Raw genomic sequence first — 67,070 nt, forward strand, 5'->3', positions numbered from 1 at the left:
CAGCTTGCCCCCGTCCAGCTGGCACGGCTGGCCGTAGGTTTGGACATGGCTGTTCCACCCCCATTGCTCCTTCCCCCGACCCCCCAAGTTTTTCTAGATATTCTTTTACCTTCTCTCTCTGTCGGGCTTACCTAGCTGGGATTTTTGCAAAAGCTATTGGGGCTCTGTCTGTTTCAAGCAGTGCAACTGGCATTGATCATGTGTATATAAACTTTGTTGAATGACAATCTTTATGACGTTGGCTTCCTGTCCACTGATGTGATGTCTCCATTTCTTCAGGGACTTCCTCACATCCCCAGATGTTTTCAAGTCTATAGAAACGTGTGTGTTTGGGGAGGGGGCCAAGGTTATTCCAAGGCTCATGTCACTGTTGTTGCGAGTGAGGTTTTGCTATATGCACATTTTTGGGATACTGCTGAGTCCTTCCTCTTTGTGGGGTGCTCTGTGTAACAGACCCTCGGCTCTTCGTATCGGTCTTCGGTGTACAGTCACATTGACAAAAAGCAATATTTTTACCGGTTCCCGTTGTCATTTTCAATGCCTGTCGCTCCTTTCTCATGTAACAGTTGCTAGGGCGAGAAGCCCCAACCCAGTGTAAGCACACGAGTGGGAGAGGACCCCTGGTCTCCGCTGGGCAGCGGGATTGCTGCGTCGCCCGGGAACCACGGGGCTGGCTTCGGTGTGGGGTAAACGTCCTCTCCCATGAAGCATGCAGACAGGCCTGTGGATCGGCCGCGTGGTCCCCAGGGGATGGGGGTTTCTGCTACAGGGAATTCCATTTACTGCACTGATTTGATTTTCTTTTTTTTATTATTATTTTGACAATCTTTAAGTAGTTAATTTGGGTAAAAAGGGTCAAGGGCTACAGGAAAGTGGGTAAGATTATTGTTTCCATATTGTTTCCTTCATGTATCTGAGGTTAAGGGGGTTACTGAGGGAGAAGCCCCACCCAGTTTCCCACACACCCCAAATCCCGCATGTGGGGCATGCTCTGAGATACTCGCTCAAATGGTTTCGATAGTTCACCAGTTATGAATCACTGCCAATCTCGCCTCTCCAAACACGATGAGGTCGTTGAAAAATCCACTGATTAACATTGTTCACCATAGCATCTCTATTTGCTGGTATTTTGTTGCCAACCTATAGCTGAGGTGGTTGATTAACTTGTTCCATCTTCTGTCCTTTCATGGTTAGGGTTCTGAGTCCGGCATTTCGATTGGGGAGATCCCCAAAGAAACTTCGTCTGAGGTTTTCCCAAGCCAGATTCTTGTGTGTTCTAGCAAGCACAGGGCCCGGCTCAGTCCATCATCCCGATCAGCTGGTGGTTGCAATGGCTGGGTTGGTTCTGTTTTCAGCCCCGACTTCCACTGGAACCAATGGGTGTTGCAGTCCAGCCTGGTTCAGCACATTCTCGGCCCTCACATAAAGCAGTGGGAGCTGCAGCCTGGTGAGAGCGACCCACAATAACCCCCACCAGGCCCGCCCCCTACCCTGGTTTGCCAGTATGTGTGGCAGACCAATCAGTCTGTCCCACATCCGCCTTGGCTCTCGTACGTGGCAATCGGCATTGAAGCTTAGATCCATCTAACCAGCTCAACAATCAAGCCCTCACGGGTGTTGTTGAGTAATGCACTGACTTTCCTCCCCGATGCGTACGTGTCGGATTGTGCACACAGCTTTTCCCGTGGCGGTGTACACGCGTGGAATGATCCTGATGGTATCCTTAGCGGATACTGAGTTGTTTGGCAACACTGAAGATGTTTTATGTCAGGATTCATAAGTGAAATTGGCTCGTATAGGCCCCTCTCTTACCTTCACAGAAGGAAATGACTCAACTCCAAGTGCCGAAATGTGCAACCTATGGTACATCTCCCAGGCTGGCTGCTGGCCGCCTGCCGCTCCCCTCAGCTGTGAAGTGGCTGGGAGCCAGAGGGCGGCGGGAGGCCTGCCTGCCTTTCCACCTGCCCGCCCGCCCGTCCACCTGCCTGCCTGCCTGCCTGCCCGCCGTCCACCTGCGCACACGCCTGCCTGCCTGTCCACCTGCACACACGCCTGCCCGCCCGTCCACCTGCACACATGCCTGCCCACCCGCCCGCCCGTCCACCTGCCCGCCCGTGGCCCCTGATGCGGAGGACAGGCCCACAGATAACGGCCCGCGCCTCTGAACAAAGCTCCCTCTGCCAAATAGATGAGTCTCGGGAGAATCTTCTCAATTGTGTTGCTTTTCTCTGAGAACCAACAACCGCTTTCCCTTCCTGCCTTACTCATTTCTGCCCTGATTCTTACATTATTTGTGTTATTATTATTATCCCAGTTAGTTCTTTTTCAGTTTCTAACTTCTTGAATGGATTTTGATTCATCCATTTCCACCCTGTTCTATTATAACCATATAAGCCAGGTGATAAAATTCTTCTAAGAACTATTACCCTACAAGTTCAACGATGTATTTTTTTTCTTATTCAGCTCAAACATTGACACGTCCCATCATTGCTGCGGTATATTTTTTATTTTTTTCAACCACTGAGTTATTTAAAAATGCACTTCTTTTTTAAAAAAAAAGATTTTTATTTTTTATTATTGGAAAGTCAGATACACAGAGAGGAGGAGAGACAGAGAGGAAGATCTTCCGTCCGATGATTCACTCCCCAAGTGAGCGCAATGGCCGATGCTATGCCGATCCGAAGCCAGGAGCCTCTTCCGGGTCTCCCATGCGGGTGCAGGGTCCCAAAGCTTTGGGCCGTCCTCGACTGCTTTCCCAGGCCACAGGCAGGGAGCTGGAAGGGAAGCGGGGCTGTTGGGATTAGAACCGGCGCCCATATGGGCTCCCAGGAGTGCTAGGCGAGGACCTTAACCACTTGTGCCACCGCGCCGGGCCCGAAAAATGCACTTCTTGATCCTTCTCCATCTTGCCCCTTCCCTGCCCTGGCAGCCCCCCTTCTGCCAGCATGGCAGGAGGCGTGTCCCTCCTTGTTCTCTGCCCCTCCAATCCCCTCCCCTCCAGCCCACTCCTACCCTGTTGGAATAAATGACCACCTAGGTTTGTTTGTTTGCTTGTTTTTTAATGCACTTCTTAACCACCAAATATGCTTAAATATGTTCCTTTTCTAAAGATTTATTTTTATTGAAAGATATACAGAGAGAAGGAGATACAGAGACAAAGATCTTTCAACTAATGACTCACTCCCCAAGTGGCTGTAACAGCTGGAACTGAGCCATTCTGAAGCCAGGAGCCCAGAGCTTCTTCCAGGTCCCGCGCATGGGTGCAAGACCCAAGGCTTTGGGCCGTCCTCAACTGCTTTCCCAGACCACAAGCAGGGAGCTGGATGGGAAGTGGGGTGCCAGGACTAGACCTGGTACCCATATGGGATTCCAGCGCATGCAAGGCAAGGACCATAGCCACTAGGCTACCGTGCCAGGCCCTATATTCCTTTTTAAAAGATTTATTTTATTTTTCTTGGAAAGTCAAAGGAGAGGAGGACAAGTCAGAGGAGAGACAAAGATCTTCCATCTGCTGATTCACTCCCCAACTGCTTTCCCAGGCCACAGGCAGGGAGCTAGACGGAAAGTAGAGCAGCCGGGACACAAACCAGTGCCCATATGGGATCCCAACGCATGCAAGGCGAGGACTTTAGCCACCAGGCTACTGTGCCAGAGCCCTTATGTTCTTTTTGTTACTGATGGGTAACTTAAGATATAGTGGCCAGAGAATATGATTCGGATAATACAGATTATTTGACAATTTTTGCTCAGACCTCGTGTTCTGCAGGTGGTTCCCGTTACATGTTCTGTTGCTTGGCAGCCTGAGCCTATCCGTGTCATTCAAAGTCTGTGCTCTTGTCGCTTGGCCTGTTTCTAACCGCGGTGTCTGAACTTCACGCAGCGGCTCCCTCACTTTTGGCCCAGTGTGTTTTGAAGCAGTTCGCCAGGCGCATCAAGCTGAGAACTGCAGCAGTCTCCCTGCTGATTAAAAGACGTCTCATTCAGTGGTTCCCACCTTGATGTCTGAGACACAGTTTCCACGACAACTGCCTGGACCAAGCGCCACGTGGCACAGAACCTCCCGCCTCCCCACCTTCCCAAGGCCACGGACCCAGGAGCCGCCACTGTCCCCAGGCTTGGTCCTCCGTGGGATGCTGACAGAATTCAGAAAAAAGCCCTGTTTATGACCAGAGTTTATTATAAAGGACACAGATCAGGCCATGCCAGGACGGCCTGGGAGGTGCAAATGCACCGCCCGTAGGACCCTGGCAGAGCCTGCCTGTGGGGGCAGCCCCACTCGGCCATCATTTCTTTGAAAGGGAGGGCGGCAGAGCTCCATCCGGTGGCTCCCTCCCCACGTGGCAACGGCACCAGGACACACAGAGCCGCTGTGGGTCTCCTACATACACGTCTAGGGCTCAGGCATTGGGCCTGCTGCTTCCCAGGGTGCAGGTCCGCCGGAAGCTGGCTCGGAAGCAGAGGCCAGACTCGGCACTCCGAGGCGGGATGTGGGCGTGGGGCCTGCGGCACCGCAGGAGGACCGCTGTCCGCCCGAGAGCCAGAGCGCTGCCCCTTCACTGCCGGAGAGGCAGCCCACTGAGCTGACAGCTTCACACGCACAGTGACCGCTCCTCGGCTCTAAGATGACTCCCCTACACCATGGAGGACCCAGTGACCCGCCCCGTGGTTATCCCCCCATGGTGGATATGCCACAATTGTGTAGCACAGGGTTGGCCCCAAGTTCATCATTAGGATCCACCCCTGGAGGTGGGCACGCTACAGGCTGGAACAAACACCATGCCATGTTGCCAACATTCAATGTGCCCTAAATATCTGCTGCGGATGGATCTGCAGCGGTAGCCTAGTGGCTAAGGTCCTCACTTTGAACATGCTGGGATCCCAAATGGGCACTGGTTCTAATCCCAGCGGTCCCGCTTCCCATCCAGTTCCCTGCTTGTGGCCTGGGAAAGCAGTCAAGGATGGTCCAAAGCTTTGGGACTCTGCACCCACATGGGAGACCCAAAAGAAACTCCTGGCTCCTGGCTTTGGATCAGTGCAGCACTGGCTGTTGCAGCCACTTGAGGAGTGAATCAATGGATGGAAGATCATCCTGTCTTTCTTCCTCTCTGTATATCCGGCTTTCCAATAAAAATAAATAAATATTGGAGCCCGGTGCAATAGCATAGCAGTTGAAATCTTGCCTTGAACGTACCAGGATCCCATATGAGCACCGGTTCTAATCCCGGCAGTCCTGCTTCCTATCCAGCTCCCTGCCTGTGGCCTGGGAAAGCATTCAAGGATGGCCCAAAGCTTTGGGACCCTGCACCCACATGGGAGACCTGGAAGAGACTCCTGGCTTGGGATTGGCTCAGCTCCAGCCATTGTGGTTGCTTGGGGAGTGAACCATCGGATGGAAGATCTTTCTGTCTCTCTTCTCTGTACATCTTTCCAATAAAAATAAATCTTTAAAATAAATACATCTTTTTTTTTTAAGATGTATTTATTTATTGGAAAGTCAGATATACAGACAGGAGGAGAGAAAGAGAGGAAGATCTTCATCCACCCTGGGTTAAGGTTTTTTAATGAACAGAGTTAAAACAGATGTGATCATAGCCAGTCATCAGTACTGAGGGCGGGAGGTAGATGCTTCTTGCATCTTCTGTTTTATAAAATGCATTTAAACACAGTAAGATGCGTACTTGGTAAAGAAGGAAAAATCCGAGTGTCAGCTGTCAGCCAGCAAGTGCACTGCCAAGCTACAAGGCAGAGAGGCCAGGGCACTAGGTCGCTGCTTCACCTGGAGGACTCACTGATGCCCATGGACTTGGTGATTTCTGCCCCTGGGCCCTCCCTTCTCGGGCCTGCAGCCTCAGCTCAGCAGGATGGGAAAGACGGCCTCCCAAGCATGATCCGGAGCCCTGGGGACTGGAAGACTCTGGCCTAGAGGGTGACTCTGCTCTACCGCCCACACCGTAGTTCCACGCATGGCCGCACACGCCTGTGGCATGCCCGAGGACCAGTTTAAGACCAGCCGCTGCCCCAGCCATCTCTGTGGGTCTGCACTCTAGTAGCTGATCAACGGTGAAATCAACTAACGATGCCGTGTCTGGGATTATGTCATCTTCATTAAGCCCTGCACAACCGTGGTCCTGTGTCAGGCCTCCAGTCACCCCTCCCAGACAAGCATTAAGATGGGGTTACCAGGTCCGGCAAGATAGCTTGATGGCAAAATCCTCACTTTACAAGCACTGAGATCCCACCTGGGCTCGGGTCACATCCTGACTGTGGAGGACGACTTTGGAACCCTGCACCTGTGTGGGAAACCCGGAAGGAGCTCCTGGCTACTGACTTCAGAGTGGCTCAGCTCCAGCCATTGTGGCTACTTGGGGAACAAACCAGCTAATGGAAGAGCTATCTCTACTCTCTATAAATCTGATCTGCCTTTCCAATAAATGAATAAATATTTTCTTTTTTAATATTTATTTATTTTGGGGGGAGGCAGCGGTGTTGCCTAGCGGCTAAGATCCTAGCCTTGAATGTGCCAGGATCCCATATAGGTATCGGTTCTAATCCCGGCAGCTCCACTGCCCATCCAGCTCCCTGCTTGTGGTCTGGGAAAGCAGTCGAGGACGGCCCAAAGCCTTGGGACCCTGCACCCGCGTGGGAGACCTGGAGGAAGTTCCTGGTTTCCAGCTTTGGATTGGTACAGCACCAGCTGCTGCGGTCACTTGGGGAGTGAATCATCGGACGGGAGATCTTCCTCTCTGTCTCTGTTCCTCCTCTCTATCTGACTTTGTAATAAAAATAAAATAAAATGCAGATGTACAGAGGAGCACCATGCCATGGTACAGAGGAAGAAGTCGCAGCTCAGAGGTGCGACTTGCTGAAGGTCACACCAGCTGGTCAAGGCCGACACCCATGTGTGCTCGTGTGAGCCACCAGGACAAGCGCAGCAGGCAGCCCAGTGCCCTGCCTGAAACCCCAAGAGTGTGCCGGTCCCCAGGCCTCTGCCCTCCGTGCCTTGAAACCTGGACTGTGGAGTTGTGGTACTATTTGTAACACTTGGGATCTGACACCTACCACTCCCCAGAGTTGTTCCCGTAGCCCTAAAAATGCCCATGAGATGGGCGAATATGTTCCAAACCTCCCCTGAACCAGGGCCTGGGAAACAAAATGGGGCCCACCAGCCCAATCGCCCCCTGGGGACTCCCACGGCCCCTGTGGCTCCCGGTCTAGGCTAGTCCACTTCCAGCCCAGCCTCCTGCTGAGGCGCAGGCTCAAGGCCTCAGGCCCTTGTCACCCACAGCAGAGACCCAGCTAGAGCTGCAGGCTGCTTCAGCCTGGCCCAGCCCCGACTGTCTGCTGGCATCAGGGTGGCAGTGGTCCTGGGGAAGTGGGAAGATCCGAGAAGATGAAGGTCCATCTTCTGATGGACAATTTCCATCTGGTTGTGTCTTTCAAATAAAATGAAAGCTACAAAAAAAAAAATTTAAGTGTAAATACAAGAAGCAAACTGGATTCAACTGCTTGAGGAGTTGAGGCTACACCACCAGGCGTAGCAGGGTTAAACCTCACATTCCCGAGACAGCCCCCCTTCCCCACATCCCGCCTCTCCAAAGGGCTGACTGTGGGGCCACCGTGGCAGGTGGCAAAGCTGGCAGGCACAGAACACAGCACAACATGACGGGTTCTACGTGTATTTCGCTCCTCACCATCACCGCGCCCCAACGCAGCCCAGCCCCAGCCACCATCAGAAAAGGACCTGGCTGGCCACATTTCAGCCCTTCTCATCATATCGCTGGGGCTCCTGGGAGGAGGAAGAGGAGAGGGGAAAAAAAAGGAAAAAAAAAATGAAAAGGACAACAGCAATGACAAGATGGCAGCAAAAGCCACAGCGTGCCTGGCTGTGCTCCAGCGCGCTCCCCACACTGCAACGAAGCAGCTTTCCTTATTCTTTTTCAAACATTCCAGAACCTTCCTTGTACTTTCCCCGGTGGCCCACAGGGGAGTGCTCGGCTTGGCTCTTGCTCCAGCTTCCTGCTGGTTGACACCCTCGTGATGAGGCCTCCAGTGAGTGACCCGGGTGGTGCCACCCTCGAGGGGGGCCACAACCGCCCCCTGCTCCTGGCTTTGGCCCCGGCCCGGTCCTGGATGTTAGGGGCGTTCCGGGGGAGAAGCACCAGCGCCTCCTTTTTTATCCCTGAGTTTCTCTCATAAAAACTTAAGCAGAACCTTTGCACTTCCCTGCAAACCCGCTGATGCCCCCGACACTGCTGCCTGTCCAGTGGCCACCGTCCCCTGGCCTTCTCCCCCAAGGGAGCCCCACGCCTGCCACCTCCCTCCAACTCTGCATATGGGGTTCAAGGTGTCCCCACTCCCACTCGTCTTTGCTTCATCTTTCTGCTTTCTAATGGGCCTCCTGTTCATCCGGGCATCTCACTTCTCCCCGCCTGCTTAGGAAACCAGTTCCGCCAAAGTGAAGCAGAGACACACACGGTTAGGAAATGGCAGGGCAATGCGGCTGACCAATGGCCTGGCCGCTCCCCGCACCCGGCAACAAAGAACCAGCTGATTGGATCAGAGATTATACAAACACATCTGGGCCAATGGGAGCCTCCCGCCACCAGGAGGCGGAGCTTGCCTGACAAATAAAGGCAGCCAGCCCAGGGAAGGAGGCATGAGGCCTCTGAGAGCCAGAAGGCAGTTTTTTCGTTTTATTTTCACTTGATTTGAAAGCTAGAGGCAGCGAATACGGAGAGCTCTTCCATCTTTTCGTTTACGCCCTAAAGGCTGCCAGCAGGTTTGGCCCAGGCCAAATGCAGGCATCTGAGACTCAACCCAGCAGGCCCTTGTGGGCGGCAGGGACCCAAGTCCTTGAGCGAACAGATGCTGCGTCCCAGGGGAGCTGGGCTGAAGCAGCAGAGCCAGGGTTCAAACCACACACTCCTAGGGGGCGACTGTACCACTACACCGAACTCTCACCCTCAAAGACGATCTTTTGGTGCCTTGACCCAGCCAGGCCTGAACCCAACCAAATTACACCCTAGACTTGAAGATGCCTGTGTGTGTGTGTGTGTGTGTGTGTGTGTGTGTGTGTGTGTGTGTGAACAGTCCGGACTGCAACCCTGGAAACTCCTGTGTTCGGGGCAGGTGTGACAGACACTTACCCCGTGGCCACCAAAACATATGCCTACTTGAAGCCTGGCACATAGCCTACATTCAAAAATCCCACTTAGACACTTCTTTAAAAACAGCTATTAGAATGTATGGACCTTGGGGCTGGCTCCATGGCTTAGTGGGTAATTCAGCTCCCACTAACACACCTGGGGGAAAACAGCAGGTAACGGCCCAGCTACACGGGCCCGGAAGTGAGGTTCAGGCTCCTGGCCGTGGCCTGGCCACTCGGGGGATGAATCGGCAGGTGGAGGACAACTCCTTCTCTCTGTCTCGCCCCTTTTCTATGTCGCTCTGCCTTTCAAATTTTTTAAGTTCTGTAGCTTTTTTATTGGAAAAGAAATGTACAGAGAGGAGACACAGAGGGAAAGATCCTCCGCCTGCTAGTTCACTCTCCAAGTGGCCACAACGGCCAGAGCTGAGCTGATCCAGAGCAAGGAACTTCTGGAAGTACAGGGCTTTCCCAGGCCACAGGCAGAAAACCGGATGGGAAGTGGGGCAGTTGGGACACAAACTGATGCCCATATGGGATCCCGACACATGTAAAGTGAGGACTTTGGCCATTAGGTTCCCGCTCTGGTCTATAAATAATCATCTTTTTAAGATTACAATGGGGGGGATGTTTTATTTCCAATAAAAATAAATAAACATTTAGAAAACAAAACAAAACAAAAAATACAACAGGGGATGTTGCAATGCCTAGTCCTCCACCTGCAAGCGCCAGGATCCCATCCACTTCCCATCCAGCTAACTGCTGTGGCCTGGGAAATCAGCAGAGGGAGGGTGGTCCCAGTGTTGGGGCTCCTGCAGGCCACCTGAGAGACCAGGAAGAAACTCCTGGCTCCTGACTTTGGATCAGCTCAGCTCCGGCTATTGCAGCCATTTGGGAAGTGAAACCAGCAGATAAAAAATAGTTGTCTGTCCTACTCTCTGTAAATCTGTTTTTTCCAACAAAAATAAGTATTTTAAAATAACAAAAAGAAAAAATGCAACAGATGAAACCCCGAGCCCTCACAGCTTGCCAGCAGGTTACAGTAAGTACCTTTCTAAAAATCCAGGACCCCAGGGAGCCTCTGAGCTGGCAGTAATGCCTAGCTGGATCCAGAGAGCCAGGGCTTGAGGCCTGGCTCAGCTCTGACTCCAGCTTCCTGCCAGCGCACCTGGGAGGGAGTGAGTGCTGCTGACAGGGAACCCGGTTCCTGCCGCCCACCTGCACTGGCTGCCCCTCCCTCCCCTTCCATCTCTCCCTCTCAAACACAAGGGAAAACATCCGGTATCCATCACAGAAAAAACATTGCACATTCTCTTGCATACCTTAGAACCATCCTCATGGTGGCCTCCGTGTCATCTGTCTTCGGTCCAAAACCAGCCTGTTCTGTCCCCGGCCACCTACTCGACACTGGGTATGCACCTGCTGAGGAGGAGGCAGTGCCTGTTTGGTCACTCCCACCCCACATGGACAACCCCCAGGCTGACTGAACAGCTCACAACTCCAAGTGCACATGTTTTTAAAGTCTTGAAAAACAGTGGAGACACTCCCCCCCCCCGCCCCCACAATGCTGCACCCACACACACAGATCCCCTCCCCACACACACACTGAGCCAGGTCCCAGAGTCAGTCTGTCTCACAGCTGGAGGGCACAGTAGGTCTGCAGCTAGGCCTGGGACCCCGACGGTGCCTTTCCCCCCCGCCCCTGCCCACGGGGCACCCTGAGCCCTCCCTGTCCCTCCTCAGCTCTGTCCAATAACCGGAAACCTTGTCTTGAACTCTTCGTTGATAGCAGCCACAATTTTCCGCAGCTTGACCTCGTCCACAAAGCCATCACCTCTCTGGGCACCAGCAGGGAAAGGCACAGACGTGGTTTCCCACCGCACCCCACCACCCCCAGGTTCCAGCATTGTGCCCCAACTTCCCCTCCCTGGGTCAGGACCCTCGGCCGAAATCACCTTCTTGGAATGAACCAGCTTCCCGTTCACAAACACTTCAAACTCGCCCGAGGCCTGGGCAGTTCGCTCTTCCACCTTGTGGGGGGCGGGGAGGGAGAGAGCGCTGGGGATGAAGGGCTAGGAACTCCCCCTGCCCAACACCTTGCGAGGGGTCCCCCTGCCGAGCCCTGACACCCCCAGATCACGCACACACTTACAAAGTCGAGGCGATTGGGAAATAGCTCCTCCAGGTTCTTTCTAAGTAGAATGTACTGAGGGCACCAGGGAGTGTGTCACAGTGGGGGAGGGAAAACGGGAGCTCCCCCAAGTCCTGGGGACCCCCACTTCCTGAGGCCAGAACACTCACCCGAAGGCCATAGCTTCAGAGTCCACTGGAGGCCAGATGTCACAGAGAGAGAGAGGACAGTGTTATCCTGCCAGTGTCCTCATGCGTCCCTGTGACACCTGAGCAGGACCACGTCCCTAACCTGTGCTCAGAGTCCTCAAAGAGGGGAAAAAATCCACCATTCTCCCACAGCCCGGGGGCCACCGGGAGCTCTCTCTGTCACTGCCTCCACCAGTTCCTCGTTCTCCCCTACTGGGTCACCTGCTCTGGCTGCAGAAACCTAGGTGGGCTTCCAGCGGGCCAGGCACTCCCTGCCCACCCCCCTGCCTGGCAGATGGCCCCTTCTGCTTCCCCCACTTTCCTCATCATCGCCAGGGACACTGCAGCCGGGGACATGGCAGGGTGGGTGGGAGTGAGGAGAGAAGGAGGCGGATGGGAGGGACAAGGACTAGGCTAGGTGAAGAAAGACCCACACAACTCCCAGGGAAAGAGGAGACCAAGCAGGCCAGTGGGAGGTGACCAGGCCCTAGACGGACGAGGGAGAGATAAGCAGCATAGAAGGAGAAAGGCAGGTGTCAGATGAATGACTACTCAGAGCCAGGGTCCCACAAGGGAAGGGACAGGAGCAGGTGCCCTCTACACCCGAGTGCCCAGTGCGCCCCGTCCCATCTCCACGCCCCACCCAGCTTCCTGCTCAGTCACACCCTGGAAGGCTCCAGCCGATGGCTCTTGGCTGCTGCTGCTTCCTTGTTCAGTTGGTTGATTGGTTGGTTTTTGTTCTTTGGGGTTTTGGGGGGTGATTGTTGTGTTGTGTTTTGATTTTTGACAGTAAAACAGCAAACGGGACATTTCTAGCAACCTCTCCCTCTCTCTCTCTTATCTTCAAATAATAAATTAAAAACTGGGGCCGGATTTATGGAAAGCCTGCCATGCCAGCATCCTATATGAGCTCCAGTTCCAGTCCCGGGTGGGATGGACCGAGTCCTTGGTTGGGGTCCTGCACCCAAGTGAGAGCCCCGGGATGAAGCTCCTGGCTCCTGCGTGGCGCGGTCCTGCCTGTCGGGGGGTCATGGTGGTGGGGATGAACCTCAGGGTTTCTACTGACTCCTCGCCCCTTCAGCCCGGGAGCCCTGACCCCCCTGGGGAGGGCCGGGCAGGGCAGACAGGGACACGGGTGGCCCTCACCAGTAGCTCACGCGGATGCAGACTCTCTTTTCGGTTATGAAGTTCTCGCTGGTGGAGGCCCCTGCGCTGGCAGAGATGGAGACGGCCGGTGGGATGGCCAGTGGGACGGGCTCGGCGGGCCCTGGGAACCTGGAGGCCGACGGGCCGGGCCGCGGGCTGGGTGCCGAGGAGCAGAGCGCGGGCGGCAGCTCCGAGGGCGGCTCCGAGGGCGCAGCGCTGAGCGTCGGGACCAGGGTCCGACTCCCCGAGGGCTTGGGGCCCTGCTCCTCCGGGGCCGCTGCCTCCGACGCATCCGAAGGCGGAGCCGCCGCGTTCGCGAAGGAGGCCGAGGCCGGCACCCCGGAGGCCCGGTCCGGGACCAGCAGCCCTGGGAACCAGGCTGGAATCGGGGTCCGGACCGACGCTGGGGTCTGGACAGAAGCCGGGGTCCGGACTGGAGTCAGGATCCTGGCCAGGTTGACGGCCCGGACCAGAGTTGGGGACCGGGCCGGGGTCATGTTCTGGACCGGGGTCGAGGCTTGGGCTGGGGTCAGGGTCCGAACCTGGGTCATAGCTTGGACCGGGGTCGAGGTCCGGACTGGGGTCGAGGCTTGGGCTGGAGTCAGGGTCCGAACCGGGGTCAAGGCTTGGGCCGGGGTCAGGTTCCGGACAGGGGTCGAGGCTTGGGCTGGGGTCAGGGTCCGGACCGGGGTCAAGGCTTGGACTGGGGTCAGGGTCTGAACCGGGGTCGCGACTTGGACCGGGGTCGAGGCTTGGACTGGAGTCAGGGTCCGGACCGGGGTCGCGACTTGGACCGGGGTTGAGCCTTGAACTGGAGTCAGGGTCCGGACCGGGGTCGAGGCTTGGACTGGGGTCAGGGTCCGAACCGGGGTCGCGACTTGGACCGGGGTCGAAGCTTGGACTGGAGTCAGGGTCCGAACCGGGGTCAGATTCTGGACCGGGGTCGAGGCCTGGCCCGAGGTCGGGTTCCAGACCGGGGTCGAGGCTTGGACTGGAGTCGGGGTCCGGACTGGGGTCCGATTCCGGACCTGGATCGAGCCCTGCAGTGGGGTTGAGGCTGGCACCGGGGTTGGGGTCCACACCGGGGTTAGGGTCCCAGTTCGGGTGCGGATCGGGGTCGAAGTCCTTGTGGGAGTTGGAGCCCGGAGAGTTGAGGTCCGGGCCGAGGAGGGAGCTGGGGTCCGCGCCTGATGGTTCATGGGGCCCCCGAGGAGCCGGGAGTGCCCCCTCCCCGGCCCTCCTTCCCGGGGCGGGGAGAGTCTGCGGCACCCCGGCGTTCTGAAGGGAGAGGCGGCCACAGGGAGGCACTGTTACACCCACCGAGTTCCACTTGCCCTGGAGGTTCGAGCCCCAGGGCGCCACCTCTGAGCCCGCCCACCTCCCTGTCGTCACCCCACAGCTGGGTAAGAAGCGCGTCGGAGTGCCTGCCCTAGTGCTTCCCGCGGGGGTCTGTGCGCTCAGGACCTGTATGCTGAGTGCCCACGGTGGGCATGGTCAGGGGCAGGGCAGGGAAGAGGTGAGGGGAACCCTGGATTCTTGGGACAGAGCAGCCACCAGGGCCCCAAAGAGGAGCAGCAGGATCCTAGAAGAGGGGAGGTCCACCTATGGTGCCACAGTCAGAGAGGGCTTCCTGTGCAGGGACCCCTCCCCAAGCCACCAAGGGGGTCTACAGCCATCTACGGGGGCTCCTCCAGGCTGGGGGGGAGCTGTCTGGGTCCCCACTGTTCCCTGCTTCTAGAACAATGATCCGGCACACAGAGGGTGGGTGTCACCGGGATGCTGGCGGAGGTGGGTAGCCAGAGGGAGAGGTTTGCAGGTGAGTCCCTCAAATTGTCCTTCAGTTGAGGATCTGAGTGCACCAGCACCTTGGGCTGTGCCAACTGGTTGGTGCTAGTGATGCCAGCCAGGCGGATTGTCACCCAGGCCTGCGTGAACAAGGGGGGGTCAGCCTTGTGGCACAGCAACTTAAGCCGCTTGCCTGGTATGCCGACATTCCATTTGAGAATGCCAGGGAGGCCCCGGCTGCTCTGTTTCAGATCCAGCTTCTTGTTAACAGGCCTGGGAAGACAGGGAGGGGATCTAAGTGCCCAGGTCCTTGCCACCCACGAGAGAGACCAGATAGAGTTCCTGGCTCCTGCCTTTGGCCTGGCACAGCTGTGGGTATGGGGAACTGAATCCGCAGATGGAAGATTGATCTCTCTCTAATAAATCCTTTGTAAATATTTCTTAATTAAAAATGCAGATTTACAGAGATGAGAGATAAACATCTTTCATCTGCTAGCTCACTCCCCAGATGGCCACAATAGCCAGTGCTGGGCAAATCCGAAGCCGGGAACCAGGAGCTTCCTCTGGGTCTCCCACACGGGTGGTGCAGGGTCCCAAGGCCTTGGGCCATCCTTGACCACTTTCCCAGGTCATAAGCAGGGAGCTGGATGGCAGCTGGAGCAGCTGGAACCCTCCCAGAGTGTGTGTGAGCAGGGAGCTGAAATCAGAAACAGAGGTGGGGCTCAGACCCAGGTACTCCAAAATGGGATGTGGGTGACCCAGACAGTGGTTAAAACATCGCCCCGGAGGCCTGCACCTGTCAGCCACTTGTTCTGATGATAGTAATTCTTTGACATGGCATATGTCCAGTTATTTGAAAGATAGAGTTGGGGGGGGATGAGAATGGGGATGAAGAGAGCGACGTCTTCCATCCCCAAATAGCACAACAGCTGGGGCTGGGTTTGAGGCCAAGCCAAGGATCTTGGCTGTCATCTGAGGACTGGGTGGATTAGCTTGGAGCTGGATCTCAGAAGTGGAGCAGCCCAGGACTCGAACTAGTATTCATACAAGAATGCCAACCCTGCAAACAGTGGCTCCACCCCACACCACCAGTGATGGCCCCGTCTCGCCATGTTTTCACAGACATCAGGTAGAGCCCCCGAGTTCCCACATGTGAATTCCTTTCATTCTTCTGAATTCTCTAGCATGTTCCTCGGTTCCTCGCATTCCAGAGCCAGTTGCCAACATCCCTCCTGGTGTCACCCTGATGGACTCCAGCACACCTCCACCAGCAGTCACAGGATCAATATGATTTTGCACCTGCCACCCATGAGAAAGGGAAAGCTGTTCCTTGATGACGTGGCAGGGGACCTGCTCTAGGCGGGAACGTTACACAGCTCACAGGTGCACACCAGACACCAGTTCAGGAGGAGCTGTCCTGTGTCACGATGGGCATGCTGGCTGCGGGAACCTCCTGCCCTGTGACCGGGCCCTCCCACTCCTGGGAGCTCACCTTCCAAAGACCCACTGGCGCTGATAATGGAGGAGACCCCCTACTGTCCTGCTTACACCAGGCATGACTTGCTTTAGCCAATGAAACAGGAGTGCAAGCTCCAAGTGCCTCAGCATGTGGCTCATTTTTTAATATTTTATTATTATTTTTACATTTATTAGGAAGGCAGATCTACAAAGAGAAATATCTTCCATCCACTGGTTCATTCCCAAATGGCCGCAATGGCCGGTGCTGTGCCGATCAGAAGCAAAGAGCCAGGAACTTCTTCCGGGTATCCCACTTGGGTGCAGGGTCCCAAGGCTTTGGGCTGTCCTGGACTGCTTTCCCAGGCCACAGGCAGGGAGCTGGATGGGCAGTGGAGCAGCCAGGATACAAACCAAAATCCACATGGGATCCCAGGTGAGTATTTGGCCGTGGAGCCAATGCTCTGGACCCCTGTGTTGTTTTCCCTCCCCGCAGAGCGTGTAGCCTCGTGCCCAAGAAGAGGTGCCGCAGTCCCAGAGCCTGGTGGCTGGCAGGGTCTGCCACAAAGAAGAAATACAATTCATGTTCTCTGTGTAAATATTTCTTCTCATTATTTTTGAAAAGCCGAGAGCCAGAGATCTCCCACCTGCTGGCTCATTAACCTAGCTGCTTCAGGCCAAGGCCAGGAACCTGCACTCCATCTAGGTCTGCCACAGGGGGCCAGTGGAAGCGAGGTCTGGAGGTGGGGCCAGGACGCCAACCCTGGCATTTGGTTATGGGACTTGGCGTTTCCTAGTGGCACTTGCCCACTGCACCACACACTCATCCCCTACACCTTACCCCCTTCGCCTTGCATTCCTTGTACAGTTGGTCTATAGGTTTGCCTGCTTGGGACTGAACTCATGTTTTACAACAAACCCTGCCATGATGGGCCTAGTGAGGTAGCCTAGCCGCTAAAGTCTTTGCCTTGCATGCACCGGGATCCCATATGGGCGCCAGTTTGTGTCCCAACAGCCCCACTTCCCATCCAGCTCCCTGCTCGTGGCCTGGGAAGGCAGGTGAGGACAGTCCAAAGTCTTGGGACCCTGCACCTGTGTGGGAGACCCCGAAGAGGCTCCAGGTTCCCAGCTTCTGATCAGCGCAGTACCAGCCATTGTGGCCGCTTGGGGAGTGAATCAACAGACAGAAGATATTCCTCTCTGTCTCTCCTTCTCTCTGCATATCTGACTTTCCAATAAAAATAAAATAAATCTTTAAAAAAAAAAAAACACCCTGCCTTGAGGCAGCATGAACACCCCCCACTGCTAAACCACATATTCCATGTGACTGGGGCAGCTGCTTGGACCTCCCTCCACATAGCGGATAAATGATCAAGCTTGCCAATCAGAGTAAGGACCTGAGGAAGCCACCCCACGCCAAATTCAGCAATCAGAAGGATCCCCTGGGGTAATGAGCCCGAAGCCAGAGGCAAGGCTTTCAGCTCGATGAGTCAAAACTGAGCCAAAACCCACTGGCAAATGCCAAGGTGAAGCAGGCCATGCCAGACTGGGCCACAGCACCTAACCAGCACACGTAAGACCCAGGGGCAGGGAGCAAGCCCGGTAGGGGGCTGTGCGGGGTTCCCCTGTTGGACCTCCACTCCCACTGTGAGTGTGAGAGCTGGGATGGGGACAGACCAGGCCAGGCAGGGCTACAATGGCCTCATGTGGGGTGGTTCAAGGGAAAGCCAGGCTGAGCTGACAGCTCCTACTGGTGCGTGCATGAATCAGAGTGGGTGTGGGCTGGATAGTGGGGCTGGTTGGGTTGAACGAGGCTTCAAGCCTCACTGACATGTATGACAGCTGAATGGGATGTTGGACAGGCTGAACCAGTCTGCTGTACATACTGGCAACCAGTGCAGGGGACTGGCCTGGAGGGGGTTATTGCGGGTCACTTTGACTAGGCTACAGCTTCCACTGATTTGCATGAGGGCTGAGTGTGTGGTGGGCAGGAGTGGGCTGGGCTGCAACACCCACTGGATTGTGTAGAAGAGAGGGTTGGAGACAGAACTGACTCAGCAATTGCTACCACCAGCATATACATAAGCTGACTGGGGCAACAGACTGTGCCGGACCCTGTATTGGCAAGCACATGCAAGAATCAGGTCTGGATCACCTCAGATGACGTTTCTTTGGGGATTCCCTCCAAATGAACTGCTGGACTCAGAACCCCAACCATGGAGAGAATTGCAGGTTCCATGGTCTGACCATGGAGTGCATGTGTCAGAGCTGGGCCACCTCAGTGGCTCAGACGGAGCAGTGGACAGCATAGGCAGGTGCACATGGAGGACATGGCAGCACATTGGAGCCTGCAGAGGACACCTGGTACCACAACAGAGGACAGAGGACAGGACAAATCAATCAACCACCCCAGCCACGTGTTGGCAAACGGAGACTCTAAGGTGGACTATGTCAGCCAGTGGATTCTGGATAGATTTCATCATGCTTGGAGTGGTGATATCAGCAGTAATTCAGAACTGTTGAACTATTAAAACCTCTTGAGCAGGACCCTCGGAGCATGCCCCACATCAGGGACCCTGGGTTGGTGTCAGGTGGCTGTCCTCCATCCCAGGGTATGGAGGCAGTTGGGAGGCTGGGTGGGACTTCTCTCCTTATTTCTCCCCTTCCCCCCAGACACAGGAAGGAAAAAAAAAGAGAGACTGTGGAAATAATGGTCTCACCCACCTTCCTGAAGTCCTTGACCCTTTGCACCCTAACCCACTATGTAAAAATCATCAAAAAAATTATCTTACAAAAAAAAAACTGAACAAAAATAAGGACTTTTATAGATGACTCAGGAGAGGAAAAAATGACATAAATAAACATCATGTAACAGCTTCCGGGAGACGTGCCTCAGCTTGAGTGTCCAGCATGTGAGGCAGGGACCCCAGGGACCCCAAGTCAGCGCGCCGAGGGGGGCAAGGTTAGGTCAGGGCTGGTGGGGGGGACATCAGGAAGGACGGAATCTTCCCTCCCCAGCTCCTGTCGCTGGGACTGCCTCAAGTCCCCCAGGTTGTCCAGAGGAGAAGATGGCAGCGAGGGAAGCGCCAGGGAGACTCCTCCTCTCGGCCCAAGCAGGGGAACACGTCGAGGGGCCCGCGCCCAGCCTGCCCACGTCCTGGTCAGCGGACAGGGACCAGGGGCGCCGTCACCTCCCGGGTGTACAGGGCTGGCGCCGAAATGACGTAAACTGCCCGAGAGTCGCCATCTTCAGGGCCATCCCACTCTGCTGAGGAGCTGAAAAAGACAGGGAGCTCCCATTCCCCCAAATTCCCACGACGTCGTTGTTTTTTCCCCCACCCGACCCTTGAAATGACCCAATTGGGAAAGGTCTACACCGCAGCTCGGACAATTAGGAAGAGGCACACAGGAACAAGTCAATGGCAGTCAATAGTGACCCAGCTACCCGCCCACAGCCCAGCCCCTCACCTCAGGCCGTCCCGGGCGCCCTCCGGAGTCCTTCTCAGGTTGTTGAGTGCGTCGGGCAGTAGGCCGTGGCTCGACGGTTCCGGGGTCCCAGCCAGCAAACCCAGAGACCCCGTCTCCTGGCGAGAGCCACCCCGGCGGCGCACGTGGACCAGCATGAGGGCCACCCCGGCCAAGCCCGCGGCCAGCAGGAGCCCCAAAGCCGGAGGCCACAGGAAGCGTTGTGGGTCCGCCCGCCTCTGGCCCGGGGGAGCCGCGGCGGGCAGCGCGCCGCCGCCGTCGGGGTGAACCGGGAACTCGCAGCGCGCGCCCATGTAGCCGGGCGCGCAGGCACAGACGAGGCCGGCGAAGTGGGCGTAGCAGCGGCCGCCGTGGGCGCAAGGGCGCGCGGCGCACGGGTCTGCGCGCTCGCGACAGTCGCGGCCACCGAAGCCCAGGGCGCAGGAGCAGCGCCGCGCGCCGCCGCCCTCCACGCAGGTGCCGCCGTTGGCGCAGGGGCGCGCGGCGCAGTCGTCCAGGTCATGCTCGCAGCGCGCGCCCGCGAAGCCCACGCGGCAGCGGCAGCGCACGGCGTGGCCCAGGTCCAAGCAGAGGCCACCTGTTGGGGAAGAGGGAGGGAGGGACGCATCGGTCTGCGCTCCTGGGGTTCTGCTGTCTGGGAGCGGTCTCCCCCCAACACACACACCATCCAGGATCAGAGGAGCTGGACCTCGCCCTCTCACCGTTGCGGCAGGGCTGCAGGCTGCACCGGTCTACCCTCTTCTCACAGTTGGAGCCTTGGAACCCAGGGGGACAGTGGCAGATATAGGAGGAGTCGGGGTCCGCGCCCCCGACGCACACGCCGCCGTTGAAGCAGGGGCCGTCGGCGCACGTCACCCCGCTCACCTCGCACCGTGACCCGTAGAAGCCGCGGGGGCAGGTGCACTGGAAGGCGCCGGCGCTCTCCTGCACGGGCAGCGGAGGGCGAGGACGGGTGAGCATTCCCTCCCAACAGAACAAAGGCTTACCCGTCGCGGAGTCCGGGAGCCCCTTACTGAACTGTACCCCAATACACGCAGCAAGCTCACCCCTAACTGTGCTTCTTGTGTTGCTCAGCCGGCCAGTCCCCTCTAAGCCCGTGACCAAATCAGAAGCCCCCCGCCCTGGGTTGGTCTGCACTCCACACCAACCCCCCACTCCATCACTGTCACCCCTTTGAGTGCCCACACACACACAGTCTGTGACCCCTAACCCAAGGCCCAGTACAGGCGAGGCTCAACCGGAAGTCCTTCCTGACCGTTTCTCCACCAGGGGCTGCTGTCTCAGGGACCCCACAACTATTCCCTCGCGTGTGCACAGGAGAAGCCCTAATGAGGACGACGCGGGGTGTGGAGGTACTGACGCTGCAACTGCCCCCGTTGGCACAAGGGTTCCCGTCACAGGGCCCGGGCCCGGGCACAGGGCATCCAGTGGCAGCAGAGGAAGGGCCTCTGGAACCCAGGCAGCTGCTGGTAGAGACCGGGACGGTGCAGAGGGGCCCGGTCCAGCCTTCCAGGCATCGGCATTCGTCTGGTTGCTCGCAGAAGCCGTGCTCGGGGCTGCAGCCGGCTCGGCAGGTGGCTGGGAGGAGAACATAGTGTGAGCATCTTCCACACTATGGTCCCCAGAGGACAGACCCGGATACTGAGGCCCAAGCAGGCAAGGGAATCTGCTCATCCAGTTTGGGGCGGGGTGGTGGGGGGGGGGGGGGCAAAAGGGAGTGCCAATTCGAACTCAAGCCTTGGGGAGGCTCTCGGAAGAGGGCCCCCAGCATGGAATCCCTGGTTCCCCCCCGCAGTGGGAAGCCGGGCTGCAGGGTCCGGACCAGAGCAGCACCCGTGGGGTCCAGGCGGGGGCAGGGGTCCCGGGTAGGGGAAGACGCGGGACTCACGCGGCGCCTCCTCGCACTCGTCCTGCGCCGGCGCGCAGGGGCGCAGTCCGGGGCCGCACCTAGAGGAGGCACTGTGCGGGCGGCAGAGACGCGCGCACGCAGCCCCGACCGCCGGCGCCTCGCAGCGCGCGCGGAACGAGAAGCGCAGCTCCCAGGCGCCTGCATGCTGCACGTCGCGGGCCCATGGGCCTCCCGCCGCCAGGCGCCTGCGGCCGGCCACGCGCGCCAGCAGGCTCCAGGTGGGGCCTGCGGGGACAAAGGAAGGGTGCGCTGGGTGGGCCGCTCCTGGCCAGGGGGGCCCACATCGAGCCGTGCATGGGGCAAAGGGCACGGTGATAGACCCCAATGGTTAGACCATCCCTTATAACCACACTGTCCAGGAACTGGAGGTCCCCTAAGCGAATTCCCAGCCGGAACCTTTGTGTACCCAGCAGCCTCACGGACAACAGTTTGCCAAACAAACTAAGCACAGGTGGTCCCCAATCACTTTGTTCAGTGCTGTCCCCGGTGTGTGTGTGTGTGTGTGTGTTGGGGGGTGATGGCTGCAGCCCTGCACCCCACGACAAGGACACTCACCTGTCCCCTGCTCTCCCAGCTCTTCTCTCCAGGCCTCGATGATGAGGGAGAAGGTGCCCTGGGGGAGGGGGACAGTGGCAGAGTTCAGGCCAAGTGCTCAGCCAGGGCAGCATCCCTGGGGGACTCTGCAGGCCAGGGTGCATTCCTGGGCGGCCACCTTGACTTGCTTTCCTGGGATGTGTGCCATGTGACAAGCGCCTTATGCAAGGCACCAGGTTGAATCCTTCAAAAGGGACCTTTTCCCAAGCACCCGGTGTAGTCCATTGGGGCTGAAGACACGGGTCAGGGCAGGAAGGCACTTGCTCCCAAGGCCCAGGATCTAGAGGCCAGATGGCCATCTGTTGGCCTCTCGTGTGGGATTTTAAAGGGGGGAATGAACTGAGGACAGAAAAGTGAGGGGGTTTTAAGGAACCCTGACATAGGATTAGGGACGATCCCTAGAAACAAGGAAATAAGAGAATGCCAGTTCTTGGGGCTATCGCCTCAGGGAGCTGAGGTGGGTGCTGGGAATTTAGGGACCCGGCAGGCAGGGCCTGGGCCGGGACGTTCGGAGTCCTCAGAGGGCAAGCTGAGGTCAGAACACTTGGGGTCCCCAAGGGGAAAGTTTAGGGCTCTGGGAAGTGGAGTTCCAGAATTTACGGGATGGAGGGGGGAGGTCAGGCTCTTGGGATGAGGGGAGCCGGTGGAACGGGGGTTTGGCCAGCAGGGTTCTGCCCCCCCCACTCCTCCCCTCCCCGGGCTTGAGAGCTCACCGGCCAGGCGTCTCGGAAGGGCACGCGCAGGAGGCTGTCGGGCAGCGCGAGGGCCGGCACGGGCTCCCCGGGCTGCGGGACGCCGGCGCCGGGGCCGCGCGCACTGAGCGCCGCGCCGAGCGCGCACGAGGACTCGGCGGCCTCGTCCGGGACAGCCGGCTTCAGGCAGACTCGGAAGAAGAGGCGGCAGGGACCCCGGGCGCTGCTACATGGGGACCGTGCGGCCCCCGCGCCTGGACCCGGTCCGAAAGAGTGGATCTGCAGCTCAAAGACGCCAGCCGGCCGTGCCTGGGACGAAAAGGGAGGCACGGGTCGGGGGGCGGCCACCGTGTGCCGCTCCCCGGGACCTCCGGGTTGCATCACATCCCACCCCGGGTCTCCCGCCGCCCGTCTCTGACCTGAGGAAGGCAAAAGAGCATCAGGATCGCCGTCTGGGCCAGGAGCCGGGGCATCCGCAGGGCCACCATGGCCTTTGGGGGTCTCGGAGTCGGTGGCAGCTGCGGGCTCCGCAGCCTTATAGGAGGGAACAGCCCCGCCCCTTCAGGCAGCCAGTCGGGGCTCCTGGGGACCGAGGGGAGGGGGTCGCCGGGGAAGAGGCGCGTGTAGGAGCAGTGGGGAGACCCTGCGTTTGGTCGCGGGTCCACAGACGATTGTGGGGAGTGCAATGTGTGGATGGAGTTGGGGAGGGGTTGTGGAGGGGGGGTCGGGTACTGCTATAAGATTTCGCCCGTGTGTGTAGAAGGGCCGGAGGTGGGTGGGTGGGGAGGCGAGCTCCGGGGTGGGGGAATCTGCACGTGATGCGGGCTCGAGGCTCCGGGTGCACCTGTGTCTGTTCTGCCGCTTCGGGTGGGAGTTGGGGAGAGGCGCCCGGCCGGGCGGCTGCTTCGGGGTGCGCAGCGTTCAACTCGGGGACGGCTGTGTGCAGCCGTGTGAAACCTGTGGTTGAGACTGTGCCATGCGCGGGTGTGAACGGTGCGTGGATGTGGACCACGAGTGGAGCCAGACTTCCTTGTGGACCCTTGTGTGTGCGTGTGTGTATGTGTGTGTGCGTGCGCGCGCCTCCTCCCGCAAACAAAGCCGCCCTCTCGGCCCCGGTGGCGGGCGCGGCGCGGCCGGCGGCTCAGGGGTCCCAGCTGTATGTAAATGTCGCCATCTGCCGGGCGGCCGCGCCCCGCCCCCGCCGGGCCGCAGCTGGGAGGCCCGTTTGGCCTCCGGAAGGTGCGAACAGCAGCAAATGGGCAGGAAGCCCCGTCCTCACGGAGGGAGGGGGGCGGCAGCTCCCTGACCCCGAGTGAAAGGCGGAGCGCGCCTGGAACCGGGCCGGGGGAAACAGAAGCAGATGCTCCGGTCCGTCCGTGCGGCGCGCTGGGCTGAGCCCCTCCGGCGGGTGAACCTCTTGCCCCGCTGTAAGGGGAAAAGAAAGGTCCAAGTTGGAGAGAGCTTTTTTACTCCTGCATAGGTCAGTAGGGCCAGGTCCGTCTCAAATAAAGGCGTGCCTAAGGCGTTTTCCCTGCATCCTGAACTCACTGGGTCAAGTGGAGCCGGCGTCCGGATTCATACCTTTCCACTCTCTCAGACATCAACTCCTTTAGTAAGCCCTCCCTAAGAGATTCCAAGGGGGTTGAACACCTCCTCTGAGGTGACCCCCTCTGCCATCCCCATCCCCGAGTTGACCGCTCTTTTAAACACACGCCTGACCACGCCCAGCCCCCCCGGACAGACCCCCAACAGGTGATACTACGGATGGACTCCAAGGGCTGATGCTTGAGGCCCAATCTCCACACCAGCCCAGCCTGGGCAGGCTGGCTCTGAGGCACCAAGGAGCCAGACCTCATGGGCCTAGCTTAGGCCTCACAGCCTGACATGTGCGGGAGTTTCCCGGCACAGATTGCAGAAGAATCTGGGCAGGTGTTGTGGGAGAAGAAAAATTCCTGCTCCAGGGGGATCACTGGGTGGTGGGAGGGAGGGGATGGGAGGGTGACCAATCCCACGTGGAATGTAGGCTGGCCCAGAGGAGCCAGCCTAGCCAGAAGCCAGCACGCTGGTGTCTGCCTGCCCCTTGTCCTCTGTGGGTGACCTTCCCCTCCCCCACCCCCAGAGCAGCTGAGTTCTGTCCCTCCCAGTGGGCAGCCGGTCAGGGAGGTGGTGGCTGAGGGATTACCAGCATTAACCCCTCTGTGAAGGCTGGGATGGATACCAGCCCTGGGTCACAGGGAACTCAGCTCCTGGAGGCAGTGGGGTGTGGCTTCGCACTGGCACAGCCATGCGTAAGACCACACGCAATGCAGGGCAGCCCTGGTCCCCAGGGTGCTCTAGGAAGATGTTCTAGGCGTGTCATTCAAGTGCTGTGTCCCAGATACCTGCCCTCAAGCTCCAGGCAGATGCAGTGCCATCCCAGAGCCAGCACCAAGATGACAGCCACGGCTCAGGTGCCCACTGGACCTGAAAGCATCGGCCACAGAGTGCCAGGAGGGGGCACTGCTCCCATCATGCCCTGGTGAGCACGTCCCAGGAGCCTGCCCAGGAGCATGGGGCACACTTGTGTGGCTTTCCTTCTGTCCCTCTCTGCCCAGTTCTGTGGCTCCCAGGCTCCGAGTCCCACAGCTATGTAGGAGGGCTTGTTGGAACCTCCCTGATGGCACACCAGACTCCAGTACTGAAATGCTTGGGTCTTAGTACTCAGTACCTCCTCTGCCCTTGTACTGCACACCCTGGGAGGCAGCAGATGCTGGCTCAGATACCTGAGCCTCTGCCACCCACGTGAGAGACCCAGATGGAGGTCCAGGCTCCTGGCTTCAGCCCAGGTTTGGCTGGTGCAGGTATCCGGGAAGTGGACAGATCTCTTGATCTGTTAATTCTTTCGAATAAATCAAAACTGATAAGAACTATATGGTGTTGTGGCATAATGGGCTAAGCCACCACAGCATTGTCAGAATCCTGTACGGGATCTAGTTCGTGTCGCAGCTGCTCCACTTACGATCCAACACTGCTAGTGCACCTGGGGCAGCAAGGGAAGGTGGCTCAGGTGTGGGAGACCCAGCAGCAGCTCCTAGCTGTGGGCCAGCTCAGCCCACTGCCCTTCTTTCTCTAACTCTGCATAAAAACGCTGCCCTCATTCACTGGTTCAAGTGTATTTTTAAAAAAGATTTATTTATTTTTCATTGGAAAGTCAGATATACAGAGAGGAGAAACAGAGAGGAAGATCTTCCAAGCCAGAAGCAGGGAGCTGGATGGGAAACAGAGCCACAGGGATTAGAACCAGTGCCCATATGGGATCCCAGCAGATGCAACGCAAGGATTTTAACCGCTAGGCTACCATGCCAAGCCTGTCTTCTTTTTTAGATATTTACTTTTCATTTTTAAAAAAGATTTATTTATTTTTATTGCAAAGTCAGATATACAAAGAGGAACAGAAAGAGGAAGATCTTCCACCCGATAATTCACTCCCCAAGTGACCTCAATGGCTGGAGCTGCACGGAATCTGAAGCCAGGAACCAGGAGCTCTTCCAGGTCTCCCACGCGGGTGCAGGGTCCCATAGGGCTTTGGGCCGTCCCTGACTGCCTTCTCAGGCCACAAGCAAGGAGCTGGATGGGAAGCGGAGCTGCTGAGACACAAACCAGTGCCCATATAGGACCTTGGCACGCTCAACGGAAAGACTTTGGCCTCTAGGCCACTGTGCCAGGTCCTACTTTTAATTTTTTATTTCAAGGACGGAGTTAGAGAGCTTCCACCCACGGGGTCACTTTCCAAATGGCTGCAGCAGCTGGAGCTGAACTGAAGCCAGGAGCTTCTTTTCAGGTCTCCCATGTGGGTGCAGGGGCCAAGGACTTGGGCTGTCCTTCGCTGCTTTCTCAGGGTGCTGGATTGGAAGTGGAGCAGCCAGGACACGCACAAGTGCCCATATGGGATGCTGGTGCTGCAGGTAAAAACCACCACCCACACCGCAGCGCCAGCCCCAGGAAGTTCTTCTTAAAACATCTGACCAGGGCTACGGGTGCACTGAATTTGAGTCCCAGCTGATACACCTGAGGCAGCTGATGACCGAATGACTTGGGCTCCTCCCAGCCACGTAGGAGTTCCACAGCCCTGGCTGATGTGATTTCGGAAGAGGGAAACCACATCAAAGATCTGTCTCTGCCCATTTGTCATTCTTTAAAAACACCTGGACTGGGCCCAGCACAGTAGCCTGAGGCTGAAGTTCTCACCTTGCACGCGCTGGAATCCCATATGGGCACCACTTCCTTCTAGCTCCCTGCCTGTGGCCTGGGAGACCCTGAGGAAGCTCCTGGCTCCTGAACAGCTCAGCTGGAGCCGTTGAGGCCACTTTGAAACAGTGGATGAAAGATCTTCCTCCTCTCTCTGTGTATATGTAACTTTTCAATAAAAAATAAATCTTAAAAAAAATCAGGTTGGTGCATTTATTCAACTGGCTAATTCACCACCTCCAAGCACTGGCATCCCACATGGATACCACTTCATATCCTGGCTGCTCCACTTCCTATCCAGCTCCTAATAATTGCCCTGATGCCTGGGGACCCTCCACCGTCATGGAAGACCCAGAAGCCGCCCCTGGCTTTAGATCAACTCAGCTCCTGCCTTTGTGACAACTGAAGGAGTGAATCAACAGATGGAAGATCTCTCCTTTTTTGGTAAATCTGTTTTGCTTAAAAAAGAAAAACAAAACTAATACTCTAAAAAAACCTAAGTACAGAGAAGTGTGACACTTGGGTAGGGAACTATTCAAGCCCCATGGGTGTTGGTCATTTCAACATAGGATAAGCACCCCTGGTTGCTGTAATCAGAGCATGGATTATCCAGTTCACTGCTCCCCACTCAGGACTACGCTCACCCTATTTCAGAAATGAGCAAATTGGGCCTGACACAGTAGCCTAGTGGCTAAAGTCCTTGCCTTACACGCGTTGGGGTCACATATGGCCACCAGTTCTTATCCCTAAGCGCCCCCACTTCCCATCCAGCTCCCTCCTGTGGCCTGAGAAAGTAATCAAGAACAGCCCAAAGCCTTGGGTCCCTGCACTTGCATGGGAGACCCTCAAGAAGCTCTTGGCTCCTGGCTTCAGATTGGCTCGGCTCCGGCCATTGCACTTGGGGAATCATCAGCTGGAAGATCTTCCTGTCTGTCTCCCTCCTCTCTGTATATCCAAATTTCCAATGAAAATAATAAATCTTTGAAAAATAAAAAAGAGCAAACTGCCTCAGGTTCACACAGCTGCCACTCGCACACCCACGCGGCAGCTCAGCCCGAGCACAGCCCACGAGCCAGGAACTACTAGTATTTTCTAACCAGAAAAGAGCTGGAGGGGGAAGCAGCTCGCGCAGGCCCACAGCGCCAGCCAGGAAATAGTAGAGCTTCCGTGGAAACCCAGACCTTCTGGAACCTGCAGCTGTAATACACAGCTGTGCCCTTGAACCCAGGGTGGCACCCTGCAGGCTGTTGCAGCAGCCACATCCCGTAGGCTGCAGCTGGCTACTGGCCCAGCCAGAGGCACTGCCACTGATCCAGCCATTTCTGCTTCTTTGGCTACAAATCGCTGACCCGACAATCCTGTGCCATGAGGGTGTGGCCTGCACGTGCACCAGGCACCTGCTGCTCCTGCCCCCAGATGACAGCCATGACCCGCAGGCTCCACCAGAGCGTGGGATTTCACCAGGAGCCAACATTTAGAAACAGGAAGAACTGCTACTATATAAATCCCGTTGTCCAGCTTATATGGGAAGACCAAGCCATGGCTGGCCACCTTCCTAGGGGCAACACCTGGTGGGCACTGCCCACCTGGGATGGGGTGGTCTCTGCCGCTCACCCGTTGCTGGCTCCACAGCTACCTGGCAGGCCCCCCTACACCACCCACTCTTTTCCAAGCCCATGGCATAGGGAACCAGACAGTGTGACAGCCACAGTGCCAGTCACAGAGCACACACCACACACACACACACATACGGACGCAATCAGAGCAGGATTCCAGGTTTCCAGATCCCCAGGGTGGGGGTCAGAGCCAGCTGAGCACCGCCACGCGTCTCGTGCTCTCACTGCGTGGTCCTGCCTGGAGACTGCCAGGACACAAGGGCGTTGGAGTCTGTGATTCGTTTTATTGGTCGCGGGGCTGTGGGGCTGCCCCAGCCTGGGGCTGGGCAATCCTGGGGCCCAGAGCGGGCCACTGAGTCCATGCAGCCCCGATCTCAGGGCTGTTTGGAGCGAGGCCACAGGCGGCTGGTGAGGGAGCCAAAGAAGAGGCTCTGCTTGTTGGACCTGGAGAGCTCGGCCAGGCGCTGCTGTTCCTCCTGCGGTCAGGGACACGAAGGGCATGGTCAGCTGGGGCTGGACGGAGCCACCTCCCAGGCCAGGCTCCCAGCCCTCAGCAGGGGGGCCTCTCCTATGCCTACTAGGAGACCCCATTTCCCAAGTCCCCAGTCTCCAGACCACCCCTCACCCGTTGCCACTGTCGGGGCGGGGGCCGGGCAATGGTTCAGTGGGTTAAGCATGCCAGGCTGTGCTACTTCCAGTCCATTTCCACAGTACTGTTCCTGGGACAGCAGTGAAGGGGTCCAACCTCGGGCCCCTGCACCCATGCGGGAGACCTGGAGGAAGCGTCTCACTCCTGGCTTTGGCCTGACCCAGCCCTGCTGGTTGGGAGGTAAAACAGCATATCTCTCACCTCTACCACTGTCTTTCTGAAAAAGCTGCTTGGGAGCGTCAGTCAAGCCCAGGTACTCAGACTCTTAGCCCAGAACCTCCCATAATTCCCTTCTTCACATCCCAGGGAACCTGGTTCCTGAGCCCCCAAATCCTTATTCTACATTCTAGTACCTGGACTCTGATGAGACCCCAGGCCCAAACACGATGACCTTGCTCCCCAGATGGCATCATCCTGCCCAGCACAGTAGCCTGTGGAGGTATGCTGTGCACCCCAAGACCCGTGCTTCCAGAGCCCCTCTCTGTAGAGGCCCTCGAGGCTCCAGGCCGCCGAGAAGCCTTCCTCAGCCTGCCCGCCAGGCGTCCCTTCCACACTTGGTCTTCTCCCAGTACCATCTCGTTATCAACGGCCCTCAAAACCACAAGGACGTCTCCCCTGAGTCCTGGGGATCCCCCTTTCCAGACCCGACCTGAACCACAGTCCCCCTCAACCTCCTGGACCTACCCTCTCCCAGACCCGAGCTAGCAGAGCACGGGGTGGAACAGGAGAGGTGGGCCCTGGGACTGCCCAGCACCCAGCACCCACCTGCTCCAGCCGGCTCTGCCGCTGCTTGAAAGCCTCGAGGGGGTCGTCCTCCAGGGCGTAGTGCTCTAGCACAGTGCGCACGTCCTCCACGCCGTTCAGGGCAATGGCTGTGGGCACGAGGGGTGTTGTGTGTGCTCAGCCAGGCTGCGAGCTGGCTGGAGGCAGCCCGCAAGGAAGGGGTCAGACTCCCTGGAATGCTCCAGGCCCTCCTTAACCCCCTTGGGGAGCCCCTAGCCACACACGTGCAACCCCAGGGCACACATGAACTCCGCCTCAGCCACCCACAGCTCAGGGGAGCTGAGCTAAAATCAGGGGACATGCTCCTCAGAGGTTCAGGATGCGGGGCGGGGGGAGCAGCCTCACTCTTGAGGAAGGCGGACAGGTCCAGGAGGACCCGGTCGTCGGAGTTTCCATCCCAGGGCCGCAGGGCGACACCGTTGTAGGGCTGCAGGCGGAAGGCTTCCTTCTTACAGTCCACCACTACCACGCGGGCTGGGTCCCGATTCAGACAGGAAATATCCTGAAAGTGGGCGACAGGCCAGGTGAGCATAGGTGTTACCCCTGACACTCACACACACACACACACACACAGCAGGGCCTGTGGATAAGGCATCAGACCTCCCATGGGTCTGCCAATTGAGCTCCGAATCCTAGAGCCACAAACATAGACTTGGGCTGCCAAGCGCCCAAGGCAGGGAGGGAGCCGGACACTTGCTTGATGAACCCCGGTCTCAGTGACCTGTCACAGGCTAAAGAATGTCCCACCCAGATAAAAAGAAGTGCAGATGAACTGACAGCCACACGTGGGAGAGTGCCCCGGCTCCAGGCTCCAGGCTCCTGAATCCCTCCAAACAACACAGCCCTAGGCCCGTCAAGACACAGAAACCTGCAGTCAGGGACACGGGTGGCCGCAGGAGCAAACACAGGACATGCAAACCCCAAATGAGGCCTCCTGGAAACTGCTGGTCAACTGCACTTCAAACACAGAGAAAACAGAGAGCATCCAAACTGCCCGTCCGTCCCTTCTCGGGCCTGGAGACTCTGTCCAGCTGGGGCCCACCTGGCTGCGGTCATCAGGAGGCAGATCTGGGACCCGCCCACCTGCCCACCCACCCACCAGTGCACACGGCACCTTCACATGGTGCCCGTCCATGTATCGCGTGGCGTCCCGAAACAGGCGGTATGAGATGAAGCCGTGAGGGTCCACGCTGTCGATGAGTGGGAAGGCAGTCTGGATGCGGTGGGGACGGAAGCGAGAGGTTAGGCTGTGCCCTGGTCTCCGGGGACCTCTCTGCTCCTCTCCCGTCCCCCTCGCCACACAGTGGCAGCGCAGGTCCAGGCCTCACCATGCCCGTCTCAGAGGTGAAGATGACTATTTCATAGAGTGGGGCGAGCTGCTGGAATAGCGTCTCGATTCCTGGGCGCTTCTTAAACCTCCAGCCCGTGGCCAGCTGGGAAGATGGTGAACACATTGAAGCCCCAGGCCCCGGGGGAGGGAGGCCCGGGGCCCGGGGCCCGAGGACCCAGCATCCTGTCTGCTCTCAGGGGCTCAGGACACAGCCAAGGGCTAGGGCAGGGTGAGGGGTCAGAACAAAGCTACCACCTTTGCAAGCCAAGGACTACCCCGGGCCCTCCTTCCCCACCTCAGAGTGGGAAGTGGGGATGGTAAGGCAGTGGGAGGTGCCACTTGCTCCCCAGGCTAACATGTGAGGGTCCCCCTCAACCTACTGCCTTCCCCAGGACACACCGACCACTCAGGGTGCAGAAGGACGCCAGTGAGTTCCAGGACAAGCGTGTAGGGTGGCTGATAGTAGGGCTCCCGCAGAGGGTCCGGCAGCAGGCAGGGGCTGGTCGGCTCGATGATCATCTGTAGGTGTGACAGGTGACATGGGAATGGGGGGCAGTGCACAGTCATAGGCACCAGGGCCAGGGCTGGAGGGCTGGGGACAGGCCCAGGACACCTGCTCACCTGTCTGTAGTCCTTGAAGTATTTGTAGGTCCGCCGCAGCTGCTGCACCACAATCGGATCTGGAAGGCCAGAAACGAGCTGAGCCGTTGGCCACCCTCCCGGACACTCCAGGGTGTGCGCACGATCGGACATCAAGACAGGTTCACACACCTAGCTAAGCTAGGGTGTGCCCACAGACAAAATGGAGCAGTGCACCACCAGGGGATGGGGAGGGTAGAGGCAGAACCTGAACACACCTGCCCACACATCACCTGGGGAGAAGCAGAACACCTAGACGCCAGCCCACTGGTGCCCCCATCCCAAAACACGCATCTGCCAACTTCCAGACAGTCCATCAGGGCCCCAGGTTCCCTCTGTGCTGCGTCTACATGGCCCACACAGATGGGCACACGCTTGGAAACCACTGGCTCTCGACTGGCAACAACCCTGCCTCTTCCTTTCCTTGGGCAAGTAGGCAATATCCAGAGACACTTCTATCTGCCCAAAGTTGGAACCCAGAGCTGCCAGGCACCTGCCTTGCTGCACAGATAGCAGTGCATCCGCTAGTCCCCGAGTCAATTAAGTCAATATGCAAGGACCAGCAAAGTGGCAGAGTCGGTTAGGCCATAGCCAGCAGTGCTGGCATCTCGCATGGACACCAGTTCGAGTCTCAGCTGCTTCCCTTCCAATCCGGCTCCCTGATGATATGCCTGAGAAAGCAGCAGCAGATGGCCCAAGTGTTGGGCATTGCAGCCATGTGCGAGACCCAAGTAAAGCTCCTGGCTCCTGGTTTTGGTGTGACCCATGGGAGCGGAAGGGACCCCGCAGACAGGCAGACGGGCAGACGACCCACCAGCTCCTGCTCTTCAGGAGCTCCGGCAGAGGGCCAAAATGAGGTGGAGCAGCAAGGACTCGAACCAGCGCTCACAACGGGATGTAGGCAGGCAGTCCACATGGCAACTGAACCTGCTGTGCCTGGGGTCCATCCTGCATCCAAGTTGTCAACTACTTGACTTTGTTAATTCAGCACTTCAAAAAGCTGGTGGAGGGGCTGGTGCATTGGCTCAACAGGCGAATACTCTGTCTGCCAGTGCCGGCATCTCCTATAGGTTCCGGTTCTAGTCCTGGCTGCTCCACTTCTGATCCAGCTCCTTGCTTATGGCCTGGGAAAAGCAGTGGAAGATGGCTCAGCTACTTGGGCACCTGCCACTGCATGGGAGAGCTGGAAGGAGCTTTCTGCTTCTGGCAGGATCCAGGCAACCCTCAGCTATTGCAGATGTCTGAGGAGCAAATCAGGGCATAGGAGATAAATAAGTAAGAATAAATACAATTTTCTTTAGTAAAGGTGAAAGATTTATGCGTTCCAAAGAGAAACCAGAGTAAAAATTTTCAAAACCACAATATTAAAAATCGGCTAAGTTAGTGAACATAAACACATTTAAACCTTTACCTGCCCAATTAAAATCTCTGTTGACTTGTCCCAGCAAGATGGTCACACCCCTGCCAAGTGAGCCCAGAACACTGGCCCTCCCGCTGCCCACAAGCAACACATGTACCCATGTGCTGTGTGCACACTGGCCCAGCACCGACAGTCGCCTTCTGAACACACACAGGGCCGGGGCTGACAGCTCAGCTCCACTCTGCACTTGGCCGGAAACTCCCCATCCGAAGCTGGGTCTACGGCAGGCTGGGGGCCCTGCCAGATGGGTGTGGGGGATCACTAGCGGCCCCTCCCCATAAAGCGGGGGCAGGGGCTACAGATGCTTAGATCCAAGGTGGCGGCAGAAGCCATGCCTCTGGGGACAGGAAGCCCAGTCTCCTCTGGCCAGCCCCCATCCGGGTGCCCCTCCCCCACATGCCCCTGACCATCTGCTCTGGGGCTGAGGGCCCCTGAGCAGGGGGCCGGGTCTTTGTCATGTCCCCTCCCAGAATAGCCATCCAGGCTGCCAGCCCGTCCCCGCCCCTAGGGGAAGGAGGAGGGCTTGCAGGCAGCAGATGTAGAGGGCAAATGACAGAGCTGGGGGTGTTGGGGACACCAGTCTGTGCCTGCTGTGACTCACCATTGTCAAACTCGTCAGGTATCTGCAAGGTAGGGAGAAGAAAGGAAGATTGCAGAAGCAGACCCCTTCAGGACCCCTCCTCCCCCATACCACCCACAGGACTAGAACCTCTGGCCTCTCGCCCCCTCACCTTGGCTCCGGTTTCATCCACAGAGTTGTTTCCTGCAAGGGAGACAGGAAAAAGTGAGAGGAATGGGGTTCCATCTCCTAGGTCTTTAGGAAGAAGAGGCACAGAGGGCTTGGCCTCCTGGATGAGCTGGGGTGGGCTGGGGGGGCACTGAGTTCCCTTGGGGTCTGAAGGCTGAAGAGACCCAGGGGAGGGGCTGGGCTGCTGGGCTGCTGGGCTGCTGGGAGGACATGGCCCCTGAGGCTGCTCTGGCCTCTCCCTTCCCTCTTCCGGTCAGTTCCCAACAGCCTTATGCAAGAACCAACTAGAAAGAGTGAAAGCAGGCGAGGAGACTTCCATTCCAAAGCAGGGACGCAGCAGAACACAGAATACAGCCTAGCAGCCCAGTAGGAAACCCTAGGGGAACAGGGGGACTTCCCAAGGCCAAGGTGAAATGGCGGTTGGTGGTCTCTCACCAAAGATGTAGACGAGGCTGACGGTCCCACCAGCCCCAAGCAGCCCCGCGAGCCACAGTGCGACTTTCTTGGCATAGCTGGGACCTTCTGGACCCGGCGGCGTCTGCTGCTGTGGTCCCTGGGCCTTTGCACCTCCGTGGTTCCCACTTCCCGCAGCAGCCTGTGGTGGACGGGAGATAAAGGGGTCTTGACGAGGGGGCGACCCCGTGGACACTTATCCCGCGGGACGATCCCAGGGGTGTCCTGTGAGTGGGGGACAGGACTGGACCGTACTGCCTTAAGGCAGGGACAGAGAGCACGCCGAGGACAGGAGACTCGGGACAGCAGGACAGAGTGGAAAGGGACAGGGTGGTGGACGAGGACGGGCGGCCAGGGACGCTCACTGGCGCGGGCTGGGGAACGCAGGGCCCCCCCAAGCAAGCACTTGGAGGTGAACACGGAGCCAAGTCGGACTCCTCAGCGTCCAGCAGCCCTAGTGGTCACTGCGCCGGGGGAGGACAGGCAGGGCACAGGCGGGTCTCCCACCCCGGTGGGGTGCTGGCTTCGCACTCGGAGGAGGACGCAGGCAGGGGAGGCGCCCCAAGGGCGGGCAGCGGTCCATTCAGCGTCCTGAGCTGTGCGGCATCCCCGGGCGGGCGGGCAGCTCCTCCACGTCCGAGGCCCCCGAGTCCACCCCGCGGCCTCGGCTCACCTGCTCCGGGGCCCCGGGGGACGGCGTGGCCAGCCGCGTGCACAGTCCCCGCGCGCCGAGCCGGAGCCCGCTCCGCCAGCGCGAGAACAGCGCCGCCGACGCCGCCATCTTGCGCTGACGCCACGAGGCTCCGCCCGCCCCCCTGGGCACGGCGGCCAATGAACGAGCGGAGGACGGGGCGGGCGGACGGCAGCCCGAGAGGGTCAGAAGAGCCCGGGCGCGTTCGTCCGCTCGCTGTTGTCCACTGGGCACAGAGTTACCAGGGGCTAAACCGCCCCCACGGCCCCACGGTCCCAAGGAACGTTACGGGTCCTGCAACCGGACGTGGCGGCGACACTCACATACATTGCTCGGAGGAAAAGCTGCAGGAACCCAACGGCTGCTGGTCTGATAATAGCTTAGTTCCATCCTCAACTCTTTTTTTTTTTTAAGATTTATTTTTGTTGCAAAGTCAGATATACAGAGAGGAGGAGAGACAGAGAGGAAGATCTTCCGTCCGATGCTTCACTCCCCAAGTGGCCGCAACGGCCGCTGCGGCGCCGATCCGAACCCAGGAGCCAGGAACTTCTTCCAGGTCTACCATGTGGGTGCAGGGTCCCAAGGCTTTGGGCCGTCCTCAACTGCTTTCCCAGACCACAAGCAGGGAGCTGGGTGGGAAGTGGAGCTGCTGGGATTAGAACCGGTGCCCGTATGGAATCCGGGTGTGTTCAAGGCGAGGACTTTAGCTGCTAAGCCACCGTGCCAGGCCCACCCTCACCTGTTAATGGCCACAAATGAAAACAGGAGCAGGCAGTTAACCCAGTGCCTAGCACGCCTGACTCATGCAGACCCTGGGAGCTGCTCATGGCCCAAGTGGCCAGGCCCAGGGGTTGTAAACTAGCAGGTGGTATTCTAGGCCAAGCTTTAAATTCTAAAATTACTCAAGTGTTCCACATACACCATGCAGGGGGTTCCAGGGCACGGGAGGTGCCCCGTGGGTCCTAACTGGTGTGGTTTCCTAAGTTACGGGTTGGTGTCTCCCAGGTGAAGGTCCCCAGCCCCACCGTCCACCCGCACCTACTCCTGTCTGTGCCGCCGGGACGCCCTCCCCGCCCCCGAGCCCTGTATCGCGGGAACACAGCCTGCAATGCGCACAGGATGTAACTGGCATGCCTACAGTCAGTCAGCTCACAGTTTCCTCCCAGGGCCTCGTACGGGTTACATGTGCCACGCCACACAGCAAGGGAGCCAGCAGACCCCACGATGACCCCACGTACAAACAAGACCACGCTCTCAGGACTGTTGACCAAACAGCTTCTCTTTATTGAAAGATCCTAACACAAAAGCAAGAAAGTGGGGGCCCTCTTCCAGACTACTCTGAGTTCCTACGCGCGTCGGGGAAGGAGAGACTGTCCAACAGGCGCAGGCCCCAGGCCCAGGCCCCTGCGTCCGCAGGGGCAGGAGGTCGCACGGCCCCCGCAGGCCCCTCAGGCCTCCAGGAGCTTCCCCAGGAAGCGCAGGTTGAGGATCTTGAGCTGCTCGTCCAGGTCCATGCGGACGATGCCGTCCTCACCGTCGATGCTCAGCAGGACGCCGGTGGCCTCCCGATCCTCCCCCAGGATCACCTTCACCTGCGGGGACAGCACGGGCTCAGGGCGCTGCAGCGTGGCAGTGCAGGCTGGCCTGCGGTCCCCTCGGCCCCCTGTGCTCACCTTGTTGTTCTTGGTGGGGGTGATGGGCTCTAGGTGCTCGCTGGAGATGCTCACCACCTTCTCGCTGTCCTTGAGGTACACGGAGCACATGCCGCCCTGCAGGCAGGCACAGCAAGTCAGGGCCCAGCCCGCACTCAGGCTCCCTGGCTTGGGTGCAGGGAGCTGCAGGGGGTGGGGGATATGTGGCTAGGGGGTCCACACCAGCAGGGGATGCAGCAGCCACAGCTGTCCCAGGACACAAGTCCACAGCTGGCCTCAGCTCCTCCTCCTCCACCCACTCCAGGGACAGCCAGACCTCTGCACCACCTCCCTGACAACCTTTGAGGCCACCCAAGGGTCTCCCACCTGTCTTTCTCCTTTTCTTCAAAGATCTCCCCAAGAACAGCCGGAATCCCTGGGCTCCCCGTCCCCAACCCCACCACCCCCAGCCCATCCCAGACACAGCAGCATAGAGGACGCCACACCACAGATCTCATCCCTTCCCTTCCTGTAGCACCTGCAGCCCCGATCCCACCCCAGGCCATCTACCTTGGCTCATTGGCACCTCTCCTTCATTCTCCAGGTTTTGGCTTCGACGCCATCTTTCCCAGGAAGCCTTCCCGGACGCTTCCCCAAGTGGGGTGAAGGGCCACCTCCTTCACACAGCTCCCCTTATCCCAGCTTTATACCCTGGGCTGTCCCTGACTTGAAAACACTCTGGACCACGGGCTAGTAGGTCTGTCTCAGCCCAGAGCTCTGTGGTCGCGGCTTCATTACTTCTATTAATGTTAATTAGAGGCCTACGAGCTATCAGGTCTTCATCTTGGTAGGAAGCGGGGATACTCTGCAACCAAAGGACCACAGTGGAGAAAACGCCAAGTTTCAGCCAGTAGGTCTGCCACCTGGAGAACTACACGGACCCGCAGAAGGCAGGCCTGGCACAACCTCTGCCCTCTGCACTTGCCTGAAGGGCAAGACGGGAACTTGCAGGGAACTATGAGCTGGAGTAGGAAGAGCCTGGCCCTACAAACGCACTTTACTGAGTTGATGTAGCTAAGGGCTCCACGGGAAGCAGCCACACTGTGAACCAGCCTTTGCTCAGGCTGTGTGGCCCTGACCACGTGCAGAGAGCCTGGGCTCAACTCTGGCTCCTGCTTCTGCCAGGGGCACCCTGGGAGGCACTGGGGTGCAGCAACAGCCATTGGTGCCCAGACACCCACAAGGGAGAGCTGTACTGGGTTCCCAGCTCCAAGCTCCAGCCCCACAGTGCATGCACATGGGGAATAAACTCACACATGGCAGCTGTCTATTTCACAAATGGATATGCATATGTATCCAAAAATGGAAGCACACACACTCTCACACACACACACAGGGACAAGATCAGCAAGGAAGAGGGGCCTTGCCTTCCCACCACCACGGGCCCACGTACCGTGACGCTGCGGATGACACCCATCTGCCCCACCACCTGCGTGTCCAGGTGGGTGTCCCGCACTTTGACCTGGATGTCCGTGGTGACCCAGTCACTGGAGTTCTGCTCAATGCCCGAGCCTGGCGTGTGCGGGTTGTAGCCCCCAGGGGACGGAGCTCCAGGTGTCATCGGACTATAACCAACAGGACTCGGGCTGGGGCTGGCCTGCAGCAGCAAGGGGGGCATGGCATCAAGGGAACAGTGATCATCCTGGGCCTCAGGTCCACCCGGGGCCGCCCCACTCCAGGGCACGTGAGTGACCGGTACCTGGTAGGCCATGGGTGAGGGTGTCGGGTGGTAGCTGGCCGGAGAGTGGGTGTTCTGGTAACCAGCAGGACTTGGCGCCACCTGGTGGTAGCTCTGGGGACTGGGGCTGGGCTGGTAGGAGCCTTGTGGGGAGGGGGCGGCATAGGGGGAGAACTGGTCCGTGTTGTACCTGCAGAGACCAGAGTGTTGCTGGAGCAGGGAGGGAAAGCAGTGGCAGCAGGCATGGCTGAGGGTTCGCCAGGGTGGGGGGCACTCACATGGCTGGAGTCCCTGGCGTCTGTGGGTTGTACTGCGGGTTGACCTGTGGCGACGAGGGGTCTGGGTAACCAGGTGTTTGGGGATTGGGAGTTCCCCCGTAGGCCTGCGGGGATGGGGTGGGCTCATCGTCGAAGGCATATTCATATTCTTCCTCAGCCCTGTGGGATAGACGTGTTGGGAATAACTGCTGTGATGGGACAGAAGCTTCCAGAACAGCACCGAGCATGAGGCCCCATCCCAGGGTTCCTGACATGTCATGCCTCCCACAGTTGTGACTGATGCACGCAGGCACCCGTGGTCAGGCCCAGCACTGACCACACATGGCACTGGGAGGAATCTGTTTTGCCTAACCCAACTCAGGCTATGCCTGCTCTTCACACAGACCAGCCTGGGCTTGGGCTCTGACTTGTGGAGGGCAATGGTACCCCAGAGAACCCCATCCACCAACACCCCAGCACCCACCCCCAGTGCCTGGGAACCCTGGGCCTCACCGTGATGGTGTGTTGGGGTTATTGGGGTCCCAGGCCCCACTCTGGGCAGGAGTGCGGCTGCCGTCATGCAGGGGTGTCTGCGAGCCATAATGTGGGGTGCGGCTGCCTGGAACGGGAGAAGACAAGTGTCCATCAGTCCCACCCAGCCTCCAGGGCCCCCAGGCCCCACTCCCCTGAACCTGGGAGCACTCACCATCCTGGAGCGGCGTCTGCGAGCCGTACATGGGTGTGCGGGAGCCGGAGCCGTACATGGGTGTCTGGGAGCCATACATGGGGGTCCGGCCATAGGTGGAGGTCATGCCGCCCGGGCGCTGTGAGCCCCTGTGGACAGAGAACAGGAGGGTGAGAGGGGTCCCCTCGGTGCCTACTGCCCCAGATGGGCTGTCCTCCCCCAGAGCTGGGCGCATACACGGTGGTGAGCCGCTGGCGGTCCACGGAGATGGTCTGGCAGGTAGAGTGCAGCTCCACGCGTGCCGTGGACTCCGTGGCATCCTTCACCACACCAATGTAGCCTGGTGGGAGGCAGGAGGTCAGACTTGGGGGACTCTCCTGCACCACACCCTCCCCCGGCCCCCAGCAGCCTCAGTCACCTTTGTAGGGCCCTTGGGAGATGCGCACGGTCTGCCCGATCAGCTCGTTGTCTCTCCGGCCCCGGCCTCTGCTCATGCCACCCCCAGGGCTCCCGAAGTCACCGCGCTGACCTGTTGTGGAGGGAAGAGAACACCACCGGTCCCCCAGGGCCCTACCGCGTCCCAGACTGGGCGCACAAAACCCTCTTCCCCTGCTGGACATCCCCAAGCTGGGTCAGGAGCCTCCTCTGTCCCTTCCCCCAGGACTCCCCAGCGCAGCCCTGACCACTCTGCTATCTCTCCAGAGATGGTTCATCTGCCCCTGGGCTGAGAGGCCCCAGTTAGCAGGGTCTGGCCCAGAGCAGGCGCTTTGGGTTTGCCTCCAGCCCTCCCCTCCCTACCCCTATCATACCCCTGACCTCTGACCCCTCTCACCTCCAGCGCTGGGATGCATGGGGCTGCTGATCCGGGGGCTCATGGGGGCAAAGCCACCCACAGTGAAGTTGGTCATATCTCGGGGCTAGGGGAGAGACAAGAAGTGAACCTGGCAGGCAGGGGAGGGGGGCAGCAGAGCCTAGGCAACAGGCCCGGCCCCCATACCACACCCCTGCCTCCATCTGGGAACAGTCCCTGAGTGAGCTGCACAGCCGCAGGCCCACCCTCCTCAGGACAGCTGCCATCCCTCTGCCACTGTGGGCCTGTCACTCGGGAGGCCAAAGCGCAGAATGCAGCGTAAGTCAGTAATCTAAGACCCTAGCAACACTGTAACCATTGCTGTCCGCCTGCAGGCCCCGGCTACCAGGGCCCAGGCCTGACGTCCTTGACAATACCTGGTCTGTTCACTGGGATATTCAGGGAGGTCCCTTGGAACAGCAGCAGCACCACCCCCATCTCCTTGCTGTGCTTGCCTGCCAGCACCCTCATGTGACCTGTATGCCCCACATTTCTACTCAGCTCCAAGAGAGTGAGGCTGGACCCTGCTCCCCGCCGTGTCTTGTGTCTGGCACCCAACAGGCACCAAACAAAAGCTAACGAAGGAGTGAGGTGGGGAGCAACTCAGAGCCCCACAATTGCCAAAGACTGGCTGATGACACCTGCTCCCCTAATCTACACCCCACAATCCAGGACTGGACTGGCACCCACCAGCCGGGGACGCCACACCTGCCTCACCTTTGAGCCCCCGGCCAGCACCAGGTGCCGGGTCTTGCACACGAACATGCCTCCATTCTCCACCAGCTTCTTGCAGTGCAGGAAGGCGAAGATGTGGAAGATGTAGCGGATCTCACCCTCGCGACCCTGGAGTGCAGAGAACAGTGGGCCCTGTCAGCCCCACCTCGCCTCACCCCAGCTTCCCCCCTGGGGCTCGGGGGCAGGGCCTGTACACTCACTGAGTGGGGGCCGTCGATGACCTTGACGATGTCCTTCACGTGGATGTTATTCTGCTCTGAGTCCAGAGACTCGGCGAAGCGGTTGTCCTTCTTGCGGGTCACAGCCTGGTGCCTGACTGTCACCACCTTCCCATACATGTTCAGCACCTACAGAGGAGCAGGCGGGGAGGGGGGTCAGGTGTTAGGCCATCCGTCACACACAGGGTGGCTTTGAGAGGCCCCTTCCTTGGGGAGGCGACAGGGCTACAGTCAAAGCACCACCCCTGGGGTAGGACGCCGACCAAGAACATCTCCACCCACCCACTCAGGACAGCCAGCCATCCGGCTAAGCCCCTGACCCAGTACATGGACGGCCGCCAATGCCAAGCGTCAGCCCCAGTAGATTCCACTGACGCCTCCCAGTTCTCCTGTGAGATGGGTGCTACTGAGACTCCCATCTTACACCAGGGGGCCCTCAGGCCCGACATCACCACACAGAAGTAATAGTGCTCAGGCCACGGCCCAAGGCCTCTGCGACCTACACCTATAGACAACTGAGTAAAGAGGGCACCTGTGGGCACCTTCCGTGGGTGGGCAATGAAGCTAACGCAACACATCACCCTGGGATCTGTCACGGGAGTAAACGCACGTGTCACTATTATGCCTGCTGCGCCAGGAGTGAAACTGAGGCACTGCTGGACGCCACCCAGCCAGTCGTGACAGAACCAGCCCCGGGACAAAGGGCCTGAAGGAAGGAAGCCCCATCCCTGCAGAGTGCTGACACACACCTGGAAGGTTTCCCGCTCCAGCCGCACGATGACGCCCACGGTCTGGGGGTCCAGCTGGACCATCTCACCCCATTCATGCTGGCCCCCAACATCCACGCCCGACGCCGTCTCGGAGCAGAGCTGCAGGTCCCGGGGCAGCACCTTCAGCTGTGGAGGAAGGGGAAAGGCCTCAGCAGGGGTCCTGGGGCCCAGTCTTAGTCAGACCTCCTCCGGGTACACACCCTGCCCTGGCCTGCCTCGCACCCACCTCGTGCATGGTGAGGTCGGAGAAGAGGATGACGAAGTTTTCCTCCACCCGCACGATGAGGCCCGTGTCGCCCTCGAACCGGCCAGCGATCACCTTCACGTGGTCCCCCATCTTGAAGTACTTCCGGAGTTCTTGGGCTGGGAACTCCAGCATGTCCTAGGGGTATGAGTGGCGGGATAAGCAAGAGGCTGGGGAGACCAGCCGGCCTGGCCTCCAGGCCACTCATTCCACACCCACCCTGCCTGAGGCCACCAGACACAGTGGTCCCCCTAGATAACCCTCTCCCCACCCAGAAACACGTGACACTTTCACCCTTCGACACATATGATGGCTGCACCTGCTGAGCTGGTCTGTCCCTCAAACACACGACCACACCAGACCATCCACAACCCTCTGGAGACACCCTCCCTACGGACCCACGCACACATACAGCCGGACACCCACTCATGCTCTGTCACATTCCCAGGATAAACACATCCTCCTCCTCCTCCTCTAAATGCCACACAAGGGCATGACACACACTCCCTCCTTTGCACCCAAGGAGTCAAACGCTGAACACACCTCCGACCATGTATGCAGCCCAGGAGCCCTCTAACACAGCCCAGCAGTCTCCTAGGGCACCAGCAGAAGCTACAGGCCATTCCCTCAGAAGCTAACACCCCCTCCTCCAAATCACAGGGGCAGGCCTGCACTGACCCGCACCCGACCCTGAGGTGCACACAGTACGACCTCCTCAAACTCCCTTGAAGGTCCTGGAAAGGCCTAGCCACACGCCCCGGCCCCGGCCCAGCCATGGACGCACCTTGAGGTCCTCGTGCTTGGGCATGATGGTGACCTTGTTGCCGTCCACGCTGAGGATCTTGCCCTGCAGGTTGATGAGCTCACCCTCGCACACCTCCACGTTGTCCCCAGGCTGCAAGTTGTGCTCTCGCTCCTTCCCTGCGGGGCCAGCCAGCGGGCTGAGACACGGGTGCTGCCCGCCGTGGACAACCCCACCCGGCCTGGGCCTGGGCCACAGATGGGGACCAGATACCTGTGCCCTCGGTCACCACCTCCAGGTCGATGCCCTCCGGCTGGTCCTCAAACTTCTCCAGCTCGGAGAGCGTGGGCTTCACGCCCTCTGTGATCTGAGCACCCGGGAACAAGGAACCAAGGTCGGTGCCAGCTTCCAGAGGCTGAGGGTTGCCCCCCCCCCCGCCGAACACCCCAACTCAGGGAACACCACTGCCTAGGACACGGTCAGCAAGGGCAGAGCGTGCTGAACCCGCCCGGCCCCCACCCTGACGTGCATGCTGCCCGGGGCCTTACCACAGCCGACATGGCGAAGCTCTTGAACAGGAAGCCTTTCCGGCTGTAGCGGTTCCCCTCGAAGATGAGGAAGTCTCCATCAGAGGCAACATCGCCACCCAAGGACCTGGGATTTGGTGGGGATCAAAATATTAGATGGGGTAAGGAGTCGGTCTCCACACAAGACCACAGGAGTGCAGGCACCCCATCCCCACACTCTCCCTGAGGGTGTTGCACCAGCCCAGCACCATGGAGGGGCACCCGGCTGCCATCCCTGAGTGCCACTGTTCCCTCTCCTGCTTTCTTGCTGAGTTTTCTGCATTAATTTCCATTTATTCGAAAGGCAGAGTAACTGGGGGAAAAAGATATCTTCCATCCACTGGTTCACAGCCCAGATGCCATCAGAGCTAGGCCAGGTCCAGGTCCAAGCCAGGATCTGTGTCTCTCAGACGGGCAGCAAGGGGCCAAGGACCTGAGCTCAGGCTATGCAGCAGCAGGAAGTGGGATGGAGAAGAGAGCTGCTGTTTGTCCCCACTGCCCGTGTCCAGGGTCCTCGGCCCGTAAGAATCCCATGGGATGTGCGGCTTCTTGCACCACAGGGCAGGTCTAGACAAGCAGCACATGGGGGCGCTGTTGGTTAGACTACTGGGGGCGGGAGGGCCACTGTGGTTTGCTGGTCCCCACCCAGGGAGGTGCGGCCGAAAGAGGCAGGTGGGGTAGGGAGGCCCACTTCCAGCCCCGGGAAAGCAGTAGTCGACCAAAAGGTGCATTCTCCAACAACCTCTGTCAGGGCAGAAGGAAGGCCCGTCTGGCTGATGTGTGCGCCGCTGCTTCTGGAGCATGGTCAAGGGGGCAGGGTCCTGGCACCCACGACTTCCTCTCCTCTCCTGCCCTCCCTGGCTGAGGTCAAGGCTGGCCCCGAGTCTACAAGCCTGCTCTGTCCAACTCTCCACCTGAAAGTGAGGAGCTTCCAATCCCAAGAAGTGTGAGACCCCGGAGGCACTAACATCATCTCACCAGGGCCCACCCCGCCTATGCAGCCAACGCTGCCCCGGACACACATGCCCAGACTCCAAAAACAGCAGGGTAAACTGAGGCATGGGTGTGTGCTGCCAACCATATGCACACGGAACCCGTAGCGGGCTGTTGCGGTGGGGGGGGGGTGTCCCACCCTCGGTGACACAGGCCCAGCAGCCAGGACACTCACCTGATCTTCTCTGCATCAAACAACCTCTGCGGAGGCCGCTTGAACTTCTTCCTTTTGGCAAACCAGTCTTTCTGCGGAGGACAAGGGGCAGGGTCCCGGAGGATGAGGCAGGAGGCTGAGGCGGGAGGCCACGTCCCCAACACCCGGCCCCAGGCCGTGCCACCCCAGTACCAAGCTCATGCGGGCCTTGATGCGGTCATAGTCAATGCGAGGGATCATCTTCAGGGAGATGGTGTTTTGGCTGGGCTCCACGTAGTCCACCTGCGGAGAGCAGCGAGGACAGGGGACGCTCAGCAGGGGCCCGCCCCACCTTCCCAGACTCACCACACAGTAAGGGCAAGGAGAGGTTGGAAGGCAAAGGGACGAGGCACACAGGGGAAGGAATCAAGACTGCCGGCAAATCCCGAAGTCCCTGCTGGCCACACCACCTGCCATCAGTGGCTCTGGGACTCAGCATGCACGGCCTGACGTCTCACGCAGACACCTCACAGGTCCCTGGGGCTCCAGACAAGCCCGGCTGCCGCCAGCCCAGGGCTCCCACTCCACCCTTCTGCTCAGACTCACAAGCCCAACTCGCTCCTTCTCCTGCACCCACACCCAATCTGTCACTTCATCAGCTCCGTGATTACCGGGCCCACCATTTCCCTCTTCCTGCAGCTCCAGGACCTGAGCCTGTCCCACCAGCATAGGCCACGTGGGCCACAGTGGCACCCACCTCTCTGGTCTCCCTGCTCCTGCCAGGGGCCCCTCTGGTCTAGTCCAGGATGTCCAAACCTTAGCACTGTTGATCTCTTGGGCTAGGTCATTCGCCATCCTGAGCACTGGGGGATGTTTCTGGCATCCCTGGCTCATCTGTGTCTCCACATGGTGCCACATCACCCCCCGCCCTGCCTCGGAGCAGAGGTGCAGACACAACACAATGGCCAGTGACTGTGGAAAAGCGTCGGCACTGGTCTCACTCCGGCCAAAGCAAGTGCCCTCATCCGACTGCGTGGCCTGCTCCTCCTCTGCGCAGGGAAGGTGGGGAAGGGGAAGGGAGAGGGGAAGAGAAGGGGAAGGGGGGGGGGAGCCCGGCTCGCCACTGGCACCTGAGCGATGTCATCCTTGTAGATGCCCCGCTTGAGGCGGACCCAGGACTTGGGTTTCAGATTGGCCACTTCCTTCACCACCTTGAGCACGTCCGTCATCTCCTTGATGGGCACCATTTGCTGGTTCCAGTAGCCCAGTCGCAGGTTGCCCACGCCCTCGATGGCCTGCTTCACGTGTGTCTGCTTGTAGGCCTCTACGTAGATGTAACCCTTCACGTGCTCGGGCGCCACCACCGACTTGATCTGCAAGGGCTGCGGTGGGGGCAAGCCAACAGTGAAACACAGCAGCCCAGAGCACCTGCCACACAGCCGTCACACAGCCGTCACACAGCCGTCACAGGCGCCCAGGACGGCACAAGTGCAAGCTCCTTACTCACCAATCAACATGATTGGGAAATTTTTTAATTTCCCGCCCTCCTACCCCTACGCTGGCCCAAGAGGTATGAGCTAAATTATGGCTGAATCACGCCATGAAATACAAGGCAGCAGTTAAAAAAAAAAAAAGACCAGTGAGATGACCATGCATGTGTGAACATAGAGCCAAAGGCGCAGGCCATGCATCAGGTAACTAGGACCAGAGAGCCGAAATGATTCTATCAGACAAGCATATTTAAGAGAAGGTAGAGTCAGACAAGAAGACAGAGAGAGAATCTTCCATCTGCTGGTTCTCACCCCAAGTGACCACAATAGTCATGACCATGATCTAGCCAATTACACTGGCCTTAAAGAGCCAAAATGCTGGGACTGGCACAACACCCCAGATGACTAATCCTTCACCTGCAAGTGCCAGCACCCCATGACGGTGCCAGTTCCACTTCCCATCAGGCTCTCTGTTAATGTGCCTGGGGTTGAGGGAGAAAATGGAAGACGGAAAGTCCTGGGCACAAGGGAGACCCAGAAGCTCCTGGCTCCTGACTTCAGCCCCACACAGCTCTGCCACTGCGGCCTTGTAGGCAGCAAACCAGCAAATGCAAGCTTTCTGTTTCTCTCTAAACTTTTTCAAATAAAAAAATATATCAAAAAAAAAAAAAAAGACAAGAAAAAAATAAGTGTCAAACTTAAGAGGGAAAGCTAGAATTCCCTCCCCCATGTCCCTGGACACAGTGCAGGGCTGGGACACTCTGAATCAAAGTGCAGCTCCTGCGGCGGGCAGTGGGCTGCCTGCCCCCACTGGCCCAGAGCGCCCGCCCGCGCGGCCTGGAGCAGCCGACCACATTGTCGGCCCACACAGGTACTAGTTTCAGGAACTTAAAAGACACCCTTCCTGGGGTGTGCCCTAGTTCCCAAACTGCCAATTACACCTCTGACAGCAACTGGCTGACTGAACACAGGCTGAGAGACAGGACCCGGTTAGGAGCTAGGCCATTTAGCCGTAACAATGCCGAAGGTGTCCTGAGAGGGAAGAAGGCCGCATCCAGCCACACAGCCGGAGGAGCAGGGGCAGGACTCCAAACCCAGCACTCCGATGAGAGGGCCGGGCCCTTAACCCAGTGCTTGCTGCCCCACATGCGGTACCATCACTCACACTGTGTGGTCTCAAGATGGAAGAGGGATCAGCTGTGACATGATCGCCACAGCTCTGCATCTCCCGGCACAGGCGCCACCATGGAGGAGATTCGTGGTCTCATTTTAGCCAAAGCAGCTCATGTCACAGGCAGCTCAGTTCAGCTTGAAAGCCGCCTGTATGCTGGCAGCCTGCAGTTTCCTTCCCTCTGGCTTTGGCCCTTTCTCTCACCCCTAAGCTGCCCCGTCTCCAACTTACCGTGTCCGTGAACTGGTAGGCGATGAATTTGCGCATCAGGGAAATGGCGGTGGCCCGTTCCTCCCCAATCTGGAAGAAGAGAGGCACGTCTGAGATGCACGCTGAGCTCTCTGAGAGGAGGCACGCACACGGACAGGGCAGCAGGCCCGATGATAAAGCAGGAGGGAGACAGGAAGAAGGAGCAGTGTGGAGGGAGGCAGGGTGGTAGCACACGCGAGCCCAGGACACCTCCGTGGACAGCCCACCCTCATTGTTCCACCCCAGTCCACCCAGGAGCACCAGACCAGAGTACACACCTTGCATTTGACCGTCCACAGATTGGGATCCCTGCATGCAGAGGAAAAAGCAGCCCGTGAGTGAAGCAGCTCCCATCAAGAAACACCCACTGCCACAGCCACCCCCACCCCACCTCTGCACCCCAAGGTTCCCTGGCCGCCCTTGCCCCCACACTCCTAGCAAGCAGGAGAATAAGAATGCACTTGCCCTCTCCTCCCTCACACTGCCCCCGCCGCCCATCTGACTCTGTGCTGACCCATTTCAGGATGACCCCGTGGACACCACCCCTGGACACCAGACGCCCATCCCAGCGCCCCTTACTTGACTCCCGGGAGCAGCTGCTGCTGGGTGATGTCATCTGAGAGCTCGTCAGACCCCCCATAGACGCTGTGGAGGGGGTACAGAACTTTCAGGCCCCAGCCCTCCCACTGAGAGACCACCTGCCCCTGTTCCCCTTCTCCCCCCACCCCGGCAATGGCAGGTCCTTACGTCTCTCCCACAGATGACTTGGCATATTTCTTCATGTAATACTCGCCCAGCTCTTCCTCGCGCTGGTCCCTAGGGTGCAAGAGGGAAGATACACATGAATTGAAGGCTGAGGGGTGGGTTGCCAGGCCTCCAGTCGCGCCCCCACATGGCCTCCCCCTCTGTACCTCCAAAGGTTCTGCAAGCGTCGAGCTCCAGAACGGTCTTCGTCTAGGACGACGTTATCGATGTTGGAAGCTGGAAACAAGACGGGCACAAGCGGTGAGGCGGGTGGGGAGTAGAGGCCTGGATAAAGACCATCCCCCCAAACCTCCAATGTGTTCTACAGTGAGCTTTGGGGATGGGTGGGGCCCAGCAGCTCCCCACTGCCCTGACAGGCCTGGGACCCCTGCTGCCTCCCCACATCCCTGCCACCCACAAACACCAGGCTGCACACAGACACCTCCTCCCAGGTTAGCAACTTGCTTGAGACCTTCAACTCCCTGGCTCAGGACCCCCTGTGAGTCAGAACCCCCAGCCCCCAGCCAGGTTGGGGGTGAGGGTAGGGTGCTGGAGGGAGATGTCAGAACACGGGAGGAGGGTTGGGGAATCACACTCTGTAGGTTCTTACCTTCAATCTCTTCTACTTGGAGGAAGAGGAAGAGGAGGTGGTGGTGGTGGTGGTAGTGGTGGTGGTGGTAGTGGTGGTGGGCGAGGGCAGACAAAGTATGAGCCAAATTATAGCAGCGAAATCAACCAATGGGGTGGGGGGAGGGGAAGGGAGGGACACAGGAAGGTCCAAAACCAAAAGGAAAGGCCAGGCACCAGGTGGTTGGAGAGAAGCCGAAATGTATGAGGCGCACAGAACGGAAAACCACAGGGAAGCGGGCGCCGGCCCAGGAAGTGGGGGGTACCTTGGGACCCAACCCCCCTCCGGCAACCCAGCAGAGAGCTTCAGTTGGGCCCTAGGGAGGGTCCCAGAGTCCTCGGCCCACAATGGCCCCCACCCCCCACTCGTGGGCCTAAAGAAAAAGCATAGGGAGCCGGTGTCTCTGGCAAGGACAGAAAGAAGCAGGTGAGGAGGGTGGGGCTGGGGTGATTTAGGAAAGGGGGGGCTCTCCGAAGACCCTCTCTGTCGTGCCCCACCCCGGGTCTGGCAGTGGCAGGGCGCATACCTTTCTCGAGGATGTCCTCTGCTCCGTCCTCCCACTGGTCCTCGTCCTCATACTCATCATCCACATCTGGAAGAGGAAGGCCAAAGGGTTACGGACGGAGGGCCAGGCTCAAGCCAAGCCCGAGCCCAGCTTCCCGGGGTCAGTTCTCCTCATGACTACCTTGGGGATCACGTGCCTCACGTCACCCCCACACACATTTAACTAGGCCCTGGTCATTGCATACTTCAGTCGTCAGCATGTTCATACCCACATCAAGGCTGTGGCAAGCCCGCGGTCCGCTCACACCTTCACACCCCAACAGCTGCACCATGAGCTGAGCTCTCAAACACCAATCACAGGGCTGGAGGGGCACTGACAGGCACTGCCACAGAGCACACGAGTGGGCAGGATGCGCCAACACACCCAGGATTAGCACCAGGGCATCCCCTGGGGCCCACCCCCTTGTCAGCTAGCATGTCAGCGCCTTCTTGTCCTGGCAGCCAGCTGTTCTCCAGGCTCTCTCCTGCAGGCCTGTCTCCCCGGCCCTCAGCCTTCAAGAAAAGGGCTAAAGCTTGGGAGTACTTGGGCTGTCTCCTGCGCCAGTGCTCCCCAGAACAGGAAATCCAGCCTCTCTCAGGTCAAAGTGTCCCAAGGAAATGGAAAATGGTGTTTTAAGTCACCTCGCAATCCCCAGATGTAGGAAAAACAATCAGTGCACGTGACAACAGCAGGAGCAGCTGCTGCTGCAGCCTTTTTGGGGACCACCAGGCCACAGATATTAAAAATCTTTTTAAAAACGTATTTGACAGAGCTGCTGTTGTGGCACAGTAGGTAATTCTGCCACCTGCAAGTCCCAGCTGCCCCATTTTTGATCCTGCTTCCCTGCTTCCTGCTTGTGGCCTGGGAAAGCAGCAGAGAATAGTCCAAAACCTTGGGACCCTGCACCCAGATGGGAGACTCCAAGAAGCTTCTGGCTTCTGCTTCGGTCCAGCCCAGTTCTGGCTGTTGTGGCCAACTGGGAAGTGAACTAGACAATGAAATTAGAATTCTCTAATTCTGCCTTTCAAATAAATCTCCAGGAAAAGAAATTATTAATTTAGAAATTAGCCTGCTGTTGGGCCCAGTGCAATGGCGTAGTGGTTAAGGTCCTCGCCTTGCACATGTTGGGACCCCATATGGTTGCCGGTTCTAATCCCAGCAGCCCCGCTTCCCATCCAGCTTCCTGCCTGTGGCCCGGGAAAGCAGTCGAGGACATCCCAAAGCCTTGGGATCCTGCACCCACGTGGGAGGCCTGGAAGAGCTCCAGGTTCCTGCCTTTAGATTGGCTCAGCTCCAGCCATTGTGCTCACTTGGGGAGTGAATCATCGGATAGAAGATCTTCCTCTCTGTCTCACCTCCTTTCTGTATATCCGCCTTTCCAATAAAAATAAATAAAATCTTAAAAAAAAAAAAATTAGCCTGCTGTAGATTCATCGACTTTCAAGTCCCACAAGTGACTGCCTTAGCAGGACAAGACCAAATAATTTCCCAGATCTTAAGTGGCTGGCTGCTTCCCACCCTGACTATGTGGTCCCGCGAGTCGGCAAAATGTCCCTGCTGAAGTCGCGAGAACTATTTGTCCCTCTCGAACAGAGGACGACCGCAGATGAGATTACCAGCAACCGGCCCAGGACCACCTGAGGAGCAGCAAGTGCCAGGCCAGGCCAGCAGAGACCCGGGGGGCTTGGCCTGCGCGTCCTGCCACCCACCGAGGATGGGTGAGGTCCTCCTGACAAGGACAGCTCTCAGATGGTCCTCTCAAGGGGCACCGGCGGCACTAGGCGTGCTTTAAAAAGTCTGTAATCAATTCGAGAGACATGGAGACCTCCCACCCTGTCCACTGCCACGAAAGTCGAGGATGATGCAGGAGGGGGCAGGGTGCAGACTGGAGCCAGGAACTGGGGAAGCAATCCACGTTTCCCATGTACACAGTGGGAACTCAATTATTTGAGCCATCAGCACCACCACGGGGTCTGTCATAGGAAGCTGCAATCAGGAACTGGAACCAAAAAAACAAAAAACCACCACCACCAAAAAAAATCAAACCCAGGCACCTCAGCCTGACACACTAGTACTTTCAGAGTCTACTTAAAAAAAAAAAAATCTTTATTTTTATTGGAAAGTCAGATATACAGAGAAGGAGAGACAGAGATCATTCGTCCTCTGATTCACTCCCCAAGCGGCCGCAACATCCAGAGCTGACAGGAGCCAGGAGCCTCTTCCGAGTCTCCCACACGTGCAGGGTCCCAAGGCTTTGGGCCGTCCTGGACTGCTTTCCCAGTCCACAGGCAGGGAGCTGGATGGGAAGTGGAGCAGCTGGAATACAAAGTGGCGCCCATATGGGATCCTACTACGTGCAAGGTGAGGACTTTACCCACCAGGCCTCAGAGTCTACTTTTGGTGCTGGTCCTGGACATAGTGCATTGAACTGCCGCCAGAGATGCCAGCATCCTGTGTGGGCATCGATTAGACACCGAGATGCTCCACTTCTGATCCAGCTCCTTGCTCATGTGCCTGGGAGAGCAGCAGCAGGTGGCCCCACTGGTCTGAGGCCCTGCACCCAGGTGGGAGACCTGGAAGAAGCTTTAGGCTAAAGGCCTTGGCCATTATACCCATCTGTGGAATGGACTGAAGATCTCTCTCTCCTTCAAATAAATAAATAATAAAAAAATAACAAGCATCATCTGATCCATTTGACCAAAGATACAGGCATTTATTGAAAACAAGACAGTCCTTAGGTGATGCAAATCTCAAAAAGTCTACTTTTTAGGAATACGTACAGGAACACTTTGAGGAAAATGACGAACCTGGGGTTTGCTCTGACAGGAGTGAGAACAGGCCTGGTCCTCACCGAGTGGCCAAGCTAGGGAGATGAGGCGTGGGGGCTGACCCAGCAGCCTGCCAAGGCACATGTGTGAAACTTACCAAAAGAAACCCCCTTCGAAAATGAACACCTGAGAAACAGAAGCGAAAGTGGAGGGTGGCCACTCACCAGCCTCGTCCAGAATGAAGCCTCCATGGCGCGGTTTCTTGGCGGGCCGGTCATCATCTTCCTCTTCTTCCTCTTCATCATACTCCTCCTCTTCCTCCTCCTCCTCCGGCTCTTCTTCCTTCTCACTGCCTGCTGCACTCCGCCGCTCTTCTACCTGGGGGTGCAGACAGGCTTGGGGCACCTAGATCCTGCCTCTGCAGTGGCCTCCTGTTTGCTTGGCCAACCCCTGACCCCCTCCGCCCTGCATCCACACCCTTCTACCACCAAACATCACCCTTCTCAGGGATGGCACCAATAACCAGCCCCCAAATGCTCCTCCACATGGCCCCAAGACTGGTTTGCACCTGACCTTCAGGCCCCACCACTCCACAGGCTCCGTCCTTGCCCCTTGTCTACGCAACAACGGTCAAGGGCCATCTCATCCACTCCCTCACCCAAGTCATGCAATGCCCGTGGCAATGGCTCCGGTAACTGTTTGCAGTGCGTTCCATACGCAAGGTCACCAGCCATACCACACATCCCTCCCCTCACAGCCCTCCTCCCCCACCTCCTGGTTCCCACTGAACATGCTCCCTCCCTGCCTGACTCTCTCCCTCAGGCTGCAGCAGCGACCTTGGCTCTCCCCAGGTGCTCCCCCATCCCCAGCCTCTACCCATCCCCACCCCCACTCAGCACTCTCCACCAGTGCCATCTGCCTCAGATTTCGTCTCTACAAACACCTGCACCGCCTGCAATCCTCCAGTGTTTTCTAGAAGCCAAGATTCAGCCGTGTGCCCACAGTCTCCTGTGGCCTTCCCGAGGTGTGCTCTGAGCCCGCCTCTCTTACCACATCCCACGCCGGCCTGTGCTGGGCTGCCCGGCTCCTGGCAGGGACCTAGGGACCTTGAGGCCTGTGAGCACCACCTCTGCAGCCTGTCTCTCTCGCCCCACCCCTACATCCCAGGACTAGGCCAGGACAAGCTGCTGATCTTGGAAACTCCAGGTTCCACTCTCTCTTGCCCCCTGCCCCTAATCCACATGTGCACACCAAACAGTCTTCCCAAACTTTGATCTTCAGCTCACTCCAGGCCTTGGTTCATGCTCACATCACCACTACAACCCATTTATCTTATTGTAAGTAGACAGCAACCGTGCAGATAAAAGCAAAACAATGTCAGCAAGTCCCAGCAAGACACTGCGCACACCGTCTGTCCCTGATAAACCCTGAGGAGTGGATTCCTGTCAAGCTCCAGAATGAAACTTTGCTCAATCAATAGACATGCAACTCCAAAGGAAATAACCTTTCTCACCAAACGATTCAAGGTGACTTAATATCTTGTCTTTGGTTCCCCTTAAGGCATCTCTCATCACACCAACCTGAAAAGCATCTACAGTATTGGGAAAGTCAGAGTTAAAACTAATCTGGGGCCTAGTGCAATGGTCTGGTGGCTAAATCCTCATCTTACACATTTCGGGATCCCATATGGACACCAGTTCATAGTCCAGCTGCTCCACTTCCCATCCAGCTCCCTGCTTGTGGCCTGGGAAAGCAGTCGAGGATGGCCCAAAGCCTTGGGACCCTGCACCTGTGTGGGAGACCTGGAAGAAGCTCCTGGTTCCTGGCTTTGGGTCAGCTTAGCTCTGGCCATTGTAGCCACTTGGAGAGTGAACCAGTGGATGGAAGATCTTTCCTTCTGTCTCTCCTCCTTTCTGTATACCTGCCTTTACAAATAAATAAATAAATACATAAATAAAATAAAATCTTAAAAAAAAAAAGCCACATGAGTTTAACCACTCCTCCTACCACTGCCTCTCAGTCAGCCTGACCCAGCACTCACTCCACCTCCCAAAGCCCTGGGTTCAGCTACACTGGCCTTGCAGCCCGTTTGCTCAATCCGGCCATCGGTCACACCGATGTTTACAAACCCATTGCTCTGTTCGCCTTTCTGTCCCAAACCCTCTCCTCCCACATCAAGGGTGTTCACCACCCTTGAACACCCCACGGTACAGCCCTAACCCCTAGCGGATGCCCAGAAAGCAGGATCCAGGTCCTTCAGTGTCACTCGGCCTGGGAGCTGGACACTGAAGATTTCGTCTAACACAGTGGGCAGCTAGCCCTCTGTGGCCCGCATACTCCTAATCCAAACTGTACCAAGACCACAGCCTACCCTCCATGCTCACCAGCTCCCGGAAAGACTTCCCCCCAGACCTAGTGCACCCGAGCACAGCGCACACCACAGGGACTGAACACACTCACTTAATGCCCGAGCTCACCTCTAGCAAAAGCCTCTCGCTACAGCAGAAGCAAGAGCCCTAAGTGAGGGAGGCTGGGATCCCAAGGTGACCGAGTGTCCCAACAGTTCACTGCCACTCCCACCCGTGCATGCCCAGAACCCTGACCTCCAAGCACCACCGTACCCACACCTGGTCACCTGAAAAGCCCTCAAGCCCTACCTCCGGCACTGGGGGACCAGTCTTGCTCACACTGTCCTCCTGCCTCACCTGGCAGGAAGAGGGTAGAGCCTTGCTCAGACAGCCCTGCCACACCTGGTGCCGGCAGACGAGAGCAGGTGACTCAGAGGCTGCTGTGGTATTAGGGAAGTGACACTTGGATGGGGCACCCTGGGCATCATTCCCAGCAGGCTTCACCAAGCCACTACAGTGTCTCGAAGCCATGAGTCACACAGCAGGGAGCAGCGCTACAGCTTGGAACGAAGCCCTTCCTGGCACCCTCCTACGGGCCCCATCCCCACGAAGGGTGGCAGGCATCCCGATTCCCTCCACCCCTGCGCTTCCTGGGAAGCTGAGAATGCAGCAAGATCTGACAGCCAAATGCATGTAAGACTGGCATGCAATAGGGTACTGCTTTGCGTCTCCTGCTGCTCCACTTCCGATTCTGCTCCTCGCTAGTGGCTTGGGAAAAGCAGCTGAGGATGGCCCAAGGAAGTGATTAGGCCCCTGGTATTCACATGGGGAAGGAGACTCGAAAAAAGCTCCTAGCTCTTCACGTCAGTCCAGCCCAGGCCAGCCACGGCCGCCATCAGAGGCAGGGAAAGCATGAGCCAGCAAATGGAAAGAGCTCTCTTTCTGTAACTCTTTCAAATAAGACTTTAAAAAAAAAAAAAAAAAAAGAAAGAAAGAAAGTGGCAGCAACACAAGTCCATGGAAATCATGTCACTCCTGTCACCCGGGGCTGGCCAGGGCACAGGCACAAGAAAGCTTTCCTGCTTAACTGACTCCATCCGGGTCCCACAGGGCCGGCAGGGGCCCAGGCAGTGCAGCCAGCATGGGCTGCCTCCCAGGATACACCTGCAAGAAGCTGCTTGGAAGCGGTGGACTGGCACTCTGAAACGGGACACAGCTGTCCCAAGAGGTGGTGTGACCCTGCTGCTCACATCTGCCCCGCCACATCTGACCCAGATACCTTGATTTTTATGTGACATCTTCCCCAGTGAGTACTGGCAACTAAGTTGCCAAGTTTAAGTTTCTGTGCATTCAACAAGACACCCACTGTCTTCTCTTGAATGGTCTGTGATTCTTGCCTACTTAACGCACTCCATGAAAGGAAAGATTTGCCCCCCAACTCCCACTCTTTCCCTGGTACCCAGGAACTGTAGAAATGTTTCAGGGAGCTAGCACTATGGTATAGCAGGACCCAGCACGATAGCGTAGCAGTTAAAGTCCTAGCCTTGAACACGCCGGTATCCCATATGGACGCCAGCTCTAATCCCGGCAGCTCCACTTCCCATCCAGCTCCCTACTTGTGGCCTGGGAAGGGAGTCGAGGACGGCCCAAAGCCTTGAGACCCTGCACCCATGTGGGAGACCCGGAAGAAGCTCCTGCTAATGGCTTCAGATTGGCTCAACTCCAGCCGTTGTGGTTGTTAAGGGAGCAAACCATCGGACAGAAGATCTTCCTTTCTGTCCTTCGTCTGTATATCTGCCTTTCCAATAAAAATAAATAATTCTTCAAAAGAAACAAACAAACAAACAAAAAAAAATATATATATATAGCACTTTAACCTGCTGGCTGGGACACCAACCCACATGAGTGCCAATTGAAGTCCCTGCTGCTCTGCATCCCATCCTGCTAATGTTACTTGAGAAAGCACTGGAAGATGGCCCACTTGCTTGGGCCCCAGCCACCTGTGAGGGAGACCCTGATAGAGCTCCACAACCCTGGTTTCAGCCCGTCCAGCCCTAGCCAGTGAGGCCATCTGAACAGAGAACAAGTAGATGGAAGCTCTCTCTTTCTCTCTCTTTCTCTGTCCCTTCCCTTATAATTCTGCCTTTCAGAATCTTAAAAAAGAAATATCCTGAGGAGAAACAAGATGGCAGAACAGCATAAGAACATATTTAAACAGACGAAGAAACATTTAATCAGGATGAAGCAGAGAGGACATATTCCAGGGAATAGGAAATAGGAGAGGACAGAACAACAGCAGAGGGGCACCTGGAGACTGACGGACACAGGAAAGCAGCGGACACAACGGTGTGGTGTTGCAGTGACTGATACTCCAGTCGCATTCAGCCAATGGCGATCTGAACTCCACCAGCAGCCGGAACTCCACCAGCAACCAGGTGGGAAGGGGCTTTCAATGGGCGCTTGGGAGGTGAATCCAGACAAAGAACTATCCATCCTGCTGCTCTGTTTGATTTGACCACGAGCAGAGACAGAGCAGCAGATCCCAGACGGGCAGTTAGATAACCGGGTGGATTTTACAGCCCAGTCACCCCCTAAAGCTGAATTGGGCGCCATTTTTCTTAAGGAGGCAAAGGCAAGGGAAAGGACTGAGCCTATGCTGGGCTGGGAGTGAACTCATTTCTGACTCAGTGAAGTGCAGCAATGTGGCATTCTACAGGTTCCACCCAAGACAGGTATGGGTAGCCCTCAGATCTGACAGCCAGCAGATCAAGAACTCTAGTAGTTGTACGTCAGGCACCATTTGTACACTGAGGCAAAAGATTCAGGACTGCAGGAGACAACAGTGAACTGCACACGTACTGAGTTCGCAAGAACTCATTGAGTTCCATGGATTGCACTGGTCCTGCAGGAAAATAATACCGATTATGGCATTGTATGGGTCAAAATAGGTCCATGTGGCACCCAGACCTAACGTTCAACAGGTTCCAGCAAGATCAGCACCACCAACCTAGCTATATAAGATACCTGGTGTCTCTCTAATCCTGGGACCTGCTCCAACTCGAAGTGGGCAAAAGGTTGTACAGACAATGGTGCAGCCTCAGCAGGGTATCACAGGAGGTGGAGATTGATGAGGCAGGAGTTGGGGCTACGGAGTTCTTTGTGGAAATCTAACATAAGAGCCCAGACCCACAACTTGCTGGAGGGAGTGGCACAAGTGACTGCAAGCAAAGAGTTGTGTACCAACTGCAATAAGTAAAACTGAACTGTAGACCTGTGGGTGACATAGCTTAGAAACCTGCCCCAAGGAGAAGAATCTGCTAGCCAGAAGTACAATGACCAAGAACAAAAGAAGAGACAAAGGCACAACGAATATTACTGAAAACTCTCCTGCAAAGGAGCAAAACCCTATGCCAACCTCAGAGTTAACTGAGGAAGACGTCAAGAAAATGGGGGACACAGAATTCAGAAAACTCATTATAAAGCTTCTGATCAACAATGACAAGTACATACAAGAGTTCAAAGAATTTATGGAATATGTTACATAAGCAATAGCAGCAATAAAGCAAATCAAGGCTGATATATCAGAAATTAAGAACACAGTAGAACAAATTAAAAGTATAGTGGAGATTCTCCAAAATAGAATGAAGCAAGCAGAAAAAAGAATCTCAGAATTGGAAGATATTTCCTGTCATCAGGGGGAAGCAAACAAGCAGAGCTGGATGGGCCAAAAAAAGTATTCAAGAATTGAAACACACTATTAAGAGGCCTAATATAAAAGTTATGGGAGTTCCAGAAGGTGGTGAAAGAGAAACTGGTTTTAAAAATATATTTAATGAAATAATAAAGGAAAATTTCCCTAATCTAGAGAAAGAATTGGGAAACAACATTCAGGAAGGGCACAGAACTCCCAACGGACCTGATGAAAAGTGATCTTCACCAAGACACATGATCATCAAGCTCTCTTCAATTGGACAGAAGGAAAAGATCCTTAAATGTGCACGTGAAAAAAAAAATCAATTGACATATAAAGGAATGCCAATTAAACTCACAGGAGCTCTCTCACAGGAAACTCTACAGGCAAGAAGAGAATGGAGTAACATATTCCAGATTCTAAAACAAAAAAATTGTCGACCTAGGATAACATACTCAGCAAAGCTTTCTTTCGTCTTTGAAAATGAAATAAAATTCTTCCACAGTAAAGAAAAGTTGAAAGAATTTGCCTCTTCCAAACCTGCCCTACAAATGATACTTCAAGATGATCTCTTGACAGAAGAGGAATAGCACCAAACAAAACCAAAGGCAAATGTGAAGAACATCCCAATAAAATGACAACAGAAGACTTAAACCAATGAACAGCCCATTTCTAAAATGACAGCATCAAAGTACCATCCATACATATTAACCCTGAATGTAAATGGCTTAAGCTGAACCAAACGTCACAGATTAGTAGACTGGATTAAAAAACAAAACACATCTATTTGTTGTCTAGAAGAGACACATTTCACCAACAAAAATCAGCGGAAACTATATCACATGAGTGTTGATGTTTTCTATTAGCTTCATCTCTTCAAAACACTTTCTTCTGATTAAATTCTTCAATGACTCATAGATCAAACAGTAGCATCATTTTCTGCAAGCAGGTTCTTGATTTTCATTTCTTCAGCTACACTTAGTTATCCAGTAGCATGTTATTTAACTTCATGGTGTTGTTAATTTCTTTTTTCTTCCTGATTTTTGTTTTGTGGTTTTTCATTTAAGGGGATGTATAGTAGCTGTGTAATGGAGACTGTCATATCTAGTAACATGTTATTTAACTTTTTTAAAAAAAATGTCCCAGCAAACGTCTGTTTTTCGATTCTTAAAACAGAGGCCTTCAATAAGCAGTCATGGCGCCTTGGAGAACCCTCATTGGCCAGGATCCGGCCACTGAGCAAAGCCAGCATGATCCTTGTCTCCTGTCAGCGAGGCCACTTCCTGTCCCTGCCAGCAGAGCTGGGGGGACCTGGCTCCAGTCACCTGGCTCCCAAAGTGGCCTCCTGGCTTCTCCTTCTTGCCCCTTGGGCAAGGCAGACCCTTTCCCCACTGATCCCTTGTTGCTCCCCGTTATGGAACACATCCAGGACCGGCTCCCTCCCCGCCAGCAGATCTTGGCTCCTTGTCGGACTGGCCCTGCTCGCCTATCAGGGACAAGCAGGAGCACCCAGGCCTCTTCTCTGCCGCGCTTGCCGCTCCGGGGCCCCTCTAGTTCACGGATGTCGAGGGGGAACTTATCCAACACCTTGGGAAGAGGTTTTCTGGAAACACGCGCCAAGTATCCGACAGGTCTTGGGGACAGGACAGGACTGGGACCATGGGGGTGACTCTCTCCGGCCTTTTTCTCAGCGCACTTCCCATGCACACCAGACCGTGCCCCATCCATCCCATGAGGTCACAGGTGCAATCTTCCACCTGTGGGCTCCGGTTCCCCACTGGATTCTGGAGCCTATACACGGCAGCTTTCGATTTCTTCCGTGCCTTATGGCCTCTGTACCGGTTATGTCTGTTTACGTGGGCAGCGGACGGGAGCTCCACCAGCTGTCGTGGTGCCTGCAGGGTGGCCCGAGCGTGCCCAGCACCCGGCGGCAGCGCCATGGCCGGCGCCCCAGCCGCGGCATACTGTCTGACTTCTGCCTGTCCGTGCCCCGGCCGGCCGGGACCCCCCAGCCCGTGCTGGACCTCCCTGCCCCGGGCCGGCCCAACCCACCCACCCACCCACCTACCTCGGCCTCCTCGCCGTCACTGCTGCGCTCGCTGTCTTCCTCCTCCGAGAAGTTGCTGTCCTCGCTGTCCGACATCTTCTGCTGCTGCAGGGAGGCGCGGCGGCCTCTGTGCTGCCTCAGTTTCCCCGCCGGCTTCCTCGGCGCACTTTGGGCGGGCGCGCAGGGCCGATCTCGCGCCGAGGCCGCCGGCTGGCACGTCCCCGGCCTGTCTGACGCCTCCCGAGCCCCGGCCGCGTCCCGGCCAGCCGCCGATGCACCGACGGGCTCCGCTCCGCCGCCCGCCCCGCTCCGACACCGGCAGCCGCTCCGCACGACGCACGGGAGAGACTGACGCGCCCTCTCGCGTGAGCCCACCAGTTAGGCCTCGCCTAACGCGAGAATTCCAGGGCTGGGCCCGGGGTGACGCACTTCCTGGCGGCCATCTTGAGAGTGGTAAGGCCCGCTGGCGTGCCCGGCCGCCATCTTGGGAGGGTCTAGAGTGGGAGGGCACATCCCTGCAGGCCAGCTGGACCTTCAGGGCCGGAACTCACTGAGCCGCTTTTGGTTAGTTCAGATCACCAAGTGCCAAGCCATGAGGCGGCATGGATTTAGGAATTCGGAATCAGGAAATACTGAATTAGCAAAAGATTTCATATACATTTTATAATTACCTATTAAGTGTATATATTTATATAGCATATTCATACACATATTACACATGTTTTTACAAAATTATATATATGTTTATATATATATAAACTTTCAATAAAACATCGTCAGGAGATGGATACCCTTATTTGGGAGAAGAGGAAACTTGGCTTAGAAAACCAAACTTTTCTAGAAAACTAAAGTTAACAAAAGGCGACACAGCCGAGACTTCTCCCTTAGTCTGAGTGAGTCTAAAGCCCCAAATTTTCTTTGCATTTCCCCTGGGTTCATTTCGGTGTGAATGTGTGTCAGCCCTGATGCTTTCAGACAGATGGCAAAGAAAATAGGAAAAGAGAAACGTCAAAACCAACATGGTGGAGGAATGTAAAAATCAGAAGTAAGGGGCCCAGTGTGGGAGCCTAGAAGCTAAAGCCCTCGCCTTGCACATGCCGGGATGCCATATGGGTGCCGGTTCTAATCCCAGCGGCCCCACTTCCCATCCAGCTCCCTGCTTGCAGCCTGGGAAAGCAGTCGAGGATGGCCCAAAGCCTGGGGACCCTGAACCTGTGGGGGAGACCCGGAGAAGACCCGGGATTATATGAGGAAAACACTCTGCTAAAATGTTTACCACACATGTACAAAAAGGTAATAGAAACCCCGTGAGCTCCAGGCTGAAGGAGTGTGAACGGGATGGACGTGGCATGCCGGAAACAGGGGCTGGCTTGCAGCTTTACCATGGGAAGAACAATCTAGAGCCCTAACCATCCCAAGCCGGACTAAAGTTGGACTAAAGTTAGACGGGAGAGGGGCTGGACCCGCTACAGAGACTTCCCTTTCCATAAACTTGGTTTCTTTAAATAGCACATTTTAAAAATAGGATTCTGCCTGTGAAATGACTCTTAACTGCACGAAAAATTACTGACTCTGGGGAAAAAAGACACAGGCAATCCTCCCCCACCCCCCCACGTACTTGCTGCCACCCCACCCCAATGGAAAGTTCTTCCAGACCCTATAAAATGTGTGTGGTTCTCGACTCTCAGCTCTGGCAGCACATCCCAGGGACAGCAGACCTGGGAAACAAACCCCAGTGTCTGTCCCAGGAAAGACAGATCCCATTGTGTGGCAGCCAGGCATGCAGGAGGCAGGCCAGTGCCCACATGAATGACCCTCACTAACATCCGCTGAAGCCAAAGAAACCAGACGCCAGGATCCATACAGCACGACCCCATTCATGGAAAAGTCCAGAGTAGGCAAAACCAGTCTACACAGACAGAAAGCAGATTAGTGGGTGTCTGGAAGTGGGGACTGGGAAGGGGGGCACACGCGGGGTGGTGTGTCATTTGTCAGAGTTTGTCATTTGTCAGAGTTCATAGCGGTGCCTTCTCCTATAAGTCTTCCCTAAGTGAAATTACTGTTTCCACCCGAGACTGTCCGTGATCAAAGTCTGTAATTCTGTGATGGGCGGCGGGGGGAGGAGGGGCGCAGGGGGGATCACGGCCACTACCTACAGCCAGGGACCCGAGCTGCAGGCCTCTCCCTGGTCCTGAGGGATGGGGATGGGCTGAGAGGATGTCCGGGAGCCGCCTGTCCCTCTGTGGGAGAGGAGAGGATCTGGAAAAGAGTGAGAGAATGGAAGCAGGAGGGGGCGAGTTCCAGGTCGCCATGCCCCAGGAGGTGAGAGGCAGAACTTACCCTCTGGTTCCTCTCCTCTTCTCTTCCTTTTGGCCTGTGGGGCTCTGGCTGCGGCCATCTGACCTACAAGGAAAACAAACTGGAAGCTTTGAGAGTTGGGGCCCCAAGCCCTCATTTCCTCCCTCTCTGCAGAGATACCTGGGGTGGGGGCAGGCTGCATCCTCCGAGGCTTATGCTGTGAATGTTTGTTGAGCACATGCCCCCTGCAACAACTCCAAGAGTTTGGCCAGAAAGAGGGGAACCGGTCTCTGGGGGTGTCCTTCGCAAGGTAGGCAGGGGCCCTGGCTGGCCACCCACAACCGGGCCCCCAAGGCATCTAGTAGGCGCTGCAGCCGGAACACAGCCATTCCCACAGATGGGCCCTCCTCAAACCCGATCACAGCCAGCTCCAGCCGGAAGCAGCCCAGGCTCTCCACAGGACACACCTATGGGGACAGAATGACATGCTACCTCTGGATGAGGGCCTGACCCCAAATCCTCCCTGCTAGAATTGTTGGCCTGTGGCCTAGGACAAGCTTTTTCAGCATTTTGGGCCTGAAATTTCCTCATCTGTAAAATGAGGGTTTTGAAGAATCAGAGAAAGATCTTTCATCTTCTGGTTCACTCCCCAAGTGGCCACAATGGCTGGAACTGGCCAATCAGGAGCCAGCAGTTTCTCCTGGGTCTTCCGGGTGGGTGCAAGGTCCCAAGGCTTTGGGCTCCAGTTAGGAAGCTGGAGGCAGGAGGTAAGCAGGGTTTGAAACTGTGCATTCTAGTATGGGATGGAGCCATGCCAGCTCTTCACTCCTGTGCCCAATGTCTGCCCTCACATGCTGGTTTTTATTAGTAAAATGGCAAAAGATTTATACGATCTGAAGAGAAACCAAAGTATACTGGTTTTCGTTAGAATAAGGTATGTTGGGCCCTGCGCAGCAGCCCAGCGGCTAAAATCCTCACCTTGAACACGCTGGGATCCCATATGGGCACCAGTTCTTGTCCTGGTGGCCTCACTTCCCATCCAGCTCCCTGCTTGTGGCCTGGGAAGGCAGTGGAGGACGGCCCAAAGCCTGGGGACCCTGCACCTGTGTGGGAGACCTGGAAAAAGCTCCAGGCTTCGAATCAGCTCAGCTCTGACTGTTGCAACTGCTTGGGCACTAAGCCCACAGATAGAAAATCTTTCTCTCTATCTCTCATTATCTGTAAATCTGACTTCTCAAAAAATATAAACAAATCTTTAAATAAAAACCTTTAAATAAAAATTCTGTTTTGTTTATTTGAAAGGCAAATTCAGAAGAGAGAGGAAAAGAAGGAATTCTCCATCTGTTAGTTCAGTCTCCAAATGGTCCTTTTTTTTTAAGATTTATTTATTTTTATTGGAAAGTCAGATATACGGAGAGAAGGAGAGACAGGAAGATCTTCCATTCAATGATTCACTCCCCAAATGGCCACAACAGCTGGAACTGAGCTGATCAGGAGCCTCCTCTGGGTCTCCCATGTGGGTGCAGGGTCCCAAGGCTTTGGGCCATCCTCACCTGCTTTCCCAGGCCACAAGCAAGGAGCTAGATGGAAAGTGGGACTGTCAGGATTAGAACCAGCACCCATATGAGATCCCAGCACATGCAAGGTGAGGACTTTCGCTTCTAGGCTACTGCACTGAGTCCCCAAATGGCCTTTAATAGCCAGGTTTGGGCCAAGCTGAAGTCAGAAACCCAGATCTTCTGGGTCTCCCACGTGCATGCAGGGGCCCAGGAACATTCGTACGAAGTTGGATTGGAAGTGGGAGCAGTGGGAACTCAAAACCAGCTTCCATATGGAATGTGTGTATTGCAGCAGAGGTCCAGCCTGCTAGGCCACAACTCTGGCCTAATAATAGAAATGTGATGAAGGGTAGATAATCTACTTGACTTACAGTCTTTGAAGGAGCCTGCCACCCAGCAGCAGCAAGCACTATTTCAGTGTCGCTGTGACATCACCATCATCACCTGCTATTTGGTGTCGGTCACCTAGTTCTAGAGACAGCAGGGAACAAATGTGTCCAGGACCGGAGTTGGGGCCAGTGTATGGACCACCTTCTTCTGCTCCAGAACGTGTGTGTGTGTGTGTGTGTGTGTGTGTGTGTGTGGTGTGTCCGCATGTGTGCACCCACAGACACCCAAGCCCAATGGGTCCTTTCTGAGCATCCAGGGCAGGGAGGAGCCAGTGACACACTCACCGAGAGATCCCCTGGGGTATACAGGGTGCCATCACTTTGGTCTCCCTACAATTTTTGGGAAAAGGCAAGAAATGAAAAAAGAGAACCTAACTGGTTCTCACACACACCCCTCCCTACCCCATACCCCTCCCTACCCCGCACCCCCTCAGCTGCCCTGTCTGCTGGCTCCGCCTTCCCTCACCAGCATCTTCATGATCGCCAAGAGGAAATAAAAGGGTTCTCTTCGGCAGAGGGGGGTTCCCAGACCTCCCAAGAGCCCCCCAAGCAGGAGGATGGTCCAGAGAGGCCACATGGGCACCTCGCCCACTCCAAGGCTTTCTGCAGTCCCCGACCTGTGATCCTGGAAAAAAAAAAGAGAGAGAGAGAGAGAGAGAGAGAGAGAGCAGGTGGAAGGACTTGAGGTGGGGGAGGGAGGCTGCCTCCACTCCGTTGTCGGCACTGCACAAGCCACACATACTGGATGATTGCCTAGGAAGATGGTGTCCATGGAGGACGGAGATTTTGCAAGATCTGCCCCCATTGGGGCCTGAGGGTTTGAACTTCTAACAGTGCAAGCGTTCCCAGGTCTATCTGGCTGGAAAAGCCTTATCCAGGTCAACAGGTGCGCAGCTGGAAAGCTTGACTTTCGTCTCATACTGTTCACATCAGGTTTTCTAGAATCCCTAGGCCTGCCTGCACCTGTCTGAGCTCCCTTGCCCTTAGCGTCCTGAGTCCACGCCTGACTGACCCCGCCTCTCTCCTTTCTCCTCTGGCTTTTTGTTCTTTGTCTTTCTCCACAGGTACCTGCCCCTCTGGGGTTGTTAGTGTCAGAGGCCCTCCACTCCTCCCGCCCAGCACCCCCTCTTTCCCTCTCTCACCCTTTCGGAGGATCCTCCCTCTGGCCCCAGGCCTGCCCTCCAATCTGGACGAAGCCTTCACCCTCCTCTGGGGTAGGGAGAGCCACCACGCCCCCTTGAACCTTGTCCTTCCCCACACCCAGCTGTGCTGTTAGGAGAAAACAACCCCAAGAGAGACAAGTTGCTAGGCTGAAGGGCGATGTCTAGGGGAAACCAGGGACAATTCTGAATTCTGGGGTTCCTCAGGTGGGGCTGGGGCAGACAGCGACGTGGGGAGAAAGTAAATCGAAGACCTGGGGTGCTCACTTCAGCAGCACATATGTTAACATTGGAAGAGATGGTCCGTGGGATTCCACAGCAATGGAAGTTCAAGCGCAGGGACCCCGATGAGGGGGGTTTGTGGGGTTAGGGTCTCTAAGGAGACGGTCTCTAGAGTCTCTAAGAAGCGGCAGCAGTAGCCAGAGAGAGGCAATCCCAGTGAAAGGCGGATTCGGAGAGACGGGGCTTTGAAGGGGCCAGAATTCGGAGAGAGGACTCTGAGAGGACATGGACTTTGGGAAGTTCGGAGTGTGGAATCTTGGACCAGAACGCCAGTCAAAACTGGAGAAAAACCCTGCGAACAACGGATCCCAAAGGCAGGCTCCGCTCACTGCCGTTTCTTCCGGGGTCGTGACGCAGAGCAAGCCCCGCCCCACGCAAGCAGGTCACGCCCCTAAACTTCCGGGGCGGGACCTTCCCGCCGCCAGTCCAGAGGCCACAACCCTTCGTTGCCCACGTGAGCCGTAAAGCACCGTTCGCGTCGCGACGCGGCTCCTACGGCGCCTGCGCAGACCCTGAAAATCGGCTGGAGTGGCCGCGAGCTTTCCTTTTCCGGTAGTGGCGCCTCGCGGTCCGCATCGCGTGCTCGCAGTCTGTAGCCATGCCGTCCAAGGGGCCACTCCAGTCCGTGCAGGTCTTCGGACGCAAGGTGAGCCTGGAGTTAGAGGACGCGTGTGTTGGCGGGGAGGCCGGCGGGGCGGGCGGGGAGGCGAGGCCGGGGTCGCCATGAGTCCGGCCGCTCACGCGGCTCCCGCCGCTCCTCTGCTTGCTCTCCGCAGAAGACGGCCACGGCTGTGGCTCACTGTAAACGTGGCAACGGGCTCATCAAGGTGAACGGGCGGCCGCTGGAGATGATCGAGCCGCGCACGCTGCAGTACAAGGTGCTGGGTCGGGGCCTGGGGGGTCAGGAAGGGTCGAAAGCCCCCGGCCTGGTGGGAACAGCGACGTAGATGGAGCTCGAGTTTCAGAAGCAGTGAAAAGAGAAAAATCTGGGGGAGGGAAAGTGGGAGGTTGGTTTTGAGAGCAGCAATTTTATATCTAACATAAATTGTGGGT

The 67,070-nt window shown here is 57.0% G+C and overlaps 5 protein-coding genes across 9 annotated transcripts in view; 1 reads left to right on the top strand and 4 right to left on the bottom strand.

Annotated features, from left to right (window-relative positions):
* Positions 1-7,664: 7,664 nt before the first annotated feature.
* Positions 7,665-13,809, bottom strand: SELENOV (selenoprotein V). The gene is made up of 8 exons (XM_040976532.1): positions 13,774-13,809; positions 12,611-13,638; positions 11,447-11,471; positions 11,298-11,351; positions 11,101-11,175; positions 10,903-10,983; positions 10,468-10,567; positions 7,665-7,786 (listed from the first exon to the last, which is right to left on the bottom strand). The coding sequence occupies exons 1-7, from the start codon at positions 13,807-13,809 to the stop codon at positions 10,481-10,483; spliced, it is 1,386 nt and encodes a 461-aa protein (XP_040832466.1). The 3' UTR covers positions 7,665-7,786; positions 10,468-10,480.
* Positions 13,810-19,011: 5,202 nt separating this feature from the next.
* DLL3 (delta like canonical Notch ligand 3) lies at positions 19,012-23,019 on the bottom strand. The gene is made up of 8 exons (XM_040976533.1): positions 22,951-23,019; positions 22,553-22,840; positions 21,801-21,858; positions 21,225-21,470; positions 20,697-20,914; positions 20,038-20,260; positions 19,319-19,913; positions 19,012-19,126 (listed from the first exon to the last, which is right to left on the bottom strand). The coding sequence occupies exons 1-8, from the start codon at positions 23,017-23,019 to the stop codon at positions 19,012-19,014; spliced, it is 1,812 nt and encodes a 603-aa protein (XP_040832467.1).
* Positions 23,020-28,656: 5,637 nt separating this feature from the next.
* TIMM50 (translocase of inner mitochondrial membrane 50) lies at positions 28,657-35,189 on the bottom strand. Of its 2 annotated transcripts, none has more exons than XM_040976612.1 (11): positions 35,070-35,189; positions 34,379-34,538; positions 33,927-33,958; positions 33,797-33,818; positions 31,758-31,816; positions 31,536-31,655; positions 31,135-31,239; positions 30,921-31,019; positions 30,152-30,308; positions 29,789-29,895; positions 28,657-28,850 (listed from the first exon to the last, which is right to left on the bottom strand). In XM_040976612.1, the coding sequence occupies exons 1-11, from the start codon at positions 35,175-35,177 to the stop codon at positions 28,749-28,751; spliced, it is 1,071 nt and encodes a 356-aa protein (XP_040832546.1). In that variant the 5' UTR covers positions 35,178-35,189; the 3' UTR covers positions 28,657-28,748. The 2 variants fall into 2 exon arrangements, with proteins under 2 accessions (XP_040832546.1, XP_040832545.1); XM_040976611.1 differs by having other exon boundaries at positions 35,052-35,177.
* Positions 35,190-36,350: 1,161 nt separating this feature from the next.
* SUPT5H (SPT5 homolog, DSIF elongation factor subunit) lies at positions 36,351-60,675 on the bottom strand. Of its 3 annotated transcripts, XM_040976323.1 has the most exons (30): positions 60,347-60,674; positions 53,652-53,654; positions 52,468-52,617; positions 49,458-49,523; positions 48,914-48,925; positions 48,471-48,540; positions 48,307-48,375; positions 48,139-48,204; positions 47,838-47,868; positions 47,542-47,610; positions 45,780-46,031; positions 44,863-44,952; positions 44,692-44,762; positions 43,506-43,611; positions 43,231-43,324; positions 43,000-43,136; positions 42,198-42,353; positions 41,951-42,097; positions 41,184-41,330; positions 40,966-41,091; positions 40,231-40,315; positions 39,817-39,927; positions 39,636-39,738; positions 39,420-39,547; positions 39,227-39,332; positions 38,735-38,893; positions 38,478-38,646; positions 38,172-38,375; positions 36,761-36,856; positions 36,351-36,679 (listed from the first exon to the last, which is right to left on the bottom strand). In XM_040976323.1, the coding sequence occupies exons 1-30, from the start codon at positions 60,423-60,425 to the stop codon at positions 36,536-36,538; spliced, it is 3,246 nt and encodes a 1,081-aa protein (XP_040832257.1). In that variant the 5' UTR covers positions 60,426-60,674; the 3' UTR covers positions 36,351-36,535. The 3 variants fall into 3 exon arrangements, with proteins under 3 accessions (XP_040832257.1, XP_040832260.1, XP_040832259.1); XM_040976326.1 differs by lacking the exon at positions 48,914-48,925 and having other exon boundaries at positions 60,347-60,675; XM_040976325.1 differs by lacking the exon at positions 53,652-53,654 and having other exon boundaries at positions 52,468-52,621; positions 60,351-60,674.
* Positions 60,676-66,513: 5,838 nt separating this feature from the next.
* The window catches only part of RPS16 (ribosomal protein S16), a 1,619-nt gene continuing 1,062 nt past the window's right edge, over positions 66,514-67,070 (top strand). The window contains exons 1-2 of one of the 2 annotated variants that reach the window (XM_040976327.1): positions 66,514-66,663; positions 66,794-66,895. In XM_040976327.1, the coding sequence (XP_040832261.1) occupies positions 66,616-66,663; positions 66,794-66,895 (150 nt within the window). In that variant the 5' untranslated portion in view covers positions 66,514-66,615. The remainder of the gene's footprint in view (positions 66,664-66,793; positions 66,896-67,070) is intronic. The other variant, XM_040976328.1, reaches the window with a different exon arrangement.

The sequence above is a fragment of the Ochotona curzoniae genome, unplaced genomic scaffold, assembly GCF_017591425.1.
Source record: "Ochotona curzoniae isolate NIBS_2020 unplaced genomic scaffold, NIBS_Ocur_1.0 contig_2699, whole genome shotgun sequence".
In the NCBI taxonomy this organism is placed as follows: domain Eukaryota; kingdom Metazoa; phylum Chordata; class Mammalia; order Lagomorpha; family Ochotonidae; genus Ochotona; species Ochotona curzoniae.

Coding starts and splice junctions, on each gene's coding strand:
- DLL3 (XM_040976533.1), bottom strand. CDS start 23,019: ATGGTGGCCCTGCGGATGCCCCGGCTCCTGGCCCAGACGGCGATCCTG. Junction 22,841..22,950: donor TGCTCTTTTGCCTTCCTCAG/GTCAGAGACGGG, acceptor TTTTCGTCCCAG/GCACGGCCGGCTGGCGTCTT. Junction 19,127..19,318: donor GGCGCCCGGGACGGCCTGAG/GTGAGGGGCTGG, acceptor TGTCTTTTTCAG/CTCCTCAGCAGAGTGGGATG.
- TIMM50 (XM_040976611.1), bottom strand. CDS start 35,177: ATGGCGGCGTCGGCGGCGCTGTTCTCGCGCTGGCGGAGCGGGCTCCGG. Junction 31,656..31,757: donor ACTTCAAGGACTACAGACAG/GTGAGCAGGTGT, acceptor TCACACCTACAG/ATGATCATCGAGCCGACCAG. Junction 31,240..31,535: donor TTCTGCACCCTGAGTGGTCG/GTGTGTCCTGGG, acceptor CCATCTTCCCAG/CTGGCCACGGGCTGGAGGTT.
- SUPT5H (XM_040976323.1), bottom strand. CDS start 60,425: ATGTCGGACAGCGAGGACAGCAACTTCTCGGAGGAGGAAGACAGCGAG. Junction 48,376..48,470: donor CGCTTGCAGAACCTTTGGAG/GTACAGAGGGGG, acceptor CTTGCACCCTAG/GGACCAGCGCGAGGAAGAGC. Junction 43,137..43,230: donor GGTGGTGACCGAGGGCACAG/GTATCTGGTCCC, acceptor CTGGCCCCGCAG/GGAAGGAGCGAGAGCACAAC.